This window comes from Chiloscyllium punctatum, chromosome 36 (assembly GCF_047496795.1).
Source record: "Chiloscyllium punctatum isolate Juve2018m chromosome 36, sChiPun1.3, whole genome shotgun sequence".
Taxonomy (NCBI): domain Eukaryota; kingdom Metazoa; phylum Chordata; class Chondrichthyes; order Orectolobiformes; family Hemiscylliidae; genus Chiloscyllium; species Chiloscyllium punctatum.
Window position 1 is genome coordinate 35,613,992 of NC_092774.1, and position 72,089 is coordinate 35,686,080.

At 45.7% G+C, this 72,089-nt stretch overlaps 1 protein-coding gene and 1 long non-coding RNA gene across 2 annotated transcripts; one reads left to right on the top strand and one right to left on the bottom strand.

The window, feature by feature from the left end:
* Positions 1 to 23,396: 23,396 nt before the first annotated feature.
* Positions 23,397 to 29,341, top strand: LOC140460374 (uncharacterized). Its single transcript, XR_011954040.1, has 2 exons — positions 23,397 to 23,662; positions 25,579 to 29,341. It is a non-coding gene; the product is annotated as an uncharacterized lncRNA (long non-coding RNA).
* A 1,784-nt stretch (positions 29,342 to 31,125) lies between these two features.
* LOC140460375 (uncharacterized) lies at positions 31,126 to 43,667 on the bottom strand. Its single transcript, XM_072554889.1, has 2 exons — positions 43,590 to 43,667; positions 31,126 to 32,900 (listed from the first exon to the last, which is right to left on the bottom strand). Exon 2 carries the CDS (start codon positions 32,513 to 32,515, stop codon positions 31,340 to 31,342), a length of 1,176 nt encoding a protein of 391 aa, XP_072410990.1. The 5' UTR covers positions 32,516 to 32,900; positions 43,590 to 43,667; the 3' UTR covers positions 31,126 to 31,339.
* Positions 43,668 to 72,089: the final 28,422 nt, after the last annotated feature.

A 72,089-nucleotide genomic window follows, 5' to 3' on the forward strand; every position in this document is an offset into this window, starting at 1 on the left:
CACACTGTCTCATGGAAAATCATTAGACAGGCAGGTCTGACATTCAACCAGAGTTTGGAATAGCAAGGGGTGATTTGATTGAAGTTTCTTTGAGCCTGAATGGTCTTCAAAAGATGGATGTTGAGGGATGTTTACTTACTGTTGTGAACGAACAATTAGATCACCCATTTATAGAGTCATAGAGATGTACAACATAGAAACAGACCCTTCGGTCCAACCCGTCCATGCTGACCAGATATCCCAACCCAATCTAGTCCCACCTGCCAGCACCCAGCCCATATCCCTCCAAACCCTTCCTATTCATCTACCCATCCAAATGCCTCTTAAATGTTGCAATTGTACCAGCCTCCACCACTTCCTCTGGCAGCTCATTCCATACATGAAAAAGTTGCCCTTTAAGTCTCTTTTATATCTTTTCCCTCTCACCCTAAACCTCTGCCCTGTAGTTCTTGACTCTCCGACCCCAGGGAAAAGACTTTGCCTATTTATCCGATCCATGCCCTTATAATTTTGTAAACCTCTATAAGGTCACCCCTCAGCCCCCGATGCTCCAGCAGCTCAAATCCTCCAACCCTGGCAACATTCTTGTAAATAGTTTCAGAACCCTTTAAAGTTTCACAACATCTTTCCAATAGGAAGGAGACCAGAATTGCACGTAATATTCCAACATTTGGCTAACCAATGTCCAATACAGTCACAACATGTCCTCTCAACTCATGTACTCAATACTCTGACCAATAAAGGAAAGCATACCAAATGCCTTCTTCACTATCCTATCTACCTGCGACTCCACTTTCAAGGAGCTATGAACCTGCACTCCAAGGTCTCTTCGTTCAGCAACACGCCCGAGGACCTTACCAATAAGTGTATAAGTCCTGCTAAGATTTGCTTTCCCAAAATGCAGCATTTCGCATTTATCTAAATTAAACTCCATCTGCCACTTCTCAGCCCATTGGCCCATCTGATCAAGATCCCGCTGTAATCTGAGGTAACTCTCTTCGCTGTCCACTGCACCTCCAATTTTGGTGTCATCTGCAAACTTACTAACTGTACCTCTTATGCTCGCATCAAAATCATTTTGGTAGATGACAAAAACTAGAGGGTGCAGCACCGATCCTTGTGGCACTCCACTGGTCACAGGCCTCCAGTCTGAAACACAACCCTCCATCACCACCCTCTGTCTTCTACCTTTGAGCCAGTTCTATATCCAAGTGGCTAGTTCTCCATGTATTCCGTGAGATCTAACCTTGCTAATCAATCTCCCATGAGGAACCTTGTCGAACGCCTTACTGAAGTCCATATAGATCACATCTACTGCTCTGCCCTCATCAATCCTCTTTGTTACTTCTTCAAAAAACACAATCATTTGTGACAAAGAAGGAGGGAAATTTTTTGGAAGGTTGTGCAGCTTTGGAATACTTTGCGACAGAAGATAGTGGAGGCAGGACCATTGAATATTTCTAAGGCAGAAGTAAATTAATTCCTTTGCTTAAGAAGAATCTAAGGATATGGGGATGGATGCGAATGTGCAATGTATAACACAAAGTAATCAGCCATTATCTTCTTGGAGTGGAGCAGCTTAATGAGCCGAATGGCTTACTTCAGCTCCTAATTTGGACATTCATATATTCTGCTAGCTATAATGACCTGAGTTTGACCAGTATATATTTCCAATAAGCCCATGTTGATTCTGCTCAGTCCTATCATTAATTTTTAACTGTCCTGTTGTTGTACCTTTCATTATAGATTCCCTGTGCTCTCTTCCTTCTTTATAAAACAGTGAACTAGCGTTAACCACCAAGCCCAGGGAATTTAGCTACTTTAAATCCTATTCAATTCTCTGATGCATTTTTGTTTCATACTTATTAATATCCTTCAGTTCTTCATTTATACTAGCCCCGACATTCGCCATAATTTCTGGGAGCTATTAGTATTTTCCGCTGAATGACATTTCCATCACTGAACCTCTTACCAGCAACATCCTGTGATTTAAACCTGTGACCTCCTGATTCAGAGAGAAGGTTGATCCCGACTAGCAGCTGGTTTGGGTGTATGATTGTCACAAACACTGTGGCAGTTTGGGAAATCCGTTCTTGTTGGGCCAGTAAATACTCAATTCACGCTGCTCAGTATCAAAGCAGTTGACAGTCAGTAATTTGATTTATCTGATACAGGTGAGATGTTTCCTGCCTCTGTGCCAAAATCAAAGATCATGTCCAAAGACTCTGTCCCTAGTGGAGGTTTACTACTAACAATTGGAGTCCAAGACCTTTGTCCTTGGTTACTGATAGCTTATTGCTCGAGAGGTTGGATCAAGGGGACACCTATCCAGTTCTTGGTCAACTATCAACTATCCAGGGGCAGAGGGGCATCAACTTGTACAGAAAGGAACAGGAAGAAGCTAAACAGCATTCATGGGTTAAATGAATAAGTGGAAAAAATGTTTAATGTCACCCAATACGACAAAATCAGAACCATTTACTTTTCACCCAAGAAAGACTGATTGGAGAACTGCTAAATTATTAGAAACTAAGCACTATAAAAGGGGGAGAAAAAGACTTTGGAGACCAAGTACACAAATCATCAAAAGTAGCAGACAGGTACAAAAACCAATTGAAAAATACAAATAGAGATTACAAAGGAGATGAAATACATGGGGTTAAAAGTTATGTTTCAGTTCCAAGCATCATAGAATTCGAACATCACAGATAGACACCATTGGCCTGTCATGTCTGATAATTGAATTCTGGTGGAGTTTCCTCGCTTTCAAATTTATGGTGTTAAATTCTAACACCACCTCTGCACACTTCTGGAGACCTCGAGTTTACAGAATCACACCACATTCCTCTCTACCTTCTCCAGGAATAACAATTTCTCCCAAAATACTGCCAGTTCCTCAGATTACTTGGTACCCCCGAATACAATCCGCATGTCAGGAAATCTCTGGTGCTGCCCCAACACCAACAGTCACCCTTGGAACTGAAGAAAGTGCAGAAATCTAAGGTGCAAAGCGACTTGGGTGTTCTAGTCCAGGATTCTCTCAAGGTAAACTTACGGGTTGAGACAGTAGTTAGGAAGGCAAATGCAATGATGACATTTAATTTGACAGGACTTGAATGTAAAAGTAGGGATGTAGTTGAGGCTTTGTAACACTCTGATCAGGCCATATTTGGAGTATTGTGCGCAGTTTTGGGCCCAAATCTCAGGAAGGCTGTACTGGCCTAGGCGTGTGTTCAGAGGAGGTTCGCGAGAATGGTCCCAGGAATGAACATTTGAACAAATAATGAATGTTTGAGGACTCTGGGTCTATAGTTAATGGAATTTAGAACGATGACGGGGGATCTAATTGAAGCCAACAGAATTCTGAACAGACTGGATGTTGGGAAGATGTTTCCTTTGGTAGGAAAGGCTAGGAGCCGAGGGCACAGCCTTAGACCAAAGGGAAGACCCTTTAGAATGGAGGTAAAGAGAAACTTCTTCAGTTAGAGTGGTGAATAAATGGAATTCACTGCCACCGAAGACTGTGGAGGCCAGGTCATTGAGTACATTTAAGCTGTGAAAGATAGTTTCTTGAGTATGAAAGGGATCAAAGGTTACTGGGAGAATGGGGTTAAGAAACTGATCAGCCATGACTGAATCGCAGAGCAGTCACAATGGGCTGAATGGCCTAATTACAGCTCCTATGGTCTTATGATACACTGATGTGTGGAGGGGTGAGGAACGGGGGGAAAGAGATGAAGAGAGGAATACAATTAAGGGGAAGCTGGATACAGATGAGGGAGAAAGGAAGAGAAGGAAATACAAGAAGTGTACATTAAATTAGAGAACGCATAGGAGATCTGGCGTACAGAGGGATCTGGGCATAAAGATCCCTGAAAGTGGCAAAGCAGGCAGGCACGTGGTCATGAAGGCATACAGCACACTTGCCCCGAGTGTAAGAGTTAGGGAGTTATGTTACAGCTATTTATTCGGGCCACATTCATAACATTGCGTGCAGTTCTGGCCAGCATGCTACCGGAAGGACGTGGATGCTCTGGGAGAGGGTGCAGAGAAGGTTCACTCGGACGTTGCCTCTCATGAAAGCAAAAATCCTCTTTGGATTTCTTTTGATTAGCGAAAACAGGTACTAATGTGGGTCTTTTGTAAAAGCAAAGTGGCATAAAGCAAACGTGCGATAGTGGGGGATACCGGTTTGCTGATGTGGGATGGGAAGGGGCGATGAAGAGGGGTGGGTGGAGGCTCAGGCAGAGCGAAAACACTGATAGAGGCCAATTGAGCCGACCAGCCTAGCCCTGTGCTGGAGACTCAATGGGACAGAGACAAATGTATCTATTTCATACCAACCTGCAGGGGTTGGACAAACATTATGCTCCATCCAGGGTAAAAATGTCCTCCATCTGCTCCTGCAGATCAATTCAGTAGGGCAGGTGCTGTCAGACAGCACTGGAAGTAAAGTGGGTGCGAGAGCAGCAAGTCCGACAGAAAGGATCCTCTTGCCCCTCCCACTTCACCCACTAAACAGGGTTCAAGGTGCGACTCAGTGGCAGTAACAGCAGAATATACTGGCACTAGAGTGTGTCCAGCAGAGATTCACACGGTCGATCCCTGGAATGGTACGCCTAACATACGATGAATGGCTGATGATCCTGGGATTGTATTCATTAGCGTTCGGTAGGTTGAGGAGAGATCTAATAGAAACTTACAAGATTATGCTTGGCTTAGAAAGGATGGATACTGGGAAGTTGTTTCCATTAGGCAGAGGAGACTAGGATCCAGGGACACAGCCTGATAATTAGAGGGGGTCAATTTAAAACAGAAATGAGGAGATATTTCTTCAGCCAGAGAATGTGTGCCTGTGGAATTCATTGCCAGGGAGTGCAGTGGAGGCCAGGACATGAAATGTCTTCAAGGCAGAGATTGATAAATTCTTAATTAAGGAATTAAGGGCTATGGGGAGAGTGTGGGTAAATGGAGCTGAAATGTCCATCAGCCATGATTAAATGACAGATGGACTCAATGGGCTGAATAGCCTTACTTCCACTTCTGTGTCTTATGTTCTTAATTCATTGATGTTGACTAGATATTCTAAATTAATCTAGTCCCGTATGCCAGCACATGGCCCATACTCCTCTAAACCCTTCCTATTCAGAAACCATCCAGATGCCATTCACATATTGTAATTGTACCAGCCTCCACCATTTCCTCTGGCAGCTCATTCTTTACGCTCACCACCGTCTGAGTTAAAAAGTTGCCCTTAGGTTTCTTTTAAATCTTTGCTCATCCACCTCACCCTAAAGCTATTACACTTTAGTTCTGGACACCCCCGAACCCAGGGGACAATATCTTGTCTATTTACCCAATCCATGCCTTTCATGATTTTATAAATGTATACAAACACCTTTACCACACTCGGGAAAACAGCCCAAAACAATTCAGCTCAAACTCTCCAACGCTGGCAGCATCCTTGTAAATTTTTCTGAACCCTTTCAAGTTTCACAACATCCTTTTGATAGGAGTGAGAGCAAAAGTGGCCTAACCAATGTCCTGCACAGCCACAACATAACCTCCCAACTCCGATACTCAGAGGATTGGGAAAGTTGTATTTTGTGGGTTTTGAAAACTGGGAAAGAATGGAAGTATAACCTGAACTTTTGAGGGTCAATTTGGAAGCATCAACACTTCGGGGGTGGGGGGAGCAGAAAGAAGAGATGAGGGAAGGAAACCAAATGTGCTGCAGCCAATACGGAGCAAGAACAGAGGATGTAAAACTGTTGCAGCCAGCTTGAAGCTGCAATGTGGATCATTGCACATGCTGTACTTGAACCTGATGCATTTATTTGTGGGAATCAGATGCATTTTAAAAATAAAAATAAAGTATCTTCCTCTCCCCAATTGCTATCATCCGTCCCTCCTCACCTCGGTAATTAAGACACATACCTGAGTTGTCAGAGTGGATTCCCTCCTTGGATTCACTACAGTTGCTACAAGTGATCAGATTACCCCCTCCCTCGCTCCCTCCCAGGATGAAGAGTTGCCCAGAGGAGGGTGTTTCACGTTGAAACTAATCTGGCCACTTTCACGTTGTAATGTCAAAAATGGGGCAGGGAGCGGGGACAGGCCGACAGCAGAACTCTGCAGCAGATGGAAGGAGAGCAGTTTGCAAAAATCCCTTCCCTTCAAAGAATCCTCACAGTGTGGAAGCAGGCCACTCGGCCCAACAAGTCCAAACCAACGTTCTGAATGGTAATTCACCCATATCACTCCCCTTATTGCCCTACATTTATCCCAGAGTAATACACCGAACTTACACATCCCGGGACACTATGGAGGGAATTTAGCATGGCCAATCCACCCTTGAAGATCTGGATCCCAGGTGGGACCCCTCCGTCTCGAGATCGGTCAAAGAACAAACGGAATGCGGACTGTACAAAGCAAAGTTATCAGTTTAATAAAGCAAGGCAGTCTGACGCAATTCTGTCCAGCAACACAGAAGTTAAAGCTTCTGAGCTCCGTGGCGAAATTGCAGAATTACGTTCGAAAATTACACATCATTTACATGTTTTTTAAGAGAGCACAGCCTTAAAAGACCAATCAAATGTAATAAGGTGACATGATTGACAGCAGGCTAGTCCAATATTTCCTAGGAAACAGATGGTTTTACTCTCAAAATCATCCCGTGCTCGTTAGTTCAAGGTTACTTTGAATACCAAATTCATATGATTCATATTATTAAACTCCATTGTTTTCTTTTCCCCAAAGCTAACCAACTCAGCAAAGCAGCAATTCAAGTTCACAGTATCAAATCATAACCTGAAGCAATTTTAAATTGAAAAGCCATTTTGTGGTTAATGAAAACCTACATACACCTGTTGCTCCGAACAAGAGCCTAAATTCAAATTTTAAATTCTCATCTCCCCCTGGGCTCATCTCCATCATTGCAAGCTCATCAGACGAGCCCCTTGCAAGCAAGGGAAGGGGGGTGGATGATAAAGATCGAACTTGCCCTGCTGTGTGGACTTGCCATTGCCAGCATTGGTGCACAAGAAGGAACAGTTTACCTGTGCGATCCTGAGCAACCAGAGACTGTGTACCAACTATGCCAGGAAGATGCCCTCGTCTGCTGAGGGACTGAACATTACCAAGAATGACTATTGCAGTGGTCAGAGATTGAACAGTTCATTTACGGAACAAGTCTAAATGGTCTTTACCCTGGAAAGGTGTTGTGTGCCAGTTTGATACCAGTTGTGCTATGAGCTACCCTGGTAAGCCTTGCCCCATCCAAATAGGTCACACCACAAAAGAGAAGACAGGGAAATATTATCTTTCGATTACAATTTGTTTCTTCAAAGTCACAATAGAATATTTGGCAGAGATGAAGTGGTCTGTTATGTGCTGACTTCAGCAAAAGAATCTTTGACCCCTCCTGGCACCAATGTCTTCCCAATTATGGGATGGGTGGAACTGTTCTGGGACAATAACTGCATCTCTTACCAAAAGACCTATCTATTGAACAGCCTCAAGGAAGTCACAAAGACAGGCATGCCTCTTACTGGCAAGGTCCCTCCCTTACCTATACTAAACCTGGTATTTATTTTGAATAAAGTAAGTACTTCTCGTGCTGTAACTGTAGGAATGTAGTCTCCCCTGAGTTTTGTATCGAATGGAAGAATCCAAAAGCTCTACAAAACAGTAATATCACTCTTTGGGATATGCAGCTCTCGGTGACTTTTTTCTGTAGGAAGATTTTCAGGAGTCATTAGCCATCAAAACCGTACTTATATCGTTTGTGGTCTCAACCTTTTGGGTAATGAGATAACTGCTGCTTTATTGAGATCAGGATTTAAAATTTGAATTTAGGCTGTTGTTAGGAGCAACGGGTGTATGTAGGTTTGTATTAACCACAAAATGGCATATCAATTGTAAATAATATTTTAAAATAAATATAACAAAATGGCTTCAGGTTATGATTTGACATTGAACTTGAATTGCTGCTTTGCTGAGTTGGTTGGATTTAGAAATATATGAGAACAATGGAGTTTGCATAATATGAATCATAAGTAATTTGGTATTCGAACTAATCTTGAACAAGCAAGCGTGGGATGATTTTGCACGTAAAACAATCGGTTTCCCATGAAATATCATTGGACTAATCTGCTGTCAATCATGTCACCTTATTACATTTTATTGGTCTTTTCTTGTAATTCAGGCTGTGCTGTCACAAAAATAAATAATGCTCAATTTTAAAATGTAATTGTGTAATTTTGCCACGGAACACAGAAGCTTTTAACCTGTGTTGCTGGACAAATCTGTGCTAGGCTGCCTTATGTCATTAAGCTGATAACCTTGCTTTAAATAGACCGTACTCCTAGTGATTCTTTTGACCGATCTCGGATCGAGAGCCGATTGAGGGGGTCCAGACCTTCACCCTAACCTGCAGAACCCCGAACACTATGGATAAACTTACCTCGGCCAATCCACTCTAACCTGCACATCTCTGGACACTGGGGGTAAATTAGCATGGTCAACATACACTAACAAGTATATCCTTGGGCATTATCAGTAATTGAGCATGGCTGAACCCCCCCTAACCTGCACATCGCTGGACAGTCTGGGGAATTAAGCTCGGCAAAGGCCGAGGTTACCACGAGGTTGGAATTCTCTCCCAGAAATGACAGTTGATGGTGCCCTCACCAAGATGGCCGCCCGCGCTCTCCGCCCCAAGACAACATGCGCCTGACCCTCACAAAGATGGCGGCTGGTTGCCCGGGTAACCCGAGAGCGCCTTCGCCGGTGAAGTAAACACTGGGCCTGTGGTGATTTTATTGGAGGCCTCAGGCCTCCCCCGAGGAGTTTATAACCTCCCCAGTCTCCCTCCTCCCGCGGTTCCCAATCCTACCCTGTCTCACTGTCTCCTCTCCCGGGGGGCAGGAGCCAGGTCTTGCCGCTCGGGCCTGGCGACCTCCCCGGGATGTTTCTGAAACCTGGTCCTGTTCTGAAGGAGGGTCACCGGGACCCGAAATGATTTCTCTCGGCACAATCTGCCGGACCTGCTCATCTTTTCCAGCGGTTCTTATTACTTCAGCCACCTGCACCATTCTGCTCCCACACTCAGTAACACTGCCTCAGTCCCGCTGGAGGACCTGCACTGCACATGCGCCAACCCAGAAGGGGCGGGGCCCAGGTAAGTGACGTCTCCTGGGTTGAGGGGGCGTGGTTGGGGAGGACACCAAACAATCGGTGACAATGGGGGCGGGGCGATCGTTTTGCCGGCCCCCAGCCTCCAGAAAGGTGTTATTTTAAAAAGTTTCAACGTAGTGTTTTTTTAACTTTTCAGCCTGTTGTGAAATGTTATTCTGGACCTCTGGAAGGGTCAAACATTAGGAAAGGTTTAATCATAAACAAAGGGATATTAAAAAATATAAATAAAAATAGGTAAGTTAACTTACAAAAGAGACCTCACACTAAATATCAAAAAGGACAGCAAAAGCTTCTGTTGGTATGCGATTGGGAACAGAGTCGCTGAGCTCAGTGCGGTACCTTGGAAGATGAAAACTGTGAGTTCATGGGGGAACATTGAAGTGGCAGAGATGATCTCAGTTTTTATGTTGGCGACAACAGAACTATTCCTGTTAGAATTGGCAAGTCAGAGGCTATAGAAAGGGTAGAACTTAAACAATCAACGTTGTGAGGGTAAAGGTACACAGGAAACTATTTGGATTGAGGACAGACAAGTCCACTGGTGCTGATGGCCTACACCCTGGGTCCCGAAGGAAGTGGCAGCAGAGAGAGAGAACTCTTTAGTTATAATATTCCAAAAATCTGTGAACATGGGAAAGATTCACTGCGTTTATTTAAGACTGAGATATATATATGTTCCTGATTGTCAAGGGGATCAAAGGTTACGGGAAGAAAGCTGGAGAATGGAGTTGAGAAACATCTCAGCCATGATTGAATGGTGGAGCAGACCCGATGGACTGAATGGCCTAATTTCTGCTCCTGTGTCGTATGATCTTATGGTTCCATTGGATTGGAAAAATGCTAATGTAACACCTGTATTCAGAATGGGACAGAGGCCATATGTGGGAAATTGCAGACCAGTTCGTTGAACATTTGTTATAGAGTCATAGAGATGTGCAGCACGGAAACAGTACAACTTGACCATGCCAAAGGATATCCTAACAGAATGTAGTCCCATTTGCCAGCACTTGACTCATATCCATCTAAACCCTTCCTCTTCATCTACCCATCCAGATGCCCGTTAAATGCTGTAATTGTACCAGCCTCCACCACTTCCTCTGGCAGCTCATTCCATACAAGCACACCCTCTGTATGAAAAAGTTGCCCCTTAGGTCCCTTTTACGTCTTTCCCCTCTCACCCTAAATCTAAGCCAACTCGTTCTGGACTCCCCCACCCCATCGAAAAGACCTTGTCTGTTTATCCTATCCATGTATCTCATTGTTTTATAAACCTCCATAAGGTCACCCCTCACCCTCCGAACCTCCAGGGAAAACAGCTCCTGCCTATTAAGCCTCTCCCAAATGCTCCAACTCTGGAAACATCAGTGTAAATCTTTTCTGAACCTTTCAAGGGATCCGGCAGGAAAATGGGGGTGATGAGCAGTCTTGATCGAACGGCACAGCAGACTTGATGGGCTGAATGGCCTAATTCTGCTCCTATATTTGTGAATTTTTGAACTCTGCAGCAGGCAGGACTTGAACCCGATTCAGGGTTAGGGTCACTACCTCTGTGTGACAAGACATCCAGAAAAATATCAAATCCTCCCCATTGGGGAATTGCACCCCCAGTGTCCTGAGTCACAGATGGGGATACTAACCACGACACTACCGAGGATGCTGGACAGTTGCAAGATGATGGAGATAGGGGTGGAGAATAGGTGGGTGTTTCAGGAACTATTATAGACATGAAAGTGTGAATGGCATCCTTATGTACGATGTAAAAACAAGGAGTGCAGATGCTGGAAACCAGAATCTAGATTAGAGTGGTGCTGGAAAAGCACAGCAGGCCAGCAGCATCCGAGGAGCAGGACTAAGCCAGCCAATGATCTGACCTGTGCCACACAAGCACAGTCCCCCTGGAGTTTTACCAGAGGTGTGTTCAGGCTGTAGGAAGAGATCCAATTCCTGGTTTGACTTGGAATGTAATCTCCACAGGCACACAGGGAGCGGTGATCCACTTGCTCCACATGTGGGAAGGGATTCACTGAGTCATTCAAATCTAAACACAGCATTGACTTCCTACTGGACAGAAAGGATTAAACTTCTCACCAACAACCACTTTAAAAAAAAATCCATTTTTATAGTCGTAGCGAGAATCATAGATTTTCAAACTGTGGGACAATACTAGTGATGTTGAGAGACCAGGTTTGGAATGCATGGCTGCCCAGGTAACAATGGTTGCTATGGGGCTCACAGTGATGACTGAGGGGCCGTCCCTTTAGATGCTCGGTTGTTTCTGTGTTGTTGATGAGGCTTGGCCACATGGACTGCTCTCTGAAGTCAGATTCAAAATAAGTTTTGAAAATTATGAGAAATATCATACCCAGAAAAGACAGTGAAAAACTGTTCACCACGGTAAAAGCATTGAGAATAAGAATGCAGATTTCAAATCCATTACAAGGAAGAAAATGTGATGTGAGAAAGAAATTTCACACAGTGAGTAAATAGATCTGGAAGACATCGCATGGAACAGTGGTTGAAGCAGATTCAGGTAAGAGGATTGGAAAATTATTTGATGGCAAGCAATTTACCATTTTCCAAGGAAACGTCAGGAAAATGGCACAACATCAGAAAGCTCATTTAGAGAGCTGCATGGACACGATGGGCTGAATGGCCTGCTTCTGTGATTTAGTAATTCAGTGGTTCATAATTGCTTATCAGGTCTTCGTCAGTTGTTAACGTCAAGCTAACATCTGCTATTTTGTATGGTCAGTCAGATCGATGTTTTATAACTGAAGGGATTGGGACTATGACCCCAGGTATTCACAGTATGTGTCAATGATTTAGATTAGGGAACTAATTGGAATATGTCACAAATTGCAGATGACACGAAGCTGGGTGGAAGGGTGAGCTGTAAGGAGGATACAATCTTATTTGGACAGTCTGAGTGAGTGGGCAAATGCATGTCAGATGCAGTTAGTCTGGATAAACGTGAGGTTATCCACTTTTCTAGCAAAAATAGAAAAGCAAATTATTTGAATAACTGTAACCTGGGAGATGGGAAGGTTCACCAAGAACTAATCCAAGATGGAGGACTGGAAGATTTGTGGCTGTAAGAGCTGCTCCTATTTTAAGGTATTTTCAGTGTTGGAGGCGATTTCCTTGAATTCCAGGAGCAGCAATTAATGTTTTATATGCTGATGCATTGTCTTGAAACTTTAGAGTAAAAGAATCAAGACAATGGCAATTTCAAAATGGAGAAAGACGGCCAAAGGCAGCAAGCACTTGGTCTGTAAGGGAGAGTGAGAGAGAGAAAGAAACATATACTACTAACGGATACAGCAGTGAATCTGCATAGTTACTGCCTTTGCTGTTTGAAATCATGTATCTCTGGACATCTTGGAAAAATTAACAAACAGCAAAATTCACAGCTGATCTTGGAGGAACATGTGTAGGAGAGCTCACAGCACAGGAACAGATTACTGCATGGTTTTTAACGTGTAACCTTCCCGGAAGTCTGCAGTAGTGAATAGAGTGGGTTCTTTCTTGATTATATGTTTTGAGATTTTAGAAGTTCACCAGTGAGTCCACAACAGGGAATGCCTATTCACCTGCTCCAAGCACAGGAAGGGATTCATCAATTCTTCCAGCCTGCAGACGCACTAGCGGGTCCACACCAGGCACAGCATGCTCACCTGCTCTCAGTGCGGGAAGGGCATCACCCGCTCCTCCCACCTGCGGAGGCACCAGTGAGTTCATGTGCCATCACAGGGTGATTGAAGGAACAAGGGCCGAGTGCCACTATCGACTGGACTATCAACCCAGTTCTGGGGACTCCTCGGGACTTCTGGGTTTGAATCCCGCCACAGCAGATGGCGGAATTGAAAGTCAGTCAGAAATCTGGAGTTTAGAATCTAATGATGAAATAATTTTCTGGGGAAAGAAAACCCTGTGATTCACTCATGTTAGAGTCTGTCTGCAACCCAATCTTGAGTCAGATTGGTTCTGTTTCCAAAGTAGGGATTTTAACATGACACATGGATTGACTGCCTAAAGATTGTGTGCTTTTTGAACAAAATATAATATATCTGCAAATAAAATTCTGCAATTGCAATTTCACCCCATAAACTGATGTGTGTGCATGGATGAGTGTGTGTGTGTTTGTGCATAAAAGCATGTGTTTGCATTCGACCATGCTTGGTAACGTGTGTGAGTAATGGGGTACAAGCCTGTGTGAGTGGGGTCACTTATAGTGTGACATGAAACCAAGGTCCCTGTTGAGGCCATCCTCATGGGTTCCATACTTGGCTATCAGTGATACAATACACATTGGAGAGGGCAGGGTGGGGCTTGTCTTTCAATTTGCAGAAGGTGGGAGGCTCTGGATGCTGTGATCCAGGGCAAACACATCCTGGAGGACATTCGTTCAGAGAGATGGAGCTGGAAGCCAGGCTGCAGACATGTTGAGGGTAAAGTGGGAAAGTTAACCAGGCACTTTATTCTGGGAGATTGTCATTCCCTTCTGGAGAGAGCCTTTTGCTTGCATCAGTGGACAGGGTCAGGAGGGTGTAAGTGCAGGTCTGGCAGGTAAAGGGGATCTGAGAGAGGGCTGCAGGTGGTAGGAGCTAACTGGTTGGGCAGTGGGAGTAAAACAACATTGGGGAGGGGGAGGTGGTGGTAAGGGACAGAACAGTGACAGGGATGGTCTCCGTTCTCTGCAGTTGTCAGCAGGAGCACAGATGGCATTGGTGTCTGTTTTTTTGCCAGGATTCAGGAACCGATGTGCTCAGGGCTGGAGAAGTGGGAAAGGGAGGTTGAAGTGGGTGTGGTCCAACAATGTCAGGAGGAGAGAGCCTCTGCTGAGGGCACATGAGAAGTTAGAAACTACTAGGACAAAGCAGAACATCAAAGCTTTGGGTGGCACGGTGGCTCAGTGGTTCGTACCACTGACTCACAATGTCAGGGACCTGGGTTCGGTCCCACTCTTGAGTCTGAGTGGACTCTAACACGTTCTCACCCTTCTGTCTGCATGAGTTAACTCTGGGTGCAGTTCAGGGTGGATCGGCTGTGCTAAAGTGTCCACATATGTGCAACTGAGGATCGGTTAACCATGGGGAACTTTAGGAAAAACGGGTGGGTCTGGACGGGATACTGTTTGGAAGGTCAGTCTGAATTTTATGGGCCAAATGGCCTGTCAGGATTATATGATTCTACTGCATTAGCCAAGCATCTATTGTGAAACAATTGCCTCAGGTCTGCTGTAGGTGGAGTGGGTTCCAATTCATGAGACACTGACACCAGTCCTGAGCAAGGTGAGATTTGTGCTGTCAGTCCCCCAAACATTTGGTCCCCGTCCACTCTCTCTCCTCACACTCTGCACCTACCAATTCTCTGTGCTCAGCCGCCTTCTCTCTCTTCCCCTCATTTTCTGCACCCCACCCTCTGTCCCCTGTCATTTTCTCTCTCTCTCTACCCCCACTCCTCTGTCCATTCTCCCTCCCTTCTACCATTCCATACTTTCTCGTGCCCTCTTTGATTGCTGTATCTCTTTCTCAGGAAAGAGAGAGAATCGATAGTGATGACTCTACCTGGAAGACAGGGGTGCGCAAGAAATGGCTGATCTTTAAAATTACGAACAGCTAAAATGATATATTCAGAAACATTGTTAACATCTAAAAGCATATTAATTTATTTTTTAAAAAGCTGCAGTCATGTTTCTGAACCTTGCATTGAAATAGACGCATAGAGTCATACAGCACAGAAACAGATCCTTCAGTCCAACTCGCCCATCCCCTCCAGATATCCTAAATTGATCTAGTGACCCATTTGACAGCATTTCACCCATATCTCTCTCACACCTTCCTATTCAGATACCCATCCTGACCCTGATGCCTTTCAAATGTTGTAATTGTACCAGCCTCCACTACTTCCTCTGGGCAGCTCATTCCATACACACACCACACTCTCCATGAAAGTTACCCCTTAGGACCGTTTTAAATCTTTCCCCTCTCACCCTTAACCTATGCCGCTCGCTTTGGACTTCCTTTAACATGGGGAAAAGACATACAAAGCCGGACGAAATTCAAAAGGAATAAAATGTCGAGCCACAGGGAAAAATAAAATTGTGGCTGCAGCTTTTTTTTCTCCTATTGACGTTTGGGCGCTTAAAATCTGTCAGTTACGCCAGCACCTCCACAGAGCATACTGCGCATGCTTCTCGGTGTCAGCGACAACTGCGCATGTACTGCGGTGTCAGCAAAAGCACTGAGCATGTACTGCGGTGTCAGCAAAAGCACTGAGCATGCTCGTCGCTGTCCGCGGAAACAGCGCTTGAAGGGCTTTTGCCCGAAACGTCGATTTCGCTGCTCGTTGGATGCTGCCTGAACTGCTGTGCTCTTGAAGCACCACTAATCCAGAATCTGGTTTCCAGCATCTGCAGTCAATGTTTTTACCTCCTTCGTTCTGAAGGACCAATGGTGAGACCCGGAGGACCGGAAGGAGCCTGGTCCTCCTGCCATTCAGAACAGCCTCTTTGTCTGAATGCGGAAGTTGGGCAGTGAGTTTCTCAAGATGCGGTTGTCTCTCTCTTTGAATGAAGATTGAGCTTCACCCCAGACTGCAACTCTGTCCAACATCTGTGGGTACGGCACTCTTTTTCTTTTCTCACCCACTTTTTCATTTCTTTTTTGTTCTGGGATTCAGTTGCTAACTGAAGGGAAAGGGAGTAAATCGAGGGAGGGGACAGACTTTGGAAAAGTTGGTCCACATCTGTGTCTCACTTGGCAAACGCACAGCAAATGCAGTACCACAATGTAAAGTTAAAGCCTAGTGCTTTAAAAAAAGTGCAGAAAGGAGGTGCATGGTTTAAATGATAATATATTAGTATGTGGAGAAAGTGAGGACTGCAGATGCTGGAGATTAGAGTCAAGTGTGGTGCTTGAACAATGCAGCAGGTCAGGCAGCATCCGAGGAGCAGGAGAGTCGATGGTTTGGGCACAAGCCCTTCATCAGGAATGACGTGTGGATGTACAAAGGGACCTCAGCGTCCTTCTACACCAGTTGTCAGACAGGTGCAGCAAGCAGTCAGCAAGGCAACAGGAATTGAGTTCAAAAATGTGGTTGACTTCCTGCAATGGGGGGGCGGGGGGGGGGTGGTCGGGGGTCATTGAATATATTCACGGCTGAGGTTATCTGACTTTTGAACAACAAAGTGGGTGGTTATAGGGGAAGGCAAGAAAATGGTTTTGAGACCATTACTGAATAATACAGCACAGAAATAGACCCTTCAGTCCAACTAGTCCATGCTATGTTTGCAAACTAAACTAATCCCATCTGCCAGTGTTTGGCCCATATCCCTCTGTCATGAAGCTGGTCCTTTTTCTAAAAGCTGATCCTTCTTCTTAAGGATACCGTGTCCTTAGTTTTTTTCAGAGTGGTGGTAAAACGGCCCCGGACTCCAAAATGGATGGTTTAGTACAGAAATGAAAAGGGATTGGTCGGCTTTTTTGTTTACACGTCAACAGATGAGACTTTAGGTCCAAGCTTTTATGTTTTTGAAGTGACCTGCATAATGAAAGACAAGTGATCTGTTGTGAAAGCTGAGGCCTTGTTTGAGTGAGTTCAGCAGTGGACTGTGTGGAGAAAGGAACAGCATAATTAAGTCGAGTTTAGACAGACTGAGTTCTGTGGGTATTCTATATTCTGTTCTTTGTGTTTCATTCTGTATTCTTGTGAATACATTTATCTGTTTTAAATCCTGGTAGTCAACCTAGCTAACTTTGGGTAATTTTCACTGTGCACTTACTGAAACAAATAGCAAAGTTACGGTCTGCGCTGCCTGCTTAAGAATGTTTTGAGTGGTCTGGCCTCGTCCATAACACGTCCAAACCTTTCCCATTCATGTCCTTATCCAAATGTCTTTTAAACGTTGTAACTGTACCTGCATCCCCACTTCCTCTGGACATTCATTCCACATAGGAACCATTCTCTAAGGGAACATAAAGGTGTCCCTCCTGTCTTTTTAAAATCTTTCACCACTCACCTTCAAAATTTGCTCCCTAACCTTGAAACCCCCACTCTAAGGAAAGGACACCCATCATTCACCTCATCTATACCCCTCATGACTTTATAAAGCTTGATAAGATCACCTCTCGACCTCCTATGCTCCAGTGAAAAAGGTCCCAGCCTATCCACCAAGATGTAGGTATATTCATATCCAGTTCAATGTTGGTGCAGATCTGTTCAATGTTGGTGCAGACTTGAAAGACCAAATGGCCTATTCCTGCTCCCAGTTCTCTCTCACTATGTCCAGGACAGCAAGAGACCATAAGACCAAGGAGCATAAATTGGGCCATTCAGCCAATCAGGTCTGCTCCACCATTCAAACATGGCTGACAAGTTTCTCAATCCCATTCTCTTGCTTTCTCCCCGCAACCCTCAATATCCTTGATACACAAGAACCTATTTATCTGTGTCTTGAATATACTCAGTGACTTGCCCAACACAGTCTCTGTGGCAATGAATTCCATAGGTTTCGCACTCTCTGGCGACAAAGGTTTCCCCTTTATCTGTGTTCTAAAAGGTCTTCCCTTTACTCTAAGGCTGTGCCCTTGGGACCTAGTCTCTCCTACCAATGGAAACATCTCCCCAGCATCCACCCTGTCCAGGCGAATCAGTATGCTGTATGTTTCAAGTAGATCCCCCTAGCGTGGGCTGTAAATCAGCGTAAACCAGACCCTTCAGGATGAGGTACAGCATGGATTAGGTTCAGCAAAGTGAGAATGGAGGGAGAAAGTGGGGATGGAGATGTTCAGCATTTAGGAAATAAGAGAGGAAAGAAAGTTCAATCTAAATTAGAATTGAATGGATGGGCTGATGGGTCGAGGAGTGGCAGATAAAGTTTCATTTAGATAAATGTGAGGTGTTGCATCTTGGAAAGGCACATCGAGGCAGGATTTACACACTTAATGGTAAGGCCATGGAGAGTATTCCTGCATCAAGAGACCATGGAGTGCAGATTTGTAGTTCTGTGAAAGTGCAATCACAGGTAGACACGGTAGTGTAGAAAGCGTTTGGTGGCGCTTGCCTTTATTGATCAGAGCATTGAGTACAGGAGTTGGGAGTCATGTTATGGCTGTACATGACATTAGTTAGGCCACTTTTGGAATACTGCATTCAGTTCTGGTCTCCTATGTTAGAAAGTTGTTGTGAAACTTTAAAAGAGTTTGGAAATGATTTACAAGGCTGTTGCCAGAGTTGGAGGGTTTGAGTTATAGGGCGAGGCTGAAAAGACTGCGGCTGTTTTCCCTGGAGCGTAGGAAGCTGAGAGATGACCTTATAGAGGTTTATAAGGGGCATGGATAGGAGTCCAAAATGAGGGAGAGAGAAAAAGAAATTTACATTGCAGTGAATCTGCACAGTTACTGGACATTGCAGTGCATCTGGGAAAGGTTAATGAACAGCAAAATTCACAGCTGACCATGGAGGAACCTGTGTGGGGGAGCTCACAGAACAGGAACAGAGAAGTGTATAGTCTTTAACGTGTAACTTAGCTGTGTCTGCAGTCGTGAATGGAGTGGATTCTTTCTTGATTACATGTTTTACTGACATCTGCCTCTTGATTAAATATTAAAAATATAAACCACAAGTACTGTGTTAGCCCAGAGCACTTTTTTAGAGCAAAAAGACGGTGCTCTTTTCTGGGTCTGTAGATTGTGAAGGAGCAAAGGTGGCCTTTATGAGAGTGATATGCTCTTCCTGTCAGATGTGGGAGATTAGGGAGAGTATCCATGTTACTGGTGATTATGTCTGCAGGAAATGTGTTTGCTTGCAAATCCTATTGGATCGCATGGATAAGTTGCAGCGACAGTTCGAGGTAATGAGGAATTTACAAGACCTGGGGGTATGATGGTTTGGCAATGATAGGCAGGGAGAAAAGCCGCAGCTATAATCAGAGAGATGGGTTAACTCCAGGAAAGGTAGGCAGGTAGTGCAGGAGTCTTCTGTGGCTGTCCCCATTTCAAACAAGTCTGCTGTTTTGGAAAATGTAGGGGGTGATGGTCTCTCGGGGAATGTAGCACGAACAGCCAAGTTTCTGGTCTCGAGACATGCTCTCATGCAATGAGGGGTACGTTGGGTTCCAAGTGATCAACTGTGATAAGGGGCTCTCTAGTCAGAGGTACAAACTGACGCTTCTGTGGTTAGCAGCGAAAAATCAGAATGGTGTGTCACCTCCCTGGTGCCAGGATCAAGGATGTCTCCGAGAGGGTGCAGAATGTTCTCAAAAGGGAGAGGGACCGGTTGGAGGTCATTGTACACATTGGAACCACTGACATAGGAAGGGAAAAGGATGCGGTTCTGAAGGGAAAGTGTGGAAAGTCAGGCACGAATTTTTAAAAAAAGAGGTCCTCGAATCTAGGAAAATCTGGATTACTGCCAGTACTACGAGCTAGTGAGAGTTGGAATAGAGAGGATAGAGCAGATGAATGCATGGCTAAGGAGTTGGTGCATGGGAGAAGGGTTCACATTTTTGGATCATTGGAATCTCTTTTGGAGTAGATGTGACCTGTACAAGAAGGATAGATTGCACCTGAGTATTGAAAGAGTGCTAATATACTGGCTGGGAAATTTGCAAGAGCTGCTCGGGAGGAATTAAACTAGCAAGGTGGGTGCGTGGGGAGGTACCCAGGGAAATAGTGAGGAAAGAGATCAATCTGAGACTGGTACAGTTGGGAAAGGGAGTGAGTCAAACAGTCAGATCAGGAAGAGACAAAGCAGAGAGCAAGGAAGGACTAACAAATTAAACTGCATTTACTTCATTGCAAGAGGACTAACAGGGAAGGCAGTTGAACTCAGGGCATGATTAGGAAGATGGGATATGATATCATAGCAATTACAGAAACGTGGCTCAGGGATGGGCAGGACTGGCAGCTTAATGTTCCAGGATACAAATGCGACAGGAATGGACCCCACCACCCCTACCAGCATTCCAGAGAGGCCATTTCCTTTGCGACTCCCTCGTCAGGTCCATGCGCCCACAACCAGTCCACACCCCACTCCCGTCCCCTTCACCGCCACCACAGGAAGTGTAAAACATGTGTCCATACCACTCCTCTCACCTCCATCCAAGGGCCCAAAGGATCCTTCCACATCTGACAGAAATTTACCTCGACCTCCACCAGTGTCATCCACTGTATCCATTGCATCCAATGTGGTCTTCTCTCCGTCGGAGAGACAGGACGCCAACTTGTGGATTGTTTCAGAGAACCACTCTGGGACACCCACAAACCCCGCCGCCCTGTGGCTGAACACTTCAACTCCCCCTCACATTCCATCAAGATCATTGAGGTCCTGGGCTGTCTCCATCGCCAAACCCTTACCACCTGACGCCTGGAGGAAGAACACCTCTTATTCCACCTTGGGACCCTGCAACCACATGGGATCAATGTGGATTCAAAAGTTTCCTCATGTATCCTCCTCCTCCTCCTCCTCTTCCCCCCTCAGCTTATCACTGCCCCAAGCCTCCACTCGCCCTCCTGACCTGTCCATCACCTTTCCCATCTATCCGCCCCACCCTCCTTTCCAACCAATCATCTTCATCTGCTTATCGCATTCTCAGCAACCTTCTCCCCAACACCACCCCCCTTCCATTTATCTCTCAGCACTCCCGGCCCACAAGCCTCATTGATGATGAAGGGTTTATGCCCTAAACGTCAATTCCCCTCCTCCTTGGATGCTGCCTGACCTGCTGTGTTTTTCCAGCACCACACTCTCGACTCTGTCCACTGATGTTGTCAGAGATATCGGACCTGCTCCAAACTAATCCACAGTCCAGTTGATGGGACAGGAAACCGCTTCCTTTCTCGAGACAAGTCTCCCGGAGAGAACTTGCTGGCCAACTGATGTACTGAACTTCACAGTGCCCCACTGCTCTCAGTTATCAGGAAGGGGTCCACACATGTGCCTAAGGTGGTGCTCGAGACCTTTAATATCTCTTTGGGATTGATCCCCATTCATTTGAGGCTGTGTAATCATACAGCCTGGAAACAGACCTTTCAGTAAATGATCCCCAACTAAACTAGTCCCACCTGCCTGCTCCTGGCCCTTATTCGATAGTCATAGTCATAGAGATGCACAGGACGGAAACAAACCATTTAATCCAACTCATCCATGCTGACCAGATATCCTAATATAATCCTACCGAAGGATGCAGGATTACGAGTTCTCTTTGGCAAGAGACCTTAACAAGCTGTAGTAATGGACTCAAAAGTATGCGATCATTTTTCATCTCATATTTTAGGGACATGGTAACTAGATTTAGCCTGTCTACAATAATATATATAAAGAGGAGGGGATCATAACACAGGTAATGGAAAAACGAATAAGGAATGGAAGGGGTGGGGGGGAATGGTAGCTAAAATACAGTGAAATGGGGGGATTTCATTCAAACCTAATTTCGAGGTATGTATGAAAATATAGAGACTGCAGTACTGAACATGACAGTAAAATGTCCCTTTGAGAAAGTAGCATGTGCAAGAAATCAGACAGATATATATAAAATCTCGACAGTGCAGAAAGAGGCCATTTGTCCCATTGAGCCTGCACTGACACACCAAAGAGCATCCCACCCAGGATCATCCTGTTCTCCTGCAGTTAGTATGACTAATCCACATAACCGACACATCACAGAGCAATTTTGCATGGTCAATCCACCTAACCTGCACATCTTTGGACTGTGGAAGGAAACCCATGCAGAGAGGGAGAACATGCAAACTCCACACAGACACTCACCTGAGGCTGGAATTGAACCTGGGTCCCTAGTGCTGTGAGGTAGCAATGCCAAGCACTGTGCCACCTCAATATGATATAAAATTTAAACAAATGCTCTAAGCTGCAAATCTGTCCATGTGAAGAACTTACTGCAAATGATTTGAAGCAAGATCCATATGAATTGTGTTTTGGGAGAGATCCAGAACATGTTTCATTAATGTTTGAAAATCTTCGACCTTTGGAATGGTCTGCGAGAGAGAGTGTTGGAGTCAGATTCAATTATGGCATTCAAAAGAAACTGAAAAGGAAAGTAATCCGTGTTCGGTGAAGAGTAGCACTGGATACTGTGGTGATTATAATTAGGTCAGTCAGGTGAGTTCCCTTATTGGGGGAGATCGCCTGCTCTTAATATTTCACTTCAATAACCTTTAGGTTCCCAATATCTGTCGTGCGCTTTCTCTGTTCAAGTGTCTACTCGAGTGACTCAGTGTCAAATTTTGTTTATGAATTGTTCCTCTGATATCTCATGAGAGTGGCTATGATATTAACAGTGGTATCTAAATAGTTGTGGGTCACAATGTGCTCAAGTGAGAAAAAATAAACTGAACGTTCTTAAATATTCATTTTTAAACCATGGAAATAAAATTAATGTTTGGAAAATATCCAACTTATCATGTATGAAGAAGATCAGAAATAGGAATGGGAATAGGTAATTGACTGTTGAGATGCTCTGTCTTTCATCACCATCCATGGCTGATCATTTATCTGAATTCTCTTTCCTGCCCGTTTTGTTTTCCATGTCTTCACCTGATGAAGAGGCTACGTTCCAAGCGCGTGCGATTTCAAATAGACGTGTTGGACTATAGTTGTGTGACTTATGACTGAAAAAAATTGAGTATGTTATTACACATACTGGAGCAGTGGGATTTAAACCTGAGCCTCAGGGCTCTATGGGAGACGACAGCTGCATCGCCAAAAAAAACCTCTGTAGTAAATAGGTCCTCTTCTGTTGAATGAGAGGAAACACCTTCCTCCTCAACATGAGACATGACCACTGTACCCCCACAGCCCATTACAGTAAATTGAGCCCATCTCCTGTTGAATGAATGAGTGAGAACACCTTCCTCCTGAACCCCTCGAGCCCATTGGAGTAAAGGGGCGGGGACAGTGAAGGGCCTGCGAACCTCTCCACCAATCCCAAAGGCTGCGGTCAGTGCGGACGAATCGGAGAGCGACATTCCGGGTTGTGGCTTCCTTTTTGACTGCAACGCCGGCCGCCATTGGTCAGGTAGAGTACGGTGCGTTCTGATTGGAGGGATCGCGGATGACGCGCGTCACAGAAGGAGGAGACGGAATGAAGAAGAAAAACAAAGATGGCGGCGCGAGGCTGCGGTTTTCTCATCGACTCAGCGGGCGGTTTCTGACGGAGGGAGGGGGGCAGACAGGCATCGTTTACCTCAGAAAATACCTTTAAAATACATTTCAAATTAAAGACGGAACTTTTCAAACAATTTCCGGGGCCCGGGAAGGGGGAGGTGACGGTTACCGGGTGAACGAGAAAACAAATTAAAAATGTCGGCGGTGGAGGAGAGAGAGCCGGCGCCCGCGGCTTCTTCGGCGGCGGCCGGAGCCCAGGAGCTCAACAACCCCCCGGAGCTGGAGGAAGGTCCGAGCTCCAAGAAGCGGGGGGTCCGGCTGGAGGCTGGATTTGCTCAAGGCTTGTATCTATTAACTTATTTAAATGGTACCTACTGTATGGGGCTATGGTTTACATTAAAACCGGAGGATCATGTCAGAGTGTTTGTTTATATTTAGCAGTTGTAGTTGGTAAAATACACTCCCTGGTGGAACACCTTCTATGATGCTGCATTTCTTACCTTCTGCCCTTCCCCCATTTGTTATCTCACATCTTGAATTTTGCATTATTTTATGGTCAAATTTAATTTCATATTAATGAGACTTGGTATTCACTGTGTTATTAATTTGTTTGTTGGATTATTGTAAGAAAAAAATAATGGTGTCATGTCATTTCTGATGTCAGTTTGACATTGAATGTGCAGATGTGAATATCAGTAAATTGTGAAACTAAATCAAGAACTTGTGGTTCTAACAATAAAGCAGTTCACTGATATTAATGGCATTGTCTCATTTGAGAATGATGACTTGAGTCTGACGAACAAACCGTTTCATGTAGTCACCCAATTTAATTAAAATTTTCTTTAACTTAATTAAAGAAAATAACTCTGGCAGGCTAAGATTTGTACAATTTGTTTATAAGATTTATTTATATGTCCATTGCTCTCGATGTGGTCTCTGCCACATTGGGGAGACTGGGCGCCAACTTGCAGAACATTTCAGAAACAGCTCTGGGACGCAAAAACTAAACAACCCCACCGCCTTGTGGCTGAACGCTTTAACTCCCCCTCACAATCCGTCAAGTACATGCAAGTGCTCTGCTGCCTCCCCCTCCAAGCTCTGGCTACCTGACGCTTGTAGGAAGAACACCTCGTCTTCTGCCTTGGGACCCACTAACTACATAGGATCAATGTAGATTTCACCAGTATTTTTATTTCCCCTCCCATCCACCCCCACACCACACACCTTGTCCCAGATTCAGAGTTGAAAAATCTGGAAAAATGCCGAGAGGCCATACCTCTAGGAATTCCCTGGCTGTTCTCTGGCATAGCACTCATCCACAGATTCTATCAACAAACACATTGACCTGGACACAATATACCGGCCACTGCAGTGGACAGTTGGAACTGACAACCGGAAGCGGCAGAGACAAACCACTACAAATGCCGGAGGAAAGATCACAGAAGCACTTCACAGGAGGCTCCCAAGCACTGAGGATATCACCTAGACATGGGATGAAACGTCTCCAACACAAATTCCCAGCTCGGCGAACAGAACCACAACAACGAGCACCCGAGAAGGCATGGTCCTTCTCTGACTTACCATCCCTTTGAATATGAGGGGAAATACACCCCTTTAATTGTAACATTCAGGAAAGATGCCTTACTTCAACAAAAATGTGCTGTGCTCAAATATGTTTGGACAGAGAAAGGGAGTCGCAGTCTGGGGTGAAGCTCAATCTTCATTCAGAGAGAGACAGGAGCAGCAGTAGCTTCAGAAGTTCATTGTCCAACTTGTGCATTCAGACAATGGGGGGCTCTTCTGGGCAAAATCTGGGAGTGAAGCAATGTCTCCCCCTTTCCATTCCTTCTCCTGGGAGGGAGAGAGAATGGGGGAAGCACTGTTCACTTGCAGCAACGGGAGGCAGAGAGTATGAATCCAAGCAGGGAGTACACTCTGCAAATTTGAGGGAATGTTTATGGCTCTAAAAGCCTGATTTGCAGTTGTTTCTGAGCTCATAATATTGTACTGCAGAATATTGTATATCTTCAGTAAGAACGTCAATACCGCATGATAGATGTCAATTCAGCAACTTGAGTGACCTCTTCATGGAGTATGCAATCCACCACATTACCCTGCTGTATACATTTACATATACATCAGCACAAAGATCTTGGGTATTAAGAGAGGAAAGAATGTTCCACAGAAACTAGAATTGTGTGTTTTGATTTTCTATTGTGGACTGACAGCGATGACCTTTGCAATCTCTTTCGACAGGAATATTACAAGAGAAGAATTTGGAGGCAGAAATCTCAGACCAAACATCACATCAAAGTCTGACAGTCGATTGATTCACCAGGACTTGGATATTGATGGCCTTGAAAACAAAGGGGAGAAGGTCTGCCTGCTTTGTTAGGTTTTAAACGTCAGTGTGACTGGAAACTCAGAGTCTCACACACCCACACACCAGAGTAGTGACTGGAACATGCTTTACAGACTGAATGAGAGTCCTCCAATTTTCAGCGGGTTCACCAGTAACACCACACACATGCTGTAAGAGTGAGCGAGTTTCAACTGATTTGTTGAACCTGGAGAAATATGAGGACACCTGCACCATGGAGAAATCATGAAAATGTAGGAACGGTTTCCCTTCCCCGCCTGCCCAATATTCATCAGCATTTATACACCGGGCAGCGGCCATTCACCTGCATTCAGCACGGGAAAGGCTTCACTCAGTCGCATCACCTCTTGGTCCACACTGGGGAGAAACTGCTCATCTGCCCTGTATGCTGAAGCAGATGAAGGACATTTTTTATCCTGGATGGGGCATTCTGCAGGTATACCTGAAATAGATACATTTGTCTCTGTCCCATTGAGTCTCCAGCACAGAACCAGGCCAAGCTGCTCAATTGGTCTCTGTGTTTATTCTCCACCTGAGCCTCCATCCACCCCTCTTCATTGCCCCCCATCTCCCCTCCATCAGCATAAAGGTATCCCTCACTTTTCCAAAGTTCGCTTTCCACTACTTCACTTTTACAAAAGACCTACATTAATACCTACTCCCACAAACCGAAAGAAATCTGAAGAGGATTGTCGTTTTTACAAAGAAAGGCATAATACAAATTAACTGATGGTAATTGCTTCTTCGATTTAGGCCATTTCGGCTTATGAAAGGAACACTCAACTTTCAAATAGTGGGGGAAAGCTGTATCAATACAATACAGCACAGTCTCAGGCCCGTCTCACTTGGTTTAGGCACACACACACCCTCAAGCCTGTGCTAATTCTTAATCCTTACTTAGACCTGCTGTTTATTGCCCATGTGTGGTTTCTGTTCCTCTGTTCACCTCCCGTTCATGTGTCTATCAAGATACACCTTAAACATTGTTAAGGTGCCTGCTTCCACTACCTGCACTGGCAGTGCGTTCCAGGAACCACCACCACCCTTCTGTGTGATTCCCCACCCCACCACCTCTTCCCCCAAACAGTCCCCTGCTCACTTTGAACCTGTGCCCTCTTTTAGTTGACCTTTCCACTTTGGAGAGGAAAAAAAACGCCTCTGACTATCACAGAATCCATCCAGCGTGGAAACAGACCATTCATCCCAACAAGTCAACACCGGCCCTCTAAAGATTAACGCATGGAGACCCGTTCCCTTACCCCTATTATCTACATTTACTCCTGACTAATGCACCGAACTTACACATCCCTGAACACTGGGGCAATTTACACACAGACAATCCAACTTAACCTGCCTCTCCCTGGACACCATGGGTAATTTAGCATCGCTAATCCACCCTAACTGATACATGTTTGGATTGTAGGAGGAAGCCGGAGCAGCCAGAGGAAGCCTACGCAGACACGGGAGGTGGGGTGCAGGGATAATGTGCCAACTCCACACAGCTAGTTGCCTGACACTAAAATCTAACGCAGGTCCCTGGCACTGTGAGGTGCCAGTGCGAACCGCTGGCTACCCTGCCACCCCTGTCCAGCCAATCTGTGTCTCTCATCATTTTGTCGAGGTCTCTTTTCAGCCTCTGTTTTTCCAAAGAAAACAATCCAGGTTTATGCCTCCTCTGCTCATAACGATAGCCCTCCAGACTAGGCAATGTCCTGGTGAACCTTGTCTGTATCCTCAGCCAGAGCACCCACATCCTTCCAGTAGCACAGTGACCAGAACTGCACACAATATTCCGAATGTGGCCAGAAGAAACAGCTGTAATGTAACTCTTACACTCAAGGAAGCATGCTGTGTGCCTCCTTGACCACCGTGCCCACCTGCATTACCACTTCCACGGATCTATATGCCCAGACCCCTCTGTATGCCAGTGCTCCTATGTGTTCTGCCATTTATCATACAATTCTTATATTTCCTTCATCTCTATCGAGCTTCACCTTAACTGTCTTTCTCTCCATCTCTTTCCCCCGTCCTCACCCCTCCACACATCAGTATACCATAAGACCAGAAATTAGGCCATTCAGCCCATTGAGTCTGCTTCGCCATTCAATCATGGCTGATACGTTTCTCAACCCCATTCTCCCCGAACTCCTTGATCCCCTTGATACTCAAGAGCCTAGCTATCTCAGTCTTAAGTATACTCAGTAACTTGGCCTCCGCAGCTTTCTGTGGCAGTGAATTTCATAGATTCACCATACTCTGGCTGAAGAAGTTTCTCTCCCCTCTGTTCTAAAGGGTCTTCCCTTGACAGGAAAGCAGAGCCCTCAGGTTCTAGTCTGTCCTACCACTGGAAACATCTTCCCAACATCCACACCGTTCATTATTCTGTAGGTTTCAATTAGATCCCACCCCAACCCCCATCCTTCTGAACTCCATGAAGTATAAACCTAGAGTCCTCTAATGTTCTTATGTTAAATTTTTCATTCCTGGACCATTCTTTTGAACCACCTCTGAACACGTTCCAGGGCCAGTACATCCTTCCTGAGATATGGGGCCCAAATCTACATACAGTACTCCAATTGTGGCCTGACCGGAGACGTAGAGCCTCAGAAGTACATCCCTGCTTTTATATTCAAGTCTGATCAAAATAAATGCCTTCATTGGATTTGCCTTCCTCACCACTGACTCAACCTGCAAGTTTACCTTGAGAGAATCCTGGAGTAGAACTCCATAGTCTGTTTGCACATCAGATTTCTGAATTTTCTCCCCATAATTCTTCTGTTCCAGAGTAGCAGCAGAGATTTCCAGACACCTGGATTGTTTTCAGGGATACCAAGGGATCTTGGGAATTGCCACTATTGGAGGAGGAGGCAGAGGGGAATGTGGTGTGGTCCTTTAAACTGCAGAACTTTCCAAACTCCCTGAGTCAGCAGGAACTCTTTCTGGACCAAGAAACAAAAAGGCCACTGAGAAACTGCTACATCAGAAGACCTCAGAGGCAGAAATTAGGCCATTCAGCTCATTGAATGGTGGAGCAGACTCAATCATTCTTAAGTATCAAGGGTTATGGGGAGAATTGGGTTGAGGAACGTATCCGCAATGATTGAATAGTGGAGCAGACTGAATGGCCTAATTTCTGCTAGTTAACCATCCCTGGGAAGAAGGACGCAAAACAACAAACTGTTTCCTGGGACAGATGAGCTAAGTGTTTAATAACCTCATGACAAAAGGACAATTAAGTTTGTCTGTGGAAGGAAGGCCCTGACGTAAAAGGGTCTTTTGCAGGAAAGGCTGTGTCAAACAAACCACAAAACCTCGAGGATAAGAAGATAAGCTGCAGACCAGAGATCTCCAGAAGTGTGGGGAGGTGGTGTTAGAATCGAAAGAAACATCACATCACAGATTTGAAAGTGAGGAATCTCCACCAGAATTCAACCTCAGAATGATGTAGCAGCAGGACTTGGAAGAAGTCCTGCATTGAATCCCTAAACACTTCCAGAGACATAAACTGTTGGTGGAAACTCAGTTAAATTCAGCCATCAATTGGGAGCTAGCCAAGTTGTGAGTGAGGTTGAACTTGGTTACTTGAGGAGTTTTATTTTTGTTGTTACATACAATAAAGTGTAAATCATTGTTTCAGCAGTTAATTGTGTGCAGTTTCTGAGTTCAGAGCCAAATTAAGGCGATTCACCCACAACCACAGTGAGAGGCTGGGATTCACGTTGATTCCATTGCATTCAGCAGTACATCACGTCAATACTCTTGTAAAGCGAAGGCTGACAGCACCACCTTTCTCAAACAGAAACACCCAGAGGAGCGTGTCGCCCAATAATCTGTAAAATTAGCATGAAAAGTGGTGTGACCTGCTCTACTGATAAGAATAAATCCTCAACACTTTAAAATCAACAATCAGCAATTTATTTATCCAACTCTCATGGTGAACAAATGAACAAAACGATTAACAAACTGGATACAGGCCAGGAGCAGATGGGTGGCACTAGTTTAGTTGGGGATCATGGACTGGTTGGTCTGAAGGGTCGGTTTCCAGGCTGCATGACTCCATAGCACGGAATGAATGGGGATCCATCCCAAAAATGATAAAGGTTTCAAGCACCACCTTAGTCAAATGTGTGGACTCCCTCCAGATAACTGAGGGCAGTGGGGCACTGTGAGGGTCAGTAGATCAGGCAGCCAGCCAGTTCTCTCCAGGAGACTTGTCTCAAAAAAGGAAGTGGTTTCCTGTCCCATCAGCCAGATTATCCAGTTTGGATAATATTTGGTCCTCTTTCTCCAACAAAGTATGTAGACAGGGCAGTGTCTATAACAACAATGTTATTAAACTTGGAAGAGTGCTGAAGACATATACAAGGATGTTGCCAGGACTCAAGGGTCTGTGTAAAAGGGAGAGGTTGGACAAGCTAAGATATTTTTATTTAGAACATTAGAGACTGAGAGAGGCCCTTAGAGAAGTGAAGAGATCGTGAGAGGGTGAATGCACTCAGACTTTTACCCCAGGGTTGGGGATGTGAGGGCTAGAGGGCATCAGTTTAAGGTTAGAGGAAAAAGAATAAAAGGGAACGTGAGGGGCAACTTTATTTATGCAGACGGTGGTAGACATATGGAATGAGATGCCAGCGAAAGTGGTTGAGGTGGTACATTAACAACAGTTAAAAGGCATTTGGACAAATACGTGGATAGGAAAGTTATGGAAGGAAATGGGCCAAGTGCAGGGAAATGGGCTTAGTGTTGATGGACAATTTGGTCAGTATGGACAATGTTGGACCGAAGGGCCTGTCTCCTGCTGTGGGACTCTATGATTCGTGTCTCTTTGTCAGTCCGACAGTTTTGAGTTTCCAAATGAACATCTCACTAAATCAGGCCGAATAAAATCCAATCTCATTCGTCAACTCTGATGCAGAGGTGCTGGTGTTGAATTGGGGAGGACAAGGTCAGAAGTCACATGGCACCAGATGAAGTGATGAAGGAGCAGCACTCATGAAAGAGCAATGCTCCTAAAGCTTGTGATTTCAAATAAACTTGTTGCACTGTAACATGGTGTCATGTGACTTCCGACTTCTTCAACCCTGGGTTTGTCTCAAACTTGATGGGATACTTTGTCCAACTCGGCATATTTTATCAGTATCGCTTGGAGGAAATCATTTTTTAAGATTAGATTCCCTACAGTATGGAAACAGGTCCTTTGGCCCAACAAGTTCACACTGGCCCTCGCAGAGTAACCCAGCCAGACCCATTCCCTTATCCCTATTCCTCTACATTTACCCCAACTAATGCACCACACCTACACATCTCTGAACACTATGGGACAATTTAGATGGGCCAATCCAAACTAACCTGCACACCTTTAGACCGGGGAACGAAACCGGAGCACTCAGAGGTAACCCATACAGATGTGGGGGGGGGGGGGGGGGCATCGTGAAAGCTACACGCAGACTGTCATCCTGAGGGTGGAATTGAACCCAGGTCAGCATCGTGAGGCAGTGGTACTAACCACTGAGTCACCATGCCACCCCTGAGCCACACAGGTGGGCTTGCAGGGGGGGGTGGGGGGAGGGGAGGATGGTGAGTCCAGCACAAAACGAAAAAAACCCACTACACCCACTGTCAGAAAGGGCAGGAGGTTCAGCCCTTTGGGTGACCCACTGCAGCGTCACTGGTGGAATCTGATTGTTGGATGCACTGGTGCCCCCGCTGGTGCCTCTGCAAATTGCAGGACAATGTGAACCTCCGCCCGCAGTCGGGGCAGGCAAACGGCTTCTCCCCGGTGTGGACCCATTGGTGGGCCAGCAGTTTGGAGGAGCGGGTGAACCCATTCCCACACTCGGGGCAGCTGAATGGCCTTTCCCTGGTGTGAACCCGCCGGTGGGACAACAGATCAGAGGAATTGCTGAAGGCCTTACCACACTCAGGGCAGGCGAATGGCCTCTCCCCCGTGTGGACCCGCTGGTGTCTCAGTAGGTCAGAGGAATTGCTAAAGGCCTTCCTGCACTCTGGGCAGCTGAAGGGCCTCTCCCCCGTGTGGACCCGCTGATGGGCAAGCAGGTTGGAGGAATTGCTGAAGGCCTTCCCACACTCTGGGCAGCTGAAGGGCCTCTCCCCCGTGTGGACCTGCTGATGGGCCAGCAGGTTGGAGGAATTGCTGAAGGCTTTCCCACACTCTGGGCAGCTGAAGGGCCTCTCCCCCGTGTGGAACCGCCGGTGCCTCAACAGGTTGGGGGAATTGCTAAAGGCCTTCCCGCACTGTGGGCAGCTGAAGGGCCTCTCCCCCGTGTGGACCCGCTGATGGGCCAGCAGGTTGGAGGAATTGCTGAAGGCCTTCCCACACTCTGGGCAGCTGAAGGGCCTCTCCCCCGTGTGGACCCGCCGGTGCCTCAGCAGGTTGGAGGAGTCGCTGAAGGCCTTCCCGCATTCGGGGCAGCTGAATGGCCTCTCCCCCGTGTGGACTCGCCGGTGCTTCAGCAGGTCGGAGGAAGTGCTGAAGGCTTTCCCGCACTCGTGGCAACTGAAGAGCCTCTCCCCTGTGTGGAATTGCTGGTGGGTCTGGAGGTTGTCCACCCAAGTGAACCCTTTCCCACACACTGAGCAGTAATACGTCCTCTCATCAGTGTGTATATGCTGGTGGGCTAGCAGGACACAAGAGCAAGTAAAGCCCTTCGCCCGCTCGGGGCAGGAGAACGGCCTCTTCCCAGTGTGATTGCACTGATGAGCCGCCAGGACAGATGGGACACGGAAGCCCTTCCCACAGTCGCCACACTTCCATGGTTTCTCAACAGGTTGTGTTTCCTCGGGTTTCTCCATGGCCGAAGCTTCAGCTGCACACACACGTCTACAACCCCGCCATGAATTCTTCTTTCCTGGCAGTAGAGTTGTTTCAGGCTCCACACTCAGTGCGCTGCAACAGTAGGGTCTTTCAACCAGTGCCCCCGTACTTAAACAGGAACCAAAAATAAAGCTTTGCTCCTTCTCACAGAATCATAGTTGAAAATTGTTGTGGTCCTGATGGACTGAGTAACTGTCAGACACTGACGTGAAAGTGAGGACTGGAGACGCTGGAGAGTCAGAGTCAAAAACTGCGTCGCTGGAAAAGCGCAGCACGGCAAGCAGCACCAGAGAAGCAGGAGAATCAACATTTTGGACATAAGCCCTTTATCGGTTGACTTTGAAACTTCTGTCTTTAGATAGTCTGTAAGAAAAGATTACAAAAGTCATCACTGCCAGTCCGGTTAAGAGTGAGATATCAAGGCATTGACACTGACACCAGAGAGAAACTGTACACACAGATGTGGCAAATGTTAGTGGCAAGCCAGAGTGATAGAGATATGTAGCACAGAAACAGATCCTTCGGTCTAATTCATCCGTGCCAACTAGATAACCTAACCTAATCTCGGCAGATTTGCCAGCATTTGGCCCATGTCGTCTAAACCCTTCCTAATCGTATACCCATCCAGATGCCTTTTAATGTCATAATTGTACCAGCACCCACCACTTCCTCTGACAGCTCTTTCCTTAAACACGCCACTTTCTGCATGAAAGACTCATCCCTTAGGTTCCTTTGTTAAGTTCTTTTGCTTGAGCTTCTTACACTGCAATACGTCAACTTCTGTGAACAACCAAACTTTATTAAGTACAGTACAAGCTGTGGAGAAACTCTGAACACTCTTTGCAATGCTGGTACACAACAGTACCAAACAAAAACCCCTTAAACAAAGTAAACCTGAAACAGAGGCTTACAGTTGAAGTTAGAAGGCCAGAAGGAGACAGTGTTAGCAGTCATTCTCCACAGAGTCCACTGCTTAACTCACCCAAACGAGACTCCAGATTTTAGGACTGACCACTCCCCTTTCATTGTACAGGTCACTTCTAAAACATAAAAACTTGGGACTCAAGTCTCATCTGTTCACATATAACCAAAAATGCCTCCCAATACCGTTTTTCATCTCTGTACGAAACCAGTCGCTTCGGAGCCCGGATCGTTTTAATCACCCCTCTGATAAAAAAAAACTAAGGACACAGCATCCTTGAGAAGGATCAGCTTTTAGTAAAAGGACCAGCTTTGTGACAGAGGGATATAGGCCAAACACTGGCAGGTGGGATTAGATTAGTTTGAGAACACAGCATGGAGTAGTTGGACTGAAGGGACTGTTTCTGTGCTGTTTGACTCGGTAACTGTTCTGCAATGGTCTGAAAACCATTTTCTTGCCTTCCCCCATAAACAACCACTTCTTTGTTGTTCCAAAATCAGATGAACTCAGCCTTGATTATATTCAATGATCCCATAACTGCAGGAAGACATCCCCACTTCTGGACTCAATTACTCTTGCTAATATAATACGTGCTTTGCTCATTGCTTGCTACATCTATCTGACAACTGGCATTGACTGGTATGGAAGGATGCTGAGGCCTCTTTATACACATTCCTGATGAAGGGCTCGTGCCTGTAACGCTGACTCTCCTGCTCCTCGGATGCTGTCTCATCTGCTGTGCGTTTCGAGCACCACACCTTTCGACTCTGATCTCCAACATTTGCAGTCCTCACTTTCTCCACATCCTAATATATCACCATTTAAACAATGCATCTCCTTTCTGCTTCCCCACCCCACAAGGGAATGCTATCACTTCACATCATGGTACTGCATTTTCCATGAGTTTGCCAACTGAGACAGACCTGGCCCAACTTTTCCAGAATCTGTCCCCTCCATAAATTGAGATTGTGAGAGAGAGAGACAGATAATAGGGTGTCTCTGATTAGCAGGAGGACTACGCTCCTTCCGATCCTCCAGTGCTTCCTATTGGCCCAACAAAAGGAGATCACGCGCAGTTTCCGCGGACAACCAGGAGCACGCACAGGTTTTGCTGACACCGGCGAACATGAGCAGTGTGTGTTGTCACCGAGGAGCATGCGCAAGACGCTCTGTGAAGTTGCTGGTGTTACTGACAGGTTTTGTGCCCAAATGACAATTGGAGACAAGAAAGGCTGGAGCCACATTTTATATTTATCCTGCGACTCGACATTTTATTCCTTTTGCATTTTATTTGACTACTCATCTTTTTCTCAGGGTAGGGGACTCCCAAACGGGAGAGCATAGGTTGAGGGTGAGAGGGGAAAGATTTAAAAAGGACCTAAGGAGTAGAAAAAAAAGTGTGAAAGTTAATTCCCCTCAAGAAGTGCCCTCTCCAAACCTGCACATCTTTGGATTGTGGGAAGAAACCGGAGCACCCAGAGGAAACCCAAGCAGACACGGGGAGAATGTGCAAACTCCACACAGACAGTCACCCAAGGCTGGAATCGACCCTGGTGGTGTGAGGCAGCAGTGCTAACTAATATTCGCAAAATACTAAATTCAAACTTGATTGGAATTCAGTATTTTGGGGCAAGATTTAAATCAATTGGCCAAAATAGAGTATATTTTTGTCTCCAGGCAACCCAGCTACTGAGCTGTTAAAATGTTAAATTATTACCTTGTTCAGAACGTTTGGTGCTATGTCAGGTGGTTCTGCTCACTTTTCAACTCTCTTGAAGGTAGAATACACCTCTACACCTTATAACAGAACCAATTTTTCAAGACTAGGAATCGGCCATTCATCCCTAACAGGCGAAAGTGAGTACTGCAGATGCTGAAGATTAGAGTCAAGACTGTGGTGCTGGAAAAGCACAGCAGGTCAGGCAACATCCAAGGAGCAGGAAAATTGACATTTCGGGAAAATTGACATTTTGGACAAAAGCCTCATTCACCCCGAACAGCCTGTCCTCAACTGCACATAGTTCAAAGCAAGTTTGAGAAAGATGGCTGCAGCTTTGTCTTAATATAAAATTGAACATGCGTTCAAACTTTAATGCTGTTTCTGAATATATTATTTTAGCTATTCTCAATTTGAAAGATCAGCCATTTCTCGTGCACCCCTATCTCCCAGGCAGTGTCATCACCAACCATTCTCTCTCTCTCTTCTGAGATGAGCTTGATACAGCGATCAAAGAGAGCTCGAGGCATGAGAAAGTTTAGTGGGAGTTGGAAGAGATACGGAATGGACAGGGTGACAGATTGTGGGGGCCATTGAGAGACTGGGGGGAACAGAGGATGGTGGGGGTGGAAAGGAAAGACTCAGCGGTCAAAGGGTGGAGGAAGACAATGAGGGCGAGAGAGAGGAAAATGGGGGGCAGAGAGTTGCGGGGTGAGAGAGAATGGATGGGGGCAGTGGGTGGGGAGAGAGACAGCACAATTCCCACCTTCCCCAGGACTGGGGCAGTGTCCCATGAACTGGAACCTACTCCTCCCACAGCAGTCATTTCTCAATCCACATATGGCTAAAGCAGAAGAATTATATAATCCCTGCAGGCCATTTCACCTATCAAATTCACACCGACCTTCCACACAGCATCCCACCCAGACTCATCAACTTACTCTACAGCCCTGCAGTTCCCCATGGCTAACCCACTCTAACCTGCACATACCTGGACACTTTAGCACAGCCGATCCATCCGAAACTGCAGATACTTGGACTGTGGGAGGAAACCGGAGCACCCAGAGGTAACCCACGCAGACAGAAGGGGGAGAACATACCAAAGCTCACATAGACAGTCACGAGAAGGTGGAATCAAATCGCTTCACACAATTCTTCCACACCTGCAAAACCCTGAGCACTATGGGTAATTTAGCAGGGCCAATCCACCCTAACCTGGGCAAAGATAAAAATCACATGACGCCAGTCCAACAGGTTTATTTGGAAGCACTAGCTTTCGGAGCATTGCTCCTTCATCAGGTGGTTGTGGAGTATAAGATCATAAGACACTGATTTTACAGCAAAACATTAGAGTCATGCCACTGAAATGATACATTGAAGAAACCTGGATTGTAAAGTCTTTCATCTTTTAGAAAGAGTTGCTGGTGTCATTAATATGGAAACCCCAGAACTTCTTATAAGACACCTACTCGAGATAACTTAAGGTTTTATTAGAAAAGATGACAACTCAGCTCAGACAATGCATGAAAGGTGTGAGGCCAGAGTCTGTCTGTATCCCAGTTTTTGAATCAGACTGGTTCTATTTCCAAAGTGGAATTTATAAAATATTCTATGTATTGTCTGCCTGCAGATTGTGCATTTTTTGAGCAAAATACATGGTAACTGCAAATACAAATTCACCCCATAGACCTTGGTGTGTGTGTGTGTGCGTGTGTGTGCGCGCGCACGCACACACGATGGAGAGAAAAAGTCTAGTTCCATACTGTATATCTCTAGGTCAATTGCATAACAGGTGCTTTATTTCTGTTGATGTAAATATTGTTATAAATCATAGCTGGGTCCTAATACAGAGATGTAAGGAAGAGACAATTCTTCAATAGGGCACTATAAGATTCTTGGCAGACCCCTATTTCTGGTTTACTTGCCAATGAACAGACACAAGCACCTATTTAATTCTAACTTTTCATCTTTTTTGTTATATTTTCTGGGATGATACTCTGTGTCTGGATGGTTGACAGGCTGGGAGATTGTGGGTTGTCTTTGATTGACTGAATCATTTATTGTTCCGGAAGGTGTCAAAGGAGGTTAAAGCTTCAGCAGAAATGAAGCAGAGCTGAGAACGGACAACAACTGTGTGGGAACAGGGAGATCAAGAGAGGACAAAGAAACCAGGACCTGAAATCCGAGTTGACACCAGACTACCCTGTGATCAGTGCTTTGATTAGCAGTGTCAACCCGCTACCTTTACCTAGCTTCCCATTCGACTTGAATGCCACAAATCCCCTCAATATTTAGGATCCAATCCTTGTCATCCTGAAGCCATGTCTCTGCAAGGAGTCCCAGATCAAAATCATTCTCTTCAATGTGTGTAGTCAAATCATTCACTTTTGTTATGTTGCAGCACTGTTCCGACACGGGGTAACCCCCTCTGCTAAATTAAACCATCAACACAGAAGTGATTCACCCCATGCAGTAATATGTAAAAGTTTGAGAGGCAAAGAACTATCCCAAAGGTAAATATTTAAAGTAAAAATTAACAACTTTACTCTTTATGTCCAACACAGAGAATATTAAAACTCACAAAAATGCCTGGTGTTATAGTCCAAAACATCGGATCATTTTATTGGTGTTAATATTATCAAAATACTTAATTCAAACTTGATTGGACTTTGGTATTTTGGGGCAAAATCTAAACTGATTGGCTGAATTTGAATTTGTTTGTGCCTTATGGCAACCATTTATTAAGATCGTGGCTGATCTATCCATCATCTCAGCTCTTCTTACTTGCATTATCCCGAATCCTTGATTCCCGAAGAGGTGGGGGTGGGAGGGGTGTATGAGCAAGATGCTCTTCGGAGGGGTCAGAATGGACTTGATGGGCTGAATAGCCTGCTTCCACACCGCAGTTGTGTTTGCCTCAGATCACAGCTCCCAGAATCTCCCACCTTCTGCAAATCGAAAGACAAATCCCACCCTGCCCTCTCGTATGTATGTTATCTAAATGCTTAATCGTTTCTAGTGAACACAGCCCACACCTCCCTCTGCTGCCAGAAACCTTCACAATGCTGATGAAACAATGCCATTCCTGCAGTACTGAAAACCGTAAGGCTTCTCACAATACCAGTTACACACAGCTCCTTCTGATGGACAGCATTGGAAATACAATGTTGGAGGCTGGTCGAAATGAGCAGTTTAAAACAAAAATCCACCTCACCCTTCACTGGGCACCCCAATCAGCACACTGTCCTTCCTGCTGGGAAGCCTTAAAGCACTTCACCCCCACAGTGCAATGAATTCCCACTTTCCACCAAAATCCTAAACGTGCTCACGTACTCAGTTGCTGTCTCACCAATGAAATACTTCATTGTCACTTCTTCTGCTTCCAGTAAAGGCAAAACATCTTTGAAAGCTGCTCTGAAAGTCCAATCTTCACAACAACACTTCTGCTTTCATGCAAGATGATTAAAGTCATACAGCACAGAAACACAGCCTTCGGTCCAACTCATCCATGCCGACCGGATATCCTAAACTCATCTACATTTGGCCTGTATCTCTCTAAATCCTTCTTATTCACATACCCATCCACATGCCTTTTCAATGTTGTAATTGTAGTCGCCTCCACCAGTCACTTCCTCTGGCAGCTCATTCCAAACATGCACTATCCTCTGTGTGAAAAAGCTGCCCCTCAGGTCCGTTTTAAATCTTTCTCCTTTCACGTGAAACCTATGCACTCTAGGTTTGGAGTCGCCTATCATGGGGAAAAGATTTTGGCTATCCAACCTATCTATACCCCTTATCAACTTCTGTAAGGTCACCCATCAGCCTCCAACGCTCCAGGGAAATTATTCCTGGCATATTCAGCATCTTCCTATCGCTCAAACCCTCCAACTCTGCCTACATCTTTGTAAATCTTTTCTGAACCCTTTTAAGTTTCACAATATTCTTCCAGAGGAGGGCAACTGGAATTGCACAGTTTTCCAAAAGTGGCCTAACATGACCTCCCAACCCCTGTACTCAATGCTCTGACCAATAAAGGAAAGCGTACCAAATGCCTTCTTCACAATCCTGTCTCCCTGCAATTCCACTTTCAAGGAATTATGAACCTGCAAGGACACTTTGTTTAGCAACACTTCCCATTAACTATGTAAGTCGTGCCCTGATTTGCCTTACAAAATGTAACACCTCACATTTATCTAAATTAAACTCATTTTGCCACTCCTTGGCCCATCAGCCCATCCGATCAATTCTAATTTATATTGAACTTCGCTTCCTCTCTCATCCCCTAAAAGCTGAGAATCTCCATCCCACACACACTTCCTCCATTCTGACTTTGCTGAACCTAATTCCTGCTGTAACTCATCCTGAAGGGTGTGGTTCATGCTGATTAACAGGCCCACACTCGGGGAGGGGTGAGATCTAATTGAAACAGACAGAATTCTGAATGGCCTGGACAGAGTGTACATGGGGAAGATGTTCCTATTGGTCGGAGAGTCTCGGACCTGAGGGCACAGCATCAGAGTAAAAGGAATATCTTTTAGAACAAAGATAAGGTGAAACATTTTCAGCCGGTATGTGGAATTCATTGCTACAGAAGGCTGTGGAGGCCAGGTCACTGAGTAGATTTAAGATGGAGATAGATAGGTTCTTGAGTATCAAGGGGATCGATGGTTACAGGGAGAAAGTGGGAGAATGGGATTGAGAAACTTATCAGCCAGAACTTAATAGTGCAGCAGCCCTGATGGGCTGAGAGGCCTAATTTCTGCTCCTGTGTTTTATGGTCTCTTGCTGTCCTGGACAAGAAGTGTGCAAATTGAAAGCAGGAATAGGCCATTGAGCCTGTCGAGCTTGCACCAGCATTGAACAGATCATAAGTAGGTATGAGTATACCGACGTAAAAGGTAAAAACAAGGACTACAGATGCTGAAAACCAGAGTCTAGATTAGAGTGGTGCTGGAAAAGCACAGCAGGTCAGGCAGCTCCTCGGATGCTGCCTGACCTGCCATGAATATACCTACATTCAGGTTAATAGGCTGGAAATTTTTCCACTGGAGTAGAGGAGGAGTATAAAATCGTGAAGGGGATAGATGAAGTGAACGGCCAAAATCCTTTCTCTAGAATGGGGGTTCAAGACTACGGAGCAAAATTTGAAAGAGAGAAAGGAGAAAGATTTTAAAAGGACATGAGGATTGCTATTTTCTTCCCCCCCAGAGAGTGGTTTGTGTGTGGAATGAATCTCCAGACAAAGGGGTGGATGCAGATACAGTTAGAACATTTAAAAGACATTTGGATTAGTATATGAATGATGAAGTTTAATTTAAATAAGTGTGAAGTGCTGGATTATAGAACATAGAAAAATACAGCGCAGTACAGGCCCTTCGGCCCTCGATGTTGCGCCGACCGAAGCCTACCTAACCTACACTAGCCCAATAACCTCCATATGCTTGTCCAATGCCCGCTTAAATGACCATAAAGAGGGAGGGTCCACCACTGCTACTGGCAGGGCATTCCATGAACTCACAACCCGCTGAGTAAAAAATCTACCCCTAACATCTGTCCTATACCTACCACCCCTTAATTTAAAGCTGTGTCCGCTAGTAACAGCTGACTTCATTAGCGGAAAAAGGTTCTCACTGTCCACCCTATCTAAACCCCTAATCATCTTGTACACCTCTATCAAATCTCCCCTAAACCTTCTTTTCTCCAATGATTAAAGGCCCAAGTGCCTCAGCCTTTCCTCATACGATCTTCCTACCATGCCAGGCAACATCCTGGTAAACCTCCTCTGCACTCGTTCCAAAGCCTCCACATCCTTCCCATAGTATGGCGACCAAAACTGCACACAATACTCCAGATGAGGCCGCACCAGAGTCTTATACAACTGCAACATGACCTCAGGACTCCGGAACTCAATTCCTCTACCAATAAAGCCCAGTACACCATATGCCTTCTTCATAGCACTACTTACCTGGGTGGCAACTTTCAAAGATCTGTGTACATGGACACCAAGATCCCTCTGCTCATCCACACTACCAAGTAGTCTACCATTAGCCCAGTAATCCATCTTCTTGTTACTCCTACCAAAGTGAATGACTTCACACTTAGCTACATTGAATTCCATTTGCCACCTTACTGCCCAGCTCTGCAACTTATCTATATCCCGCTGTAACCTGCCACATCCTTCTTCGCTGTCCATAACTCCACCGACTTTCGTGTCATCTGCAAACATGCTCACCCAGACTTCAAGCCCCTCCTCCAGGTCATTTATAAAAATGACAAACAGCAATGGTCCCAAAACAGATCCTTGTGGAACACCGCTAGTAACTGCACTCCAAGATGAAGCTATACCATCAACTACTACCCTCTGTCTCCTTCCAGCCAGCCAATTCCTAATCCAAACCTCTAATGCACCCTCAATGCCATACCTCCGTAGTTTTTGCATTAGCCTGCCATGGGGTACCTTATTTTGGAAAAGCAAATCAAAGCAGGACTTATACACTTTATGGTAAGCTCCTGGGGAGTGTTGCTGAACAAAGAGACCTTGGAGTGCAGGTTCATAGTTCCTTCAAGGTAGACTCCCAGGTAGATATGATAGTGAAGTAATGATTTGGTATGCTTTCCTTTATCGGTTACAGCACTGAGTAAAGGAGTTGGGAGGTAGGTGATGTTGCAGCTCTACAGGACATTGGTGAGGCCACATTTGGAATATTGCGTGCAACTCTGGTCTCCTGCCCATCAGAAGGACGGTGTGAAAGTTGAAAGGGTTCAGAAAAGATTTACCAGCATGTTGACAGATTTGAAAAAATTAGCTCTCGGGAGAGGCTGAATAGGCTGGGGCTGTTTTCCCTGCAGCGTCGGAGACTGAGGGATGACCTTAGAGGTTTATAAATTCATGAGGCATGGATAGGGTAAATAGACAAAGTCTTCTCCCTGGGGTGGGGGAGTGCAGAACTAAAGGTTTTGGGCAAACGGGGAAAGACATAAAAGAGCTCTAAGGGGAGCCTTTTCACACAGAGTAGTGCATATATGAAATGACCAGCCAGAGGAAGTGGTGGAGACTGGTATAATTACAGAATTTAAAAGGCATTTGGATTGGTCTATAATAGAAGGGGTTCGAGGGATATGGGCCCAGGGCTGGTAGGCCCACTGATAGGCAGTGACAAATTGGACCGAAGGGTCAGTTTCTGTGCTGTACATCTCTATGACTGCAATATAAAAGGTTCAGAGGAATAGAGGTGAAACACAGGCAGGTGGGTCCAGTTCAGTTTGAGAACATATCAGCATGGCCTAGTTGGACTGAAGGGTCTGTTTCTGTAAGTGATCTGTATTGGTCTTTCTTCCCCCATAACCATCACATCTTGTTGTTCAAAACTCAGATGAACTCAGCCTTGGATATATTCAGTTACGCCCAAACTGCAGGAAGGCGTCCCCACTTCTGAACTCAATTCCTCTTGCTAATATACCACTTGCTTTACCTGTCTGACAACTTGCACTGACTGGATTAGAAGGACGCAGAGGCCCCTTTGTTCATCCACACATCATTACTGATGAAAGGCTCGAGCCTGAAATGTCAATTCTCCTGTATTTGCAATTGAAAAAAGACCTGGACTAACTTTTCCAGAGGAGGGTGGGGGTGGGGAGAGAGTAGCATAGAGTACAATGGGTGAGTGGGGGAGGAGATGAAGGTGATAGGTCAAGGAGGAGAGGATGGAGTGGATAGGTGGAAAAGAAGATAGGGAGGTCGGACAAGTCCGGACAAGTCAAGGAGACAGTTACTGAGCTGGAAGTTTGAAACTAGGATGAGGTGGGGGAAGGGGAAATGAGGAAGCTGTTGAAGTCCACATTGATGCCCTGGGGTTGAAGTGTTCCGAGGCGGAAGATGAGGCGTTCTTCCGCCTCGGAACACTTCAACCCCAGGGCATCAATGTGGACTTCAACAGTTTCCTCATTTCCCCTTCCCCCACCTCATCCAAGTTTCAAACTTCCAGCTCAGTAACCGTCTCCTTGACTTGTCCGACCTGCCTATCTTATTTTCCACCTATCCACTCCACCCTCTCCTCCTTTACCTATCACCTTCATCTCCTCCCCCACTCACCCATTGTACTCTATGCTACTCTCTCCCCACCCCCACCCTCCTCTAGCTTATCTCTCCACGCTTCAGGCTCACTGCCTTTATTCCTGATGAAGAGCTTTTGCCCGAAACGGCGATTTCGCTGCTCGTTGGATGCTGCCTGAACTGCTGTGCTCTTCCAGCACCACTAATCCAGTATTTGGTTTTCAGCATCTGCAGACATTGTTTTTAACTTTTCCAGAGTCTGTCCTCTCCCTGGATTCACTCCGTTTCCCTTCAGTTCCTTCAAGTCAACAGCTCAACCCCAGAATGGAAAAGGGGTTGAGAAAAGTGTGTTGTACTCACAGATGTTGGACAGAGGAAGGAAGTTGCAGTCTGGGGTGAAGCTCAATCTTCATTCAGAGAAAGAGGAGCAGAAGCAGCAACCACCTCAGAAGCACATGATCCTACTTCCGCATCCAAACGATGGGTTTGCTGTGATTGGCAGGAGGACCAGTCTCCATCCGGTCCTCCACAGCTTCTCATTGGTCCATCAAAAAAGGTCACAGAGTGTTTCCGCTTTTTGCGTGAGCATGCGTAATATCTTGCTGACACCGTGGAACATGCGCATTTCGTTGCTGACACCGAGTATCATGCGCAATATGGAGATGTTGGCAGCACTGACAGATTTTCAAAGTTAAAAATTACACAATGTCACGTTGTCGCCCAACAGGTTTATCTGGAATCACTAGTTTTCGAAGCGCTGCTCCTTCATCGGTTGGTTGTGGAGCAGAATCATAACACACAGTCTTTATAGCAACAGGATTGCAGTGTCATGGAATGGAATACTAAACAACTTTAGCTGACCTCTGCCATCTTTTAGAATGACCATGTTAGTTTTGATTCCTTCACATGTAAATCCCAGAACTTTTCAAAAGTTACGTTGTCAAGCTAGCTTTTAATAATAGGTGTCATCTCAATCAGATGTTAAGTTAAAGTCTGTCTGTGTCCCAGTGTTAGGTCAGACGGATTCTATTTCTATCGTGGTATTACAGAATCTTACGTGTATGAGTTTTTGAGCAAAATAAAATGCGATTCTGCAAGTACAAATTCAACCCACAAACTTTTATGTGTGAGTGTGTGCAGGAGAAACCGAGTGATCATGTGTGTGTGAGAGAGTGTAATGGGGTATAAGTCTGTGAAAGGGTGTGTGTGAATGTATGCGTGTGTGTTTGAGTGAGTGAGTGAGAGAGAGAGAGAGAGAGAGAGAGAGAGAATGTATAGTGTAATGTGACATGAACCCAAGGTCCTAGTTGAGGCCATCTCCATGGGTATTGAACTTGGCTATCAGCCTCTGCACAGCCACTTTCCGTGATTGCCTGTCCTGAAGTCTGCCTTGAAGGATAGTCACCCGAAGGTCCAAGCCTGAATGTCCCGGACCACTGTAGTATTTCCCGACTGGGAGGGAACACTCCTCGCTGGTGATTGTTGTGCAGTGTCCATTCATCTGTTGCTGTTGCCTTTGCTGGGTCTAACCAATATACCAAGACTCAGGGCATCATTGCCTGCAGCGTATGAGATAAACAATTTTGGCTGAGTCACATGAGTACCTGCTGTACTCACAGTGGGTGGTGTCCCCACGTGTAATGGTGGTAATCGTGTCAACACTCTGATACGTCTTTCATCATCTGCCGTGACAGAGTTGTATTGTGTTGTCCTGAAGGCCAGGCAGTTTTCTGAGAACAATTATCTGTTTAAAGTTTTGCAGTTGTTTGAAGGCGAGAAGTGGAGGCGTGGGGAAGGTCTTGGCGAGGTGCTCATCCTCATCAATAATGTGTTGCAGGCTGTGAAGAACATGGCGTAGTGTTTCGGCTCCTGAGAAGTAATGAACAACAAAGGGTACCATTTTGGTTGCAGCTCGTGTCTGTCTCCTAAAGGAAGTCATTCCAATTTCTTGCTGTGACACATTGGAACTGGCAGTTGATAAGTTGAACATTGTACCCCGTTCTTATGAGATCATGCTTGTGTACTTCCAAGTGTCTGCCATGTTCCTCCTCACCTAAACAGATCCTATGTATGCGAAGGGCTTGTCCAGAGGGGGTGGCTGTTTTAATATGTTTCACTAGAGAAGTGTAGCACTGTCAGGTTATCCGTGAGTTTGCGGTACAGAGAAGTGCTGAGATATCCATCCTTGATAGAGCTGCATGTGTTCAAAAATGAGACAGAGACTAAAGAGTGTGGCGAGTGTGATGGTGGGATGAAACTTGTTAATATCACAGTATCGTTGTTTCAGTGACTCCTCACCATGGGTCCAGAGGAAGAAATGTCATCAATATATCTGGTGTATAGTGTTGGTTGGAGGTCCTGTGCAGAAAAGAAGCCTTGTTCGAGCCTCTGTGTGAAAATGTTGGCATACTGGGGTGAAACGTTGGTCCCCATGGCTGTTCTGTGTGTCTGGATGAAGAACTGGTTGCCAAAGGTGAAAATGTGGTTGAGAATGAAGCAGATGCGTTGTAGGACAGTGCTCAGAGATTGGCAGTTGTTGGTATTGAGTACTGAAGCTGTTACCGTGATGCCATCGTCATGAGGAATGCTGGTGTAGAGTACTGACACATCCACGGATTCAACTAGTCCGTGGATGCTGAGCTTCTGGAAGGATTGGATCAGAAGTCTTGATGAATGCTGTTAGTTCACGGTTGTGCTCTTTGGTCAGATCAGCTGGTAGTTGCCGGTCGTGTTCCTGGTCAGTTGTTTGTACACTTCCTTGCAGAAGTCCATTTATTCCGAATTACTCAAAAACTGCAGAAATCCATGTAAGATTCTGTAGCTCCCACTTTAGAAATAGAATCAGTCTGACCTAACATTGGAACACAGACCTTCAATACATTATCTGAGCTGAGATGACACCTATTGTTAAAAGCTATCTTGAGAATGTAAATTTAAAAAAGTTCTGGGATTTACAAATGAAGGAACCAAAACTAACATGGTCATCCAAGATGCAAGCTCACCTGCACACTTTAGCACAGCTGATCCACCCTAAAGTGCAGATCTTTGGACTGTGGGAGAAAGCCAGAACACCCAGAGGTAAACAACACAGACACAAGGGGGAGAACATGCCAAACTTCACACAGACAGTTACCCAAGGGTGGAATCAAACCCAGGCTCCTAGCGTTATTAAGCAGCATTGCTAACCACTGAGCCACCATCCCACTCAGTGCTTTGAGGTTCTGCTTTGTCTTTGCAGCTTTTAACTTCTCATGCACCCTCAGCAGAGGCTGTGTCCTGCTGACATTGTTGGGCCACACCCATTGCACTTCCCTTTCCCACTTCTCCAGCCCAGAGCACAGCGGTTCTTGAATCCTGGCATCAGATTCTGATGCCATCTGTGCTTCTGCTGCCAACTGCAGAGAACGGAGGCAATCCCCGTCACTATTCTGTCCCTTATCTCCCCCTCCCTAACGTTGTTCTTACTCCCACCACCCCACAGTTAGCTCCTCTCCCCTTCAGCCTTCTCTCAGATCCCCTTAACCTGCCTGACCCGGGCTCACACCCTCCTGACCCTGTCCACTGATCCCATCAGAAGGCTCTGTCCGGAGGGAAAGACCATCTCCCGGAATAAAAAGCATTTGATTAACTTTCCGCCTTGCCCTCCCAGTGTGTCAGCAACCTGGCTTCCAGTTCCACCTCTCTGAGCCGAAGGTCCTCCAAGTTGTGTTTGCCCGAGATCACATCATCCAGAGCCTTCCACCTTTTGCAAATCGAAAGACAAGTCTCACCCTGCCCCCTCCCGTGTCTATTGTGTAACTGCTTAATCATTTCTAGTGGCCGAGCAGAGACTGATAGCCAAGTTTGGAACCCATGAGGATGGCCTCCACCAGGACCTTGGGTTCATGTTACATTACAGGTGACCCCACTACACTGTACACATTCTGTCTCTCTGTCTCTCACACACAGCCATACATTCTCACATACTCACGCAGGCACTCTCTCAGATATACGCGCTCTCTCAGATGCACACACATGTACCCCCCCACACTCTCACCCACACACACATCCTCTCACAGACTTATACTCCTGCACACTCTCACTTTACCAAGCATGCACACACGCAAACACACACTCTCTCAGCCAGACCCACGTGTATGCACACACTCACTCACTCTCATGCATGCACACATAGATACGACTATGGGGTTAATTTGCATTTGCAGAATTATGTTTGTAGATACATTTTATTTTGCTCAAAAAGTGCATAATCTGCAGACAGTCAATCCATGTAATATTTTATAAATTCCTACTTTGGAAACAGAATCATTATGACTCAAGACAGACTCGAACTTCACATCTTTCATGTATGGTCTGAGCTGAGATGGCACCTCTTTGTAAAACCTGAAGTTATCTCGAGACTGTGACTTAAAAGAAGTTTTGGGATTTACATACTAATGAACTGAAACCTGCAATCCAATCTAAAAATGAAACACTTAAAAGCAGTCGAGATTTGTTCAATATATCATTTTGCTACAAATTCTGTGTCTTATGATCCTGCTGTACAGTTACCTGACGAAGGAGCAACACTCCAAAAGCTAGTGCTTCCAAATAAACCTGTTGGACTAGAACTGGATTTTTAACTTTGTTTCCAGTGAAGACAGCCCACCCCTCCCACTGCTGCCAGTAAACTTTAAAATGCTGAGGAAACAATGAACCATCAGTCCTGAAAAATGTACGATTCTAATACTACGAGCGACACATTGACTGCTCCTTCTGAGAGAAGACATTGGAAACCTCGCGCTGGAGATTGAAAGAAATTAGCAGCTTTAAAAAAAACCTGTTGGATCTCATAGCCTTCAATGTCTGAGTCCGATGGTAAGTTCAGGTAACTTTTGTTGGGACCCAACTTTGTTGCTGCTTCAGATCGTCCCAGCAAAAAGGTGCACAAAAAGTAGCTTTTTTTAAAACACACAGACAGACACTCAGACACACAGACACACAGACACACAGACACACAGACACAGACACACAGACACACAGACACAGACACACAGACACACAGACACACAGACACAGACACACAGACAGACACACCCCCGCATCCCACTTTCTTCACTATTGGTCAGCTGAGTTGTCCCTTTGTAATTCGATCCTTGGTGCAGCCTTAGACTGGAGGAAGTATTGCTTCACTCAGAAATTGCAACCCATAGTCTGTATGCAAGTAAGATTCTCCCCGCGCATTTGCAGATGGGCTGTCAAGAATCAACTACACTGCTGTGGATCTGGAGTCACATATAGGCCAGACCAGGGAAAGGATGCAGCTGGGACGACTGAGTGAATCCTTTCCCACAAGGGCAGTTTCCTCCCCTAAAGCATGAGTGAATCAGATTGGGGAGTTTGTTCCCCGAAAATGGTTTCATAATGAGATTCTGGACTCCAGATTTCTGACTGAACTCCAAATCCGCCATCTGCTATGGTGAGATTCAAACCCAGGAGTCCCCAGAACTGGGTTATTAATGCAGTCGATAATGGCCGAAGCTCCTTCAATCCCCCTGCGATGGTAGGTGAACTCACTGATGTCTCTGCAGGTGGGAGGAGTGGGTGAAGCCCTTCCCGCACAGTGAGCAAGTGAACGGTCTCTTTGATCCTCCAAGCTGAGTAAGTGGTGTGAAGTACTGTACTTTTCACAGTAACCGCGCTGAATCTCCCTCATTCAGGTGTATCAGTATTCTTCCTGCCACACCAGTTTCCAAGCAGACAAAAGCAATCATTTCTTCTCGACTGGAATGGTTGCTGATATTCAAGTCCCAATGAATCGAGTGGCTCTGTCAGAAGCTGATGTACCTTTTGGTTTCAGATTTCTTTCCCCATGTCTTCCTGCAAAAGAAATCACAAAATAAGTCACGGTCAGTACAGTCAAATGAACATAACATTGGTGACAATTCCTTAGATTGCCAGACACCTGCTGATCATATATTATCCATGACACAGAAACCTGAAAACCCTCATTCAGCAAGGTAGCATTAGGTATATAAAGAGGAAAACTTCATTTAGGTGACAATGACCTGGAACAACCTTCCTACAAAGGTGCTGGAAATGGAGCTGAATCAAGGATATGAAAATGAAATGTCAAGGCTGCTTCAGGAAAGAAAGCCAGTAAAGTTGCTGAAAGACTTCCTGCTGACCTGTTAAATAAAAATGAATACAAGAAATACAGGATGTAATTCCATTACTATATTAGAAGGTGAAAAATCATAGCCATGCAGCGTGTACAACAGTGGATATCAGATATACACCTTATAAAGAAATCATAAAATCCCTGCAGTGCAGAAAGAGGCCATTTGGCCCATCGAGCCTACTCCGCCATTCTTTAAGATCATGTCTGATCTATCCATCATCTCAGCTCCTCTGACCTGCATTATCCTGACTACCCTAAATTCACCTATCATCCAAAATCCCATCGAACTGTGTCTTGAATATGCCTGCTTCTATTGCTTCCTTGGGCAAAGAATTCCTTGGATTCACCACTTTCCAGGAAACGTAGTCCCTCCTCCGCTGCCTTAAACCTACCCCTAATCTTGTTACCTAGTCTAACCCACCAGCAGAAACGACGAGATAGGGTGGGTCTGGGTGGCATGCTGTTCGATGGGTCAGCGTGGACTTGATGGGTTGAATGACCTCCTTCCACACTGTAGGGCTTCTATGATTTACTGCAGTTGTGTTTGCCCAGAACCACAGCTCCCACAACCTCCCAACTTCTGCAAATTGAAAGACAAGTCCCACTCTGCCCTCTCATATGTGTGTTATCTAACTGCTTCATCGCTTCCAGTGAATAGAGCCCACACCTCCCGCTGCTGCCAGTAACCTTTACAATGGTGAGACAACAATGCAATACCTGCAGTACTGAAAACCATAAGACTTCTGATGATACCAGTGACTGATTCACCACTCCTTCTGATGCACAGCATTGGAAATACATTGTTGGGGGCTGAAAGAAATGAGCAGTTTAAAACAAAAACCCACCTAACCCTTCAATAGGCTTCCCGCTCAGGACACTTTACTTAAAACACTTCAATCCCACATTGCAACAAATTCCCACATTCCATCAAAATCCTGGATGTCCTCACTTACTCAGTTGCTGTCTCTCAAATGAAAGATTTCATTGTAGCTTCTGCTCCCAGTAAGGACAAAATATTCTTGAAAGCTGCTCTGAAATTCCAGTCTTCACAACAATACTTCTGCTTTCCTTCAGTCCAAATTGTCTGTGCTGACCAGATATCCCAAATTAACATAGTCCCATTTGTCAGCACTTAGCCTATATCTCTCTCAATTCACCCTGTTACCAGATGCCATTTAAAATGCTGTAATTATACCAGCCTCCACCACTTCCTCTGGCAGCTCATTCCATGCTTGCATCACTCTGTGTGTGTGAGAAAGTTGTCCATAAGGTTCCTTTTAAATCTTTCCCCTCTAATCTCAAATCTATACCCTCTAGTTTTGGACTTCCCTACTATGTGGAGTTTTTGGCTATTCACCCTATCCATGCTCCTTATGAACTTCTATAAAGTCACCCCTCAGCCTCCAATGCTCCAGGGAAAACAGTCCCGGCCTATTAAGCCTCTCCCTATAGCTCAAACCCTCCAACTCTGGCAATAGCCTTGTAAATCTTTGCCAAACCCTTTCAAAGGTTCACAACACTTTTCCTGTAGCAGGGTAACTAGAACTGAACACAGTATTCCAAAAGTGGCCAAATCAATGTCCAGTACAGGGGCAACATGACCTCCCAACATTTGTATTGAAATGCACTGACCTATAAAGGCAAGCCCATCAAATACCCCTTTCACAATCCTGTCTACCTGTGACTCCACTTTCAAGAAACTATGAACCAGGACTCCAAGGTATCTTTGGTCAACAACACTCCCTGATCTGCCTTTCCAAAATCAAAATTTCAAAATGGGATTGAGAAACATATCAGTTGTGATTGAATGGTGGAGTAGATCTGATGGGCTGAATGGCCTAATTTCTGCACCTATGTCATATGGTCTCTTGCTGTCCTGGATACAGTGTGAGAATTAGGAGCAGGAATAGGTCATTTGGCCTTTCCAGTCGGCACCAGCATTGAACAGTTCATAACTGGATATAAATATACCGGCATTTAGGTGGACAGGGTGGGATTTTTTTCACTGCAGCATCGGAGGTTGAGAGATGACCTTAGAGTGGATTATAAAATCTTCAGGGGTATCGATGAGGTGAACAGCAGGTATTCTTTCCCCGGGATGGGTGTTTCAAGGTGAGGGAGCAAACTTTGAAGATGAGAGGAGAAATATTTTAAAAAGACATGAGAAGCACCTTTTTATTTTGAGACAGAGAATGGTTCTGATGTGGTATCAATGTCCAGAGGAGGTGGTGGATGCAGGTACAGTTACAGTGTTTAAGAGACATTTGGATAAGTACATAGAGTCAGAGAGATGTACAGCATGGAAACAGACCCTTCGGTCCAACCCGTCCATGCTGACCAGATATCCCAACCCAATCTAGACCCACCTGCCAGCACCCGGCCCATATCCCTCCAAACCCTTCCCATTCATATACCCATCCAAATGCCTCTTAAATGTTGCAATTGTAATAGGAAAGGTTCAGAGAGTCTGGGCCAAACACTGGCAGGTGGGACTAGTTTAGTTTCAGAACACAGTCAGCATGGACTAGTTGGACTTAATGGTCTGTTTCTGTGCTGTATGACTGTAACTGTTCTATACTGGTCTTAAAACCATTTTCTTACCTTCCCCCAATACCCATCCACTTCTTTGTTCTTCAAAGTAAAATGAACTCAGCCTTGAATACATTCAATGACTGACCTAACTGCAGGAAGACATCCCCACTTCTGAACTCAACTTCTCTTGCTAATATACCACTTGCCTTGCTGATTGCTTGCTGCTCCTGTCTGACGACTGACAGTGACTGGTGTGGAAGGACGCTGAGGCGCCTTTGTCCATCCACACATCATTCCTGATGAAGGGCTCGTGCCAAAAACATTGACTCTCCTCCTCCTCAGTTGCTGCCTAACCTGCTGTGCTTTTCCAGCGCCACGCTTTTCAATTTTGATCTCCTTCATCTCACTTTCACCACATCTCAACATATCACCATTTAAACAATGCGTCTCCTCTCTGCAGTTTTTAAACACCAAAGGCGATAGATTGTGTCACTGCATTTGACACATGTTTGCAAATTGAGACACAGACCTGTTATCAACTTTTCCAGAGTCTGTCTACTCCCTCGATTCACTCTTTCCTTTCAGTTGCTGCAAGTTAACAATTGAACCCCAGAATGAAACAAAAAATGGAAAAAGTGGTGAGAAACAGACTCTTGTACTCACAAAAGTTAGACAGAGGAAGGAAGTTACAGTCTGGGGTGAAGTTCACAGAGAAAGGAGCGGCAGCAGCTTCAGAGCTCACGGTGCAAACTGCACATTTCGACAATGGCCGGCTCTGATTGGCGGGAGGACCTGTCTCCTTCCGGTCCTCCAAGGTTCTTCATTGGTCCATGGAAAGGAGCTGCCGCCCAGTTTCTGCGGGCACCAAGGAATTTGCGCAGTGATTGCTGACACCGCGGAGCATGCTCAGTGTGCAGGAATTTGTTCCAAATTTTAAAGTTTAAAATCATAAAACACCTGGTTATAGTCCAACAGACTTATTTGGAAGAACTAACTTTCAGAGCGCTGCTCCTTCATCAGGTGGTTGTGGAGTATAAGATCGTAAGACACAGAATTTATGATCTTATACTCAACAACCGCCTGATGAAGGAGCGGCGCTCCGAAAGCTGGTGCTGCCAAACAAGCCGATTGGACTGAAACCTGGTGTTGTGTGATTTTTAACTTCGTACACCCCAGTCCAACACGGGCACCTCCAGATCATGACAAATTTTAAGTGTCCAAATGCGAATACGAGAGAAAAATACCAAAGCAACTTTTGTCGAAATGTTTTTCCCCTGTGCCTTGACATGTTATTCCTTTTGCATTTTGTCTGGCTGCTCAACGTTTCTGTCTTTTCCCCAGGGTAGAGGTATTCCAAAACTACAGGGTATAGGTTTAGGGTGAGGGGAAAAGATTTGAAAAGATTTAAAAGGCTAGGAATATAATATTCACCCCTTACAGGGCGAAAGTGAGGACTGCAGATGCTGGAAATTAGGGTCGAGAGTGTGGTGCTGGAAAAGCACAGCAGGTGAGGCAGCATCTGAGGAGCAGGAGAATCGACGTTTCGGGCAAAACCCTTCATCAGGAAATAGCCATGGGGAACTGCAGGGCTGTAGCATAATCGAGTGAGTCTGAGTGGGATGCTGTTGGGAAGGTCGGTGTGAATGGCCTGCAGGGATGATATGCCTTAGCCATGCTTATATTCAGAAAGGGTAGCCCCAAATCTGCTGTGGAAAGAGTGGGTTCCAGTCCGTGGGACACTGACACCAGTCCTGGGGAAGGTGGGATTTGTGCTGTCTCTCGCTTCCCATTCTGCCCCTTATCCATTTACTCCCCATCCACTGCCCCCGCCCTTTCTCCCCTCTTCAAACTGCACCCCGATTCTCTCCCTAACCCTCTGAACCCCAGTCATTCTCTACTCCCCAACCTCTGTCCCCTCTCCATTTCTCTCCCTTCTCCACCACACCAGTCCCCCCGTCCGTCCTTTCTTGTGCCTCAGCCCTCTTTGATCTAGTGGCCGAGCAGAGGCTGATAGCCAAGTGTAGACCGAGTATGAAATACATTTGAGATTGCTCTCAGAATTGCAAGCGGCAAAGACTTTCCCGAACAGCTGCTTCTCATCCAGTCTCCCTGCTGCTATTTCATTCCACCGCATTCTCTGCTCACAGTGTCGTTTCCCCAACGTAGCATGAAGCATAAACTGGGTGACTGCTTCGCAGAACATCCCGCTTCTGCCCGCAGAAACTAAAGGCCCTGACCTTGCGGTTGCCTGCCACTTTAACACATCACACCGAGGACTCTTCGCCCAGGTAAATTCACATTGTTGTGCAGCCTGCATGGTGTTCAGAAATCGTCTTCACGCAGCAATCTTACGGAAAGTCTATTGCAAGGTGGGCATCGCTTTCTTTGCTGCGACCGCGCAGCAGTTAACATCTGAGTCCCAAGTGTCCCCGATGAAGAGAATCCATGTGAAACCTTCACTCACTGAGAGTCATCCCCACCGCCCTGAGCTGAGGGACTGCAGGCGGTCCAACACGGAAGTGACGGTCAAAATTGAACCAATTTTGCTCCCTCAGCCTGTCTGTCCCAGAGACAGGCGGTGGGACGGCATAAACACGTAGCATCGTTCTCACGCAGAAAGAAGCCGTTCAGCCCATGGATTCCACGGCGACTGTCTGTCACTTGTCTCTCTCTGAAGTTATTCACAATCGGTGATCTGTCCTAATCTCGGGGGAATGTGTCTGAGTCGTAATGCGGTTTCTGACATGCCAACCGTCTTATCACTCACGGCCGAACCGGCGTGGTGAATTACTGCAGGGAATGGACAAAAACGTAAGGCATGCGTTTCAATTTTATCAGCTCATTGACATCTCAGAAAAGTGGTTTTACGATTCAATTGAGAGGAACTCGACGGAGAACAGAAGAAGACCACTCAGACGTCCAGAAGCGAGTCACTTCGCTTGCGTGAATTTGGCGAGTGTATAAGTATGATACATGTCACTCAGACACGCGAAGTTTTGGGGAGCAGATGCAGAGGCAAGATATCGTACAGGGCCTCACTACAAAGGGAAGCTACTCAAGGAGAGATTGAGCAATAGCAATAGAGGATGGCATCGATCTATGGGCCTCTGGGCTGTGGAGCCTACACTCTTTCGCTGCACCACTCTGCGTTTGGTGCGCCCACTGTTTTCTTCAGAAGCCTTCAGCTTTTCGACAGGCGTCTGGCATGCACGTTCCAGACTCATATCAAAGATCTCCACGGCTGTTATGTAATATACTGCTGTGCAGAGGTGTGGAGACTGCGTTAGTATGAACATTCTGTTGGTCGAACAAGACCATCGAATTCAATTGTGTGTCCATTGAATCTGCCCCTTTGTCACAGTCAGACAGGGATTTACTGACCCTAACCATTCCCTGTACGAAAACGTTCTTCCGAATGTCACTTTTACTTCTTTTCCTCGTGACTTTAAAACGCTGCTGAATCGTTCCTGAAACTTTCAGACGTGGGAACAATTTCACGGCATCATTTCCAATCTCTAGACCCCTCATGACTTGGACAACTTGCCACGCCGGATTTCAAACTTCTGTTCTCCGAGGAGAGCTGTCCCAATTTTCCAAACTACCTTCATTGCTGACCTTCCTCAAACACGGAACCACTCACGTCAACCTGTTGAACGTTATCTCCAATCATTTCACTTCCCCGCTTCCTGTCCCATTCGTACTCCAGGGAGCCCAGCCTCGTTTAACGAAGGTGCTTTTTGAGGAGTTTAATCGGGCATTTTTGCACAAGTCAAGTTAAGAAAGCCGGGATCTCTCGCAAGACTGCGCGGTAGAAGACCTAATGCAAGAATCATACCCCTAGACCAACGAGCCACAGGCCGCTGGCTCCAGCACCTCCCGAACAAGCTGAGACTTGCTCAGTGTGAAATACATTCGCCATTGTTCTCAGAATCGCAAGCAGCAAAAGAGTTTCCAGAACAGTGCTTCTCATTCTGTCTCCCTGCTCATTTTGTTCATTTTCAAATGAACAAAACCAGCAGGTCTAGTCCAGCTGTGGAGAGAAAGGAGAGATAATATTTTGAGCCCAACGATCCGTCTTCGGAACTGATGGGATGTGTGGGCGGGTAAAGACCGTGGAAGAACGTGGACAAATGATTGAACTCGGTGTTGGGTCGTGAAGGCAGCACGATCTCTCCGTAGAAAATGAGGTTTCGCTCTTCCAGGTTGCGCTGTGCCTTGTGGGAGCACTGCAGCAGATCAGAGACTGAAATGGTGTCATGGGAACACAGTGGGAGGTTGAAGTGACAGGAAACTGGAAGCTGTCCGTTTATGGGAGAAAGGACACAGAACGGGGGATGTGCTACAAAAGTGTATAGAAAAGCCACAACCCAAGACCAGACCCTGAACTACAACACCAAAACACAGACAAGAGAAACTGCATTAGGACACTGTTCAAAAGGGCGATAACACACTGCAGCACTGCCGACCTGTGAAGGGAAGAAGAACACGTCTACAGAGGCTTCACCAAGAACGGATATCACCGCAAGTTCATCCACAATTGCCAAGCAGACAAACAACGGGACGAGGATCTGCCACGACCCAACACACTCACCACTTTACCTTATATAATAAACCTCACAGAACTAATAGCCAGATATCTCCGACCACTCGGATTCATGACAGCCCACATACTGACAGCCACGCTCAGACAACAACTCACCAGAACAAAAGACCCAACCACATCATGTGGAAAAAATATATAGTTTACAAGATTCCATGCAAAGGAATACAGGATTCCATGCAGACAACTAGCAATCCGTAACCATAAACACCATCTACCCATTAAACACTGTCTCTGGTACCCACACAAACACAGATGACAAGGACGATAAAATCGACGAGGACAGCACAACGGTCATAGCACAACTAAACAGGGGACAGCCAGAGAAATCAACAAACACGGCACTCACCCACGGACTCCACCAATAAACACATTGACATATGCCAATCACTGCAAAGAACAACCAGAACCGTCAAACAAAGCAGCAGAAACAGAACCAAATAAATTCCAGAAGACACAGTACAGCAGCGTTTCACAGGTGGCTCCAACGCACTGAAGATGTCACCGAGACAGAGGATATAACGCCTGCAAATGAACTTCCCAGCTCGGCGAGCTCCGACAATCGGCAACCGAGCTACAAAGCTTTCGGCAAATCTTCAACGGAAGTGTAATTCCTGTCGAAATTTGAGAGCATCCTGTTTATGTCACTCAGTTCCTGCAAACAAAAACTTTGTTGTGGTTCTGTTCGCCGAACTGGGAACTTGTGTTGCAGACGTTTCGTCCCCTGTCTGGGTGACATCCTCAGTGCTTGGGAGCCTCCTGTGAAGCGCTTCTGTGATGTTTCCTCCGGCATTTATAGTGATTTGTATCTGCCACTTCCAGTTGTCAGTTCCAGGTGTCCGCTGCTGTGGCCGGTATATTGGGTCCAGGTCGATGTGTTTGTTGATTTAATCTGTGGATGAATGCCATGCCTCTAGGCATTCCCTGGCTGTTCTCTGTTTGGCTTGTCCTATAATAGTAGTGTTGTCCCAGTCGCTTGTCATCTGTGTGTGTGGCTACTAAGGTCGTGTCGTTTCGTGACTAGTTGTTGTTCATGGGTACGGATCGTTAGCTGTCTTCCTGTTTGTCCTATGTGGTGTTTTCTGCAGTCCTTCAATGAGAATTTGTACACTACGTTGGTTTTGCTCATGTTTGGTTTGCTGACCTTGTATTTTTTTGGATTCAGTACCACGTGACCCATGCCGAATACATATTCATGTCCCTGGGGCCAGTATCATTATTGCGTCACAATAGCTGCAGGCCATCGCTGGGCACTTCCTATGACGTCGTGTTGCGGCTGGAATTTCTGGTGACAGTTTTTTAAAGAGGGTCAGGCAGCCCTGCATCGGGGCTTCCCTTCCTTCCACTTAAGTTCAAGGCCTATCAAACCCCGAAATTCCACAGGTATGTCTGGAAGCACTTTTTCCCGATGTTGGCTAATGATTTCTGCAGACATTTAGTAAAGTTTGAACACGGTGAGAGCCATCGGCTTCTAAACCACGTTCCCGAATTACTCGACCAATACTAAAAGCAGTGATAGTGCTATAAAAGCACCGTATGATTACGTCCGAGAAAGACTGTATTCCGCTCAGTGAGTTTGTGTTTCTAAAGCGAGACAAAAGTGACAATGCAAGTGAAACGAACGAAATTGCAGACAGGCTGCCATACCACTCTGTTTCTATCCCCACACAGGGGTGGTTTCTGTGACATGAGTGTGTCTGCAGTGTCTGTGGTCAGACTGTTTGCAATGAATGTCCCAGCCTTTATTTTGGTAAAGTCACACTGATAAAGGACAATTGCTATTTCAGTAATTGTAGTCTGAAGCTGGAATTCGCTAACACTCGGGTTTTATGATCTTACTGTTTTTTTACATCTCAGATTCTTTGGTGCATTTAGTCAGCAAATCCAGCCGTTCACCAAAATAGTTGTAAGTCGAAATGGAGCAAAATTATAGAATTAGGGCCAGCCTTTTCAGGGTACATGTTCAGCAGCACTTCGACACAATGACTTTGTCAGATGTTTGGAAATATCCTACATAAACGGCAGTGGGTACAGGATAATTTGTCAGCTTTAATCCGAAAACAGATTTTTTTTGTTCAGGAAAGGTATTAAGGGACATGGGCCAAAGACAGATAAATGGAGTTAGGCCTCTGATCAGCCATGATTTCTTTGAACGTTGGAACACACTTGAGGGGCTAAATGGCCTACTCATATTCCTATGTTCCTATAATCTTAACTGTTTCCTTGTTGCACATTTCCGGCCTGTTATTGGGGACACAATCTGCCAGCAAATATTCTTCAGTTATTTGTTCTTGAAATATCGAACACAGGCACACCCAGGCATCTTATACCAATATTCGGAAAAACACAGTCACAGAACAGATAACTGATTGAATTCCTGCACTTGAATCTTTAGAAACGTAATGTTCTTGGTTTCCCGATAATGATTCGCTTTCCTCAGTCCCAGATGGAACGACACAGGAAAAAATAGAAAAGCAGCAATGTTCTGGTCCTATAATCTCCAATCTTCTGCTGCCAGTGAAAAACAACAATGCAACGTAAATCGGGGTCGACTGCAACCCGGTCCTAATCTCCCAATGAACCGAGCACAGGCTCAGCAAAACTGAGGGAGATTATGTCCTGATCACGAAACCTGCGAGCAGCGTTGGCAGAGGCCCAAACGAGTCACCCATAAAAGTCAGTCATCTACTTTCTAAACGTGCTCAACTGCTTACTTTATTTTATAGACCTTTGCAAATCCGAAAGTGAGAATTGGGGATATGTGATAGCGAATGGCTGTTTGTGTGTCAGGTTTGCCTGTCAGTTTTGTTGATATTGAAGCGAATTTGCTTTCAAAAAAAGGCAAAAAAAAGACAAACAACTTTACATTCAATAAGAGAAACTGAAGAAAGTGGATGTTAGCGTTGAGAAAGAAGCAAAAAGGAAGTGGAATCTTAATGATTTTCCTGAGTTTTGAGCAGAAAGCACTGGAGCTGTGGACTTCTGCTGATAAATGTATTTATTTTCGTAAGTTTTAAGAAGTTATTTTGCCTTGATAAAAAAAACTGGTCACACCCTGACTATATGTTCGAATACCTCAGTAGTAGAACAAAAGATTTTTATTCTGAATTTGACATCCATATTGTGCAATGTTCCCGTGAAACTTTGCTTTTTGTGCGGAACATTCGCTCTTTCTTCAACTGGCAATCGAATCATATTCAAACTGAGTTTTACTCCCGTTCGTTTTCTTCCTGTCCCCGTTGCTCAGTTATGAGGGAAAGCTGAGAGTGAATGGGAGACAAGTTTGTAGTTGTTGCTTAACGGTGGCACTTGAAAATTGACAGATTCTACTCATGCATCGAGGCCAATAAATGGCTCAATCACACAATTAGAACGGTCCAGTGCTATGGGAATTAATACCAGCCCATATTAAAGAACACTGAAATGAGTAAGATGTGATTCATTTCGAGGAAAGAAATTAAGAAACTTCTTCACCCAGATTATCTCAGAGCAATCGTTGGCTATGGTACTTTTAATGTTACTTTCAAAGCTCATGGAACCACTGGATTGTGACCTGATCTGATACTCAGGCTTTACTAAGTGATTTTGATGCATTTTGTTACAGAGTTGTGACATAGGCTGGGGAGCAATTCCTGTACATAGAGATGAGGAGGGTCGAATCAATGAAACAAGAGGGCGATGCGATAACGAGGACTGTTACCAAATACATTTACCAATCTACGTTCATCCTATCGATTGTATTAACACCACCAACACTTCTCATCAAAATACCTCGAGAGACTTTCATCACAATTTTCTGTGAACAGTTCTACATTAGCTTTGCTGATTGAACCCCAAATTTCTTGAAGTGGCTCCTTATTTTCGGCCCTGATTATTAATCTCTCTACGCATGGGAATGGATCCTTCCCAGCCGCTCTATCTCTCATCAATGTGTGTAGTTCAATCCGATCTCCCATCAGCCTCCTCTGTCCTGATCAAATCCAGGGGAACAGGAAACGTTGGGGCTATGGCGCGGACAGGACAATCCCAATACTCACCTTTACTGTTTGAACTATTCCATGAGTAAGTTTAGACCACATCTTTGGGCGTGTAGTTGTGGCCGAACACTTAAGGTGTTGGCGTAGAGATCATTTGGGGCTCCCCGCCCAGGGTGGTAACCTGCTGAATATGCTTTCTTCGCTGGCGATTTTAAATGACTTCCTGTTGGTTGCATTATCGCTCAAACTTCACAAAACCCGTCTCAATAAAGACCCGTTTTCTCATGTCTGGGAATTGATTGCCATGCAGGAAACTCGGGTTCTGAACAAACAACGTACCAGACTCACAACGTCAGCTCTGTTTCCCTTTCCACAGATGCTGCTCGACCCGCTGGCTTTCTGCAGTATTCTCTGTGTTTCTTAGGCACAAGTGCTGCTTTTCATTCAAGAACTTCAATCCCCGTCCTCTGGTAACTGACTCTGGTCAGTGGCAATTGGTTCTTCTGATCATTAATCTGATCATTCCCAACGCTTCTTCTCCCACCATTACCAACAGCCCCAGGAAATCTCCAGTTAACCTTCTTTGCTCCAAAGCGAACATTCTCAACCTTGGGAATGTCTCCCGAAAATGGAAATTCCTCATCCCTGGACCTGAGGCAAGGCGTACAATTGGGAAGAGATTTTGGCAAAATATTGTCAGTTAGGCAATGGAAAAATGTTCATGAAGCAAAACAGAAATCCCAGTCTCCAGCTTTGTGAACCTTTAGAAACACGTTGCGAAGCGGATTGAGAGGAGAATGAAAGATGACCTGTCCGACTGAGCAGAGACAGTCCAGACATCCTTCCCTTGTTGAAGAGGCCGGGAGGTTGACTCTGATGTTCTCGGCACATGAACTGATCTGAGACATTGAAAGAATTGTCGTTCCTGCACATCAGGAATTCAAACCCTTTCTCGCCTCCGCGCCAATGAGAGAACTGGGGAACAGGCAAAACACTGAAAGGCTGGAAGGGCGACGGCCCCGGAGTAAGAAAGCTAGTTCCTCGTGACATGGATGTGTCTGCAGACTGTCCCCGGTATCTCCACAACACATCTCCCAGGCTTGATTATGGAAAAGTAAAACTGATAGACAACAATTGTAATTCTAGGCGGGGAGGCTGAATTATAAAATCACTAAGCGATGGTGCCGAATTCATCACCACCTGTCTTTGTGGCGCAATTGGTCAGCGCGTTCGGCTATTAACCGGAAGGTTGGTGGTTCGAGACCCCCCGCGGGTGGTGTGTTCGCTGGACTTCGAAGCCGTGCGCTTTTAATGGGGTCAGGAAAATGCTCCCCAAACGGACATATTCTCCACAGAGGGGTTTCTGAATTGAATTAATGTCGAACGAAAAGGGCTGCGTCTGCTGAGAAGACGAGACCAAAAGAGAAACTCCGCAGGTTTGACAGTACCTGTCGGAGAAAACAGAATTCTGAAATGTTGCCTCTGATTCTCTTTCCGCAGATGTTGCCTGACCTGCTGAGTTCCTCCTGCAATTTCTAAATGAAAGCTCATTTCATCTTTTGGGGTGAAACACCTAAATATCTGCAAACACCATGTGCAGATATTTAACCCTTTCGAATCACTGTGAAGTGATTGGATTCAAACAAACTCTGCGATGATTCACTCTTTCTCAGCTCCACTGGCAGACAGACCTGGGAAGTCAAGCTGTCAGTGTGGTTCTGTATTCGTGGGCCGAGTGGTTAATGCGATGGACTTGAAATCCATTGCGGTTTCCCCACGCAGGTGTGAACCCTTCCGAGTACAAAATGAGAAATGTCGTCGAAAAGAAAGGGAGCTTGCTCCCCGGCTTCTTCTTTAAGATTCAAATCTGTGGAGGGGGAAAAATATTTCACTCAAATTGGGACTGGTGGGAATCTGCAACCCACTGCCTGTTCGGGTGGAACAAGCAGATACCCGCAGAGCTTCTTTTGAGGCTTTGAGCAAAGTGTTTGGAAATGAGACTAGAACAGTGAGGTGCTTGAAATCGTGATCGAAATGAAGCAGGCACCTGAGGACAAGGGTGTTTCCTTTGCCAGTGAAAGATACTGCTTCACAAAGTTGGGCCTGTGGAAGGGAATCAGTGACGGTGATTATCTTTGGTTGTTCACATTGTGAATGAACCCATTGCTGCGCATGTCCGTGTTAACGTCAGAACTCTGCAGCATGGTGGCGTTAGATACGCACAGGGCCGGGGCGCAATGGATGATGCATCTGACTCCACCTACCTGTTTGAAATGCAGCTCACAGCTTCTTCACACGCCCCAATTAATCTTCTCATTGTCCTGAAGCCGGCATACGGTTTGAATTCCCGATCTGCGGGAATGAGAATCCTTTCACTGTCTCGCGTCAGTAAATGTCCCTGAGAACATCGGAGTCAACACACAGCGCAGTCAGATGAGGGGAAGCTGAAATAGCCCCACATGCTGCTCACGGGCACATTTTATTCTCCCCAACTCAACGCCTCAACCACTGCGGCTCCTGGCAGTGGAAAAGAAACAATCACCAAAACCCAGTCTAAGCTCTGTGAATCTTCAGAAAATCAGCAAACGTTCATCCCTTCGGATTTTCTATCCTGGGCTGACAGGGATGGGTTTTGTTACTCTTTTGTAGGACATTGCAAGTGGATGTTTTGCAAAAAAGCACCACAATGCAATCTGATTAATCAGGACCTGGATGTTTTCGGTCTTTGAATGTAAGTGTTGTGCTCCAGAACTTTGCTGTTCACAGTTTATAATACTCATCTTCCCATTCCCCTGTATCACTTGTCGAAAATGTTTAATTTGTGTCTTGTAATCCTTTCACTGTCTGCTAATGAGGATAGCGTTTCCGTGTTTTACCTAAATTATCTTGACCTTGCATACCTCAAGCCTCAAGCGAATTTCACGAGAAACCTTCTCCAGTTCAAAAGCCAACTGTTAATGATGGCTCTGTTTCTTGTCACGTGTCCAATTTCAGATCGATGTTGTTAATGTCCCTTCTACTCCTTCAGATCCAGGTTTCGCTCACAGGGCTAGAACAGAACTGTCACCAAATACATTTACCAATCTACGTTCATCCTATCGATTGTATTAGCATCATCAACATTTCTCATCAAAATAACTCGAGAGACTTTCATCACAATTTTCTGTGAACAGTCATACATTAGCTTTGCTGAATGAACCCCAAATTTCTTGAAGTGGCTCGTTATTTTCGGCCCTGATTATTAATCTCTCTACGCATGGGAATGGATCCTTCCCAGCCGCTCTATCTCTCATCAATGTGTGTAGTTCAATTCGATCTCCCATCAGCCTCCTCTGTCCTGATCAAATCCAGGGGAATAGGAAACGTTGGGGCTATGGCGCGGACAGGACAATCCCAATACTCACCTTTCCTGTTAGAACTATTCCATGAGAAAGTTTAGACCACAACTTTGGGCGTGTAGTTGTGGCCGAACAGTTAAGGTGTTGGTGTAGAGATCCTTTGGGGCTCCCCCGCCCAGGGTGGTAACCTGCTGGCTATGCTTTCTTCGCTGGCGATTTTAAATGACTTCCTGTTGGTTGCATTATCGCTCAAACTTCACAAAACCCGTCTCAATAAAGACCCGTTTTCTCATGTCTGGGAATTGATTGCCATGCAGGAAACTCGGGTTCTGAACAAACAACGTACCAGACTCACAACGTCAGCTCTGTTTCCCTTTCCACAGATGCTGCTCGACCCGTTGGCTTTCTGCAGTATTCTCTGTGTTTATTAGGCACAAGTGCTGCTTTTCATTCAAGAACTTCAATCCCTGTCCTCAGGTAACTGACTCTGGTCAGTGGCAATTGGTTCTTCTGATCATTAAACTGCCCATTCCCACCGCTTCTTCTCCCATCATGACCAACAGCCCCAGGAAATCTCCAGTTATCCTTCTTTGCTCCAAAGCGAACATTCTCCACCTTGGGAATTTCTCCCCAAAATGGAAATTCCTCATCCCTGGACATGAAGCAAGGCGTACAATTGGAAGAGATTTTGGCAAAATATTGTCAGTTAGGAAATGGAAAAATGTTCAAATGTTCATGAAGCAAAACAGAAATCCCAGTCTCCAGCTTTGTGAACCTTTAGAAACACTTTGGGAAGCGGATTTAGAGGAGAATGAAAGATGACCTGTCCGACAATCCAGACACCGTCCCCTTGTTGAAGAGGCCGGGAGGTTGACTCTGATGTTCTGGGCACACGAACTGATCTGAGACATTGAAAGAATTGTCGTTCCTGCACATCAGGAATTCAAACCCCTTCTCGCCTCCGAGCCAATGAGAGAACTCGGGAACAGGCAAAACACTGAAAGGCTGGAAGGGCGCCGGCCCCGGAGTAAGAAAGCTAGTTCCTCGTGACATGGATGTGTCTGCAGAGTGGGATCAGACTGTTCAGTGTCTCCACAGTAAATGTCCCAGACTTTATTTATGAAAATTAAGACTGATATACCACAATTGTAATTCTAGGCGGGGCAGGCTGAATTTTGAATTCACTAATAGCCTCCCCTAAGCGATGACCGTTTGTCGTTGCCTTTCTCTGTGGCGCAATTGGCCAGCGCATTCAGCTGTTAACCGAAAAGTTGGTTGTTCGAGCCCACCCAGTGGCGGTGTGTTGGTTGCTCCTCCTAAGCTTGGGTTGTGTGCTTTTAATGGGGTCTAACAAACAATTTCCAGAACAGCTGCTTCTCATTCTGTGTCCCTGCTTCCGTTTGTCCCGTCTCCAGGAACCGGGCCCTCTCGACTGGCAGAAAATTAAACCGTTTTCTTTCGAAACTTTTCTCTGACACCTGTGTGACCAGTGACAAGTATTGCCCTCCTCAACATAGGGTACAGAGATCAGGAGAAGACCCCGCAGACCTCCACGAGTGTGTCATCTCAAATGTGCACATTGGGCCAGTATATCAATGTGAAATATTTATGTCGAAGTGTTTTGGGAAGCAGATGAGTAGGCGAGGTGCAGAACAGAGCGCCCTGATACGGAAAGCTGCTAAAGAGGACATTGAGTGAATAGGAGAGATGGTTTCCCTTCTGGGTGATGCTCCCATCACGCACCCGCAGACATATCGCCGACGTGCAAATATAAACTCTGTCGAAATTCCCACATTCTGTTTTTTCGAACTGTGATTTCGCTCAAAAGCACATAATTTCAGCACTCGCAAAATCCAAACTTTAACAAATTGCTCATAGATGTACTTTGCGGACACCCGGAAAAAGTTCTTCCAAACGTACCTGGGGAATTTCGGTCTGAGGGCTCTTGAACTTTAAGTAGAATGACGGGAAGTTTGCCTCGAGGCTCTGTAATGTGGAGATGTGTTCACCATGTTAACTGGTAGTGGTTGACCATCCCAGTGCTTCCCGATGCAGGGTTGCCCTTGACACACAGGGAGGTTTCTTTGATAAACTGTCCCGGGGCTTCCAGCCGTACCGTGACGTCATAGGGCGAGCCCCCGGTGATGGCCTGCAGCTGCTGTGACGCAATAATGATGCTGGCCCCGGAACATGAATACAAATTAGTTCGTGAGTCACGTGGTACTGAATTATTGGATGGAATGTTCTTTCAACTTCACGGATTTATATGTGAGAGGAGGTAAGTGGGCAGGGTTACACCTCGGGTCCACTCTTCCTTCACTCTCAACGCCCCACTCCCACCTCCCATTGTCCCAAGGCACTTTATCCTCCAACCGCCAAATGTGTAACACCTGCCCATTTACCTGCTCCCTCCTGAATATCACAGGGCTCGAAAATACCCGCCAGGTGAAGCAGCACTTTACCTGCACATTTGCCACAACCTAGTCTCCTGCATTCGCTGCTCACAGTGTGGTTTCCCCAAAGTAGCATGAAGCATAAACTGGGTGACTGTTTCGCAGAACATCTCAATTCTGCCCGCAAAAAAGGCCCTGAGCTTCGGGTTGCCCGCCACTTTAACACGCCACCCTGTTCCCTGGCCAACATCTCTGTCTCAGGCATGCAGCAGTGTTCCAGCAAAGCTCAGCTCCAGATGGAAGAACAACGCTTCATTTTCCACTTGAAGACCCTACATGCCCCCTTTCTTCAATATCGAGTTCCATGACTTGAGGGCCTGAAATCCGCCATGTCCTATTCTCTCCTATTCACGTAACGTGGTCTTTAGCAGCTTACCCGTCTAAGGGTGCTCTCTTCTGTACCTCTCCTTCTCATCTGCTTCCCAAAAAACTCAACATGAATATTTCACATTGATATACTGGCCCAATGTGCACAGTTGAGGTGACACACTCGTGGAGGTCTGCGTGGTTTTCTCCTGTTCTCTGTTGAGGAGGGCAATGCTTGTGGTCATGTTCAGATGCGCATATTTACACGGAAAAGGGAAGAGAATGATACGAATTGAGACACGCGTTTACTTACGGTGTAGAACCAGCAGAGCGAAGGTGGGCCGCATGGCCTCCGTCTACGCTGTGACATATGTTATGATTCAGAGTTAAATCACAGTTCGATCAACAGAATGTGGGAATTTAGAAAACAGTTCACATTCACACAGCCTCCGTACGTCTGCGAAACACCATATAACACGACAGCAGTGGAGATCTTTGACACCAGTCTCGAACTTGCCTGTCACACGCCAGACGAAAGGGTAAAGGGATCTATGGAAAACACTGCGTGCGGGAAAGTAGAGTGGCGCAGCGGGAGGGTGCTGGGTTCATGTCCCTCGATCGAAACTGTCGTCTGCTATTGCTTCCCTTTGTACCGGGACTCTGTTCTGTGTCTTGCCTTTGCCTCTGCTTCCCAAATCTACGAACATCTGAGCTGAATATGTCACTAAACACGGGCCCAGTTTACACAATTGAGGGGAAGTGCTTGTGGAGATTTGAGTTGTTTTCCGCCAGTCTGCTCTGAACTGAATCCTAACACCTCTTCTCTGAAATGGGAATGAGCTGATGAAGTTGAAACAATTCGAATTCGAATCCCTACCGTGTGGAAACAGGCCCTCCTGCGCAACATTCCTTATCAACCCTCCGAAGAGTAACCCGCCCAGACCCGACATTTACTTCTGACTGATGCGCCCAACCTACCGACCTCTGGGCACTATGGGGCAGTTTAGCATGGTCAGTCCACCTAACCTGCACATCTTTTGACTGTGGAAAGAAACCGGAGCACCGCAGGAAACCCACGCAGACACGGAGAGATTGAACAAACTCCACACAAACAAGCCGCACACGGGTAGGATCGAATTCAGTTCCCGTTATGAGACAGCAGGGTTAACCACTGAGCCACAAAGCCACATTATTTGCGGTCGTATTCATTCCCTGCAATAATTCCCCACTCCGGTTCAGACGTGAATGACAGGACGATCAGCATTTCGAAAGCAGCATCACCACACAGACACAGTTCCCATGATGAGGACACATATCACCGATTGGGAATTATCTCGGAGAGATACAAGTGACAGAGAGTCACATGGAAATGATGGACTGAACGGCTTCAGGCTGCGGCCAAATGACGTCACGCGTTGATGCCGTCCCTCTCCCTGTCTCTGGGACAGAGCGGCTGAGGGAGAAACAATGGCTCATTTTCAACTTCATCTGGGACAGTTGGGGCTCAGATGTTCACTGCTGCCCGTTCGCAGCAAAGAAACAGACGCCTGTGTTAGAAAAGTCTTTCTGCAGGATTGCTGTGTGAAGACGAATTCTGAGCACCGAGCAGGCTGCACACAAATGTACTCATATGAATTTACCTGAGGGACCAGTTTCCGGTGTCCATTTCTCTCTGTCCCGCCATCACAGCATCTTTCTGTCTCTTTGATTACAGACCTTTGTAATGTAGTTAAAACTTGCCAATTTCCTACGCATTAGTGGAACTGACGTCTCCCATCCCAAATGATTAAGAGAAAGCAGAAAAGGGAATGGGCTCTGCCCTCCCCAGAACAGTTTGCAATTAGAAACGAAATGGTTTAATTATCCGCCAGTGGAGAGAGTCCAGTTACTGGGAACGGGACAAACAGCAGCGTCCTGGGCGCAGGGAGACGGAATGAGAAGCAACTGTTGTGGAATCTCTTTGCTGCTTGCGATTCTTGGAGCAACTCAAACGTACTTCACACTGAGCAAGTCTCAACTGCTTCAGGGGCGGGCGCTTGGAGTGTCCGGGGTCAGGGCAGTGCACGCCTGGGTTGGCGTGTGGGCCGTTGGTCTAGCGGTATGATTCTCGCTTCGGGCCTCCAGGTGGGTGGACTTGCGAGAGATCCCGGGTTCAAATCCCGGACAGTCCCTAATTTCTTGAGTTGCCTTGTGCAGAAATGCCAGCGCAATTTTCTCAACAAGCACATTTATGAAACGAGATCGGACTGCCTGAAGTCGGGATGGATCGAGCTCCCATTACAGTGAACATGGTAAAAGGAAACACTTGCTCAAAGTGAAAACAAGCATTGCACATAGTTCGCCCGCGCAGTCCGACTCTGAATGAATCCTCCAGCTGCATTATTACTCAATTGTGAGCGTGAAATGTCAGGAAGCGGGGAAGTGAAGTGATTGCAGACAGCGCTGAACTGGTTGACGTTCATGGTGCCGTGTATGAGGATTGTCAGCAATGCAGGTCGATTGGAAAGTTGGGACAGTTCTCCTTGGAGAACAGTCGGTTGAAAGCTGGCCTGATTGTCGTTTTTCAAGTCATGAGGGTCGAGACAAAGGAATAATGTAGTGCAAATGCTCCCACGCCAGAAAGGATCGACAACGATTCAGCAGAGTTTTAAAATCACGAGGAAAAGCAGTAAAAGTGACATTAGGAAGAACGTTTTCGTACAGGGAGTGATCAGGGTCAGTAGGTGACGCAGACTTCAAACAATTATGGTCCTGAACCCATAGGACAGACGGATGGGAGTGGAAGACAAGAAGAAAGAGAGACACAGAGTGAGCGAGAAAAGGTGAAGTGTCAGAAAAACAGAAGTTAAGGAAAAACATAGAGAGACTGAGGAAGGGATACAATTCCAGTGGGTCCCAGCTTTCTCTGTGGTTTCATACACTCCCTCTCATCCATGAGAGACATGCCCTGCTCCTAGAATCTACGTCAGTCTGGATGGTTCAGGGACGGTGTGGGGGTGATGGACGGTGGTTAATCGATCAAAACTGACATTGAGACTCGAACAGTAACCACACTCATTCACACACACGTGCGCGCGCACACACATACACACACACACACACACCCACACACACACACACACACACCCTTTGACACTCACCTCCTGCTCCATCCACATGGCAGAGGGAACTATGGCTGACAGGACCTGCTTTAAATACCTTCAGGTCTATGACTTAAAGATCCTTCTATTCCCAAAACTCAGCTCTTCTTCCGAGAGTATACCTCCCCCAGAGATGGAGCATCACAAGTTTTGAGTTGAGAGGAAGCGGGGGTGGTGTGAGAGAAAGCAGCAGCTCAATTGTTGAGTCCAAACTATCTGTCTGTCTGTCCCTCTCCTCCTTCCCCCACCTCCTCACCTCACACACAGATTACAGACTTAAAATCCACACAGAGACAAAGCTGCAGTTTCAAACCAGCAGCAGCCACAACACATTTTCATTTAGACAACAAAACACAGAATTCTGCACCCACAGGACTCAAATTTATTTCACAAGGAAACAAGGATTTTCACACAGCTAAACACAACAATGTCTGAGTATATCTCTGGACATGTTTGTAAATGTCAGTGATTCTGTGTCTCACTCTGACTGTATTACGCTTCCATCTCTGTGTTAATGTCTGTTTTTCTGTGTTGATGTGACTATCTCTGCAAGCAATGGGACACAGATTATGTCGGAGGGAAGTTTGAGTGTGTCTGTCTGTGTATGAATGACAAACTGTCTGCAGTGGCACACGTTGTCCCAGAAGCCTGTGTCTGAAAATTTCTTTGTTGCTGTCTGTGAATCTGATTTTGTGCCTGTGAGTGTTGGTGTGTGCCCAGTCCTGCCTGCAATGGGACAAACTTTGATTCATCACTTTTATAATTCATTCTTTCAAAGTCAGAGTTTCTCTCTCTCTGAGAAGTACAGTAACACAATGCCGGCTTCTGCTGGCCTACCCATGTGACATCACAAGTGCCACATTTCCCTGTTCCACTACATCTGTGTCCTTGGGGGGGGAGGGGGGGGGGTGAGATTCATCAAAATTTAATTGAGAACAGCAGCAGCAGCAGCACACAGCTGCCTGAGTCAGGTGTGAACTCAGAAGGTGGGATGACTGAGTAAATCCTTTCCCAGAAAAGCAGCAGGTAACAGCTTCTCACCAGTGTGTATTCGTTGGGGTTTCAGAAGGTTTTTTTTGAATGGACAAATCGCTCCCCACAAACAGAGAGGGGAATGCCCTCTCCCCAGTGTGAACGGACTCATGTATCAGCATTTCATGTCTGTGTTTAAAGCTTTTCTCTCAATGTGAGCATTTGAAAGGTCTCTCAGTGTTAACCAGTTGGTGTGTCTAGAGGCTGATAACAGAGAATGCCTTGTTACACTCAGGGCAGATGAATGGCCTCTCCCCACTAAGTCCATTCTTGTTTCTCAAGGACGGGTGATTGATTGAATCCCTTCCCACAAACAGTAGGTGAATGACTTATCTCCAGTGTGACTGCATCAATGAATTTCCAGCATGTATAGACATTTGTATCCCTTCCCACAGTTTGCACATTTCCATGGTTTCTGTGGTGTAGATCATGTCTCTCCATATTGGATGATCAGCTGATTCCTCACTTCGACACAGGTCAGGTTTAATAGACTTATAGAATCCCTACAGCCCACAAGTCCACACCAACCCTCTGGGGATAAAGACATCCAGACCCATTCTCCTACCCCATTACTGAACATTTACCTTTGACTAATTCACCTAACCTACACATACCTGAAAACAATGTGCAATTTTAGATGGTCAATTCACCTAACCTGCCCATCTTTGAATTGGGAGAAGAAACCGGAGTACCCAGATGGAGCTGACGCAGACCCAGGGAGAATGTGCAAACTCCACAGATACAGTCGGCTGAGGCTGGGATTGATCTACTGTGGCGATACAATCTCTCCCTGCTGTGAATGGTGGGATGTTATTCAATCTGTGGAACTGGTGCAGGACTTGTCCATTTGTCACTGGGTACACCGATGTTTGCAAACTTTTCCCACAGACAAACATTGACAATCTAATGGTTTTCAAATCCTGATGAATTGACTCACTCTAAGATGCTGATAAGATATTTGCTTAGAATTCACGCTGATAAATGTGTCTCTGTGATACTCTGTGAAACAAACTTAAATCAGGAAAAATCAGAGATTGAGAAATCGTACTGTTTAAGATACTAAAAGGAGTTAAGAATCATAAAAACCTTATAGTGTGGAAGCAGGCCGTTTGAATCCACACCCATCCTCTGAAGACCATCCCACACAGACTCACCCCATATCCCTGCATTGCCCATGGCTTACCCACTCTAACCCCGTGTAAAAGAATTTCCCAGAGTTCAGTACTAACTTGAATATAAACACTTCCCAGCAGGTTGACCTAAACCCATACATTTCCTCCCTCCAGCTCTGTCTCTCACTTTTCGACTCCACCAGCTCAGAC

Coding starts and splice junctions, on each gene's coding strand:
- LOC140460375 (XM_072554889.1), bottom strand. CDS start 32,515: ATGGAGAAACCCGAGGAAACACAACCTGTTGAGAAACCATGGAAGTGT.